At 44.8% G+C, this 72,089-nt stretch overlaps 1 protein-coding gene and 1 long non-coding RNA gene across 3 annotated transcripts; both read right to left on the reverse strand.

The window, feature by feature from the left end:
- On the reverse strand, positions 7,399–30,141 carry GPR132 (G protein-coupled receptor 132). 2 transcript variants are annotated; one of them, XM_021402824.1, is made up of 5 exons: positions 30,019–30,141; positions 22,932–23,251; positions 13,184–13,309; positions 11,650–11,789; positions 7,399–11,200 (listed from the first exon to the last, which is right to left on the reverse strand). In XM_021402824.1, exons 4-5 carry the CDS (start codon positions 11,672–11,674, stop codon positions 10,065–10,067), a joined length of 1,161 nt encoding a protein of 386 aa, XP_021258499.1. In that variant the 5' UTR covers positions 11,675–11,789; positions 13,184–13,309; positions 22,932–23,251; positions 30,019–30,141; the 3' UTR covers positions 7,399–10,064. The 2 variants fall into 2 exon arrangements, with proteins under 2 accessions (XP_021258499.1, XP_021258498.1); XM_021402823.1 differs by lacking the exon at positions 13,184–13,309.
- LOC110400755 lies at positions 50,921–52,465 on the reverse strand. The gene is made up of 3 exons (XR_002440053.1): positions 52,437–52,465; positions 51,649–51,771; positions 50,921–51,418 (listed from the first exon to the last, which is right to left on the reverse strand). It is a non-coding gene; the product is annotated as an uncharacterized LOC110400755 (long non-coding RNA).

The raw sequence follows: 72,089 nt of genomic DNA on the forward strand, positions 1-72,089 counted from the left end.
GGGTGAGAAGGAAGAGGAGAATATACCTGAACTGTGCATCGATAGGCTAAATGTAGCTTGATGTTGGGTGACAATGACACTAGCATCGGGTTTAGAAAATGAGCATAGCAGTCAGAGTACTCATCACACCAACTAATACATGCACCAGCCAATAGGTGCTTGACCAGGGCAGCGCTTGTCTGGCTGTGTTGGCTCAGCTGTTGAGCAGCTGAGGAGCTGTAGCAGACAAGAGATGGGAGGGAGGGTGTGTGGCTGTCAGCGTGAGCTGTGGCAAAGCAAATCCATTCCTAGGCAGAAATTTGCCTCGGGCCTTAGGTTCTGATCTGTCTACAAGAAGGCCAGGAGGACTAGGGATGACATGAGCTAAGAAATTAGCAGAGATTGAGCTAAAAAGTCCTTTAGCAGGCTCTGCTGGGATAGAACAAGGGGAAATGATTTCAAATTGAAAGAGGGGAGATTTAGACTGGATATAAGGAAAAAGGTTTTTTACTGTAAGGGTGCTGAGGCACTAGCACGGGTTGCTCATAGAGGTGGTGGATGCTCTGTCCATGGAGGTACTCAAGGTCTGGAGGGGGCTCTGAGCACGTGATTGAGATGTAGGTGTCCCTGTTCATTGCAAGGGGGTTGGACTAGATGACCTTTAAAGGTCCCTTCCAACTCAAATGGTTCTATGATTCTATGGTCTGACTAAGAAACCCTATGTGCTAAAACCACCACCACTGTTATCAGCTAATAGCTCTCTGGAACTGATAATAAAATGGTAAGAAGAGGTATTAATACGTTCTGACTGCAGGAAATGAAGTATAGGGGAAACAGGACAAAGGAAAACTGTTAGGCTTGACTAGTCCGCAAACTCTTTTAGCCTGCCTTCCTAATGTGGTCATGTTGGAGTTAAGAACCCTTCACAGAAAACTGTAGAAGTTAGAAGCCATCAGTTTCCTCTACTGATCAAGAAGACCAGAAAGATAGAGTGCCTTCCTATTACATTATTTGTCTATGGTCCTCAGCCACCAAGATGTCACAAAATAAAGATAAAGATAAAAGTAAAAATGAAAGAAGCGTCTTCAGCAAGATTTGCATCTGTCAGCCGGTTCAGAGGAAGCGATTTCAGCAGTGGGTGGTATGCAAAAGTACAGAAGCTGGAGGAACTACAAACTGAGATATTCCAGCCATAAAACACAAGTAATGTACACTGTGTGCTGGCAGGCAGGGGACAGCAATAATACAGGGCTTCATGTTGGCAGAAGGATATTTGTGGTAGGAACAAAGCACAGATGATAAAAAGTTGTGTTAAGACTTTCAAACTGATACCTAGCAAGGTAGTACTGCTGTGATTATGGCAAAGCTCAGTGCTTTGTATCAAACAGCAGAGGCCTCCAAGTTATGCAGTACCAGTCAGCAAAAATGGATTTTAAAGTGCTGGATGTCGTTTGGGGTTTTATTTTAAGGCTTCTGAGCCCTCTTCTGGATTATCATGGCAGTTCTGCTCCATGTTTGTAAGGGGCAAGATTGTTTGGTTGTTGCAAAAGTGTTGCATTAGAAAGGTTTTCTAGTAACTGGAGGAGCACACCTATTTGCTTTGTAACAAGGATTTTATTTTAACCATGCATTTTGGACACTTGAATTACATGTTGTCTGGTGCTGCCTAAAATGTGTTCCATATCTAAGCATAAATACCATGGGATATGACAGTTGCTATAGTAACTAAGCATCTACTATTAAATAGCACCCCAAGCTCATAAAACATGTGCAACCTGTCACTACACAAGGTATTCCTGTCTTTGCAGCAAGCTAAGTACCATATTTTCTTCTTGGAGTTAGTCTGCTTCTGATGATGTGTTTGTGCTGTGCATATGAAGATCTTTTCTTCTTCACTAGCTCTACCTTCCTTTGAAAACTGCAGCTACTGTAGGAACAAAATAGCCTGAAGCAGTTGCAAGCTGAAGAAGTTAATGAATAATTCCTTTTTCATATATCCTTGAACATACGTTAGAGTATGGCTTTCAGATCCTTCAGGTCAGATTTGAGGCTCGCACCTTTGCTGTTCTGCATCTTTTGATATCACAGTGTTTTCCTCTTGAAATCAGCCTTTTGGGAGACGTTGTGCTCTTTTGAGAACTCGTGTCCCTGAAAATTACAATGACAATGGGAAACTAATTTCTGCAGTACTGGCTAAACCGGAGAGTTGTAATTGAAAAGCGCGGATAAACTAACAAAACTTTTTAGAATATGTAGCTCAGTTTGCCTTATAGTCTTGAGGCATTTGGACCACGAATACAAGGGGTGGAAAGTAGAAAAAAAACCAAAATGCTGAGTTTCTTATGCAGTCACTTAGTTCTGGTAGCTGAGAACCCAGTAACAACCACTGGCAGCATTCGTTGTCTTACATCTTCCAAAACAGAAATGGGATTTTCCTCTGGCCCACCATTACTAAGGTGGGGAGTGGAACTTGGTGTTGGTAAGAGAGCTGTGGATAAGCCGGTATAGAAGTAGCGCTTTATCTGCAAGTTAAATTGACCTTTCCCTGACTGGGAGAGAAAATGAGGGCTGTGATGGCACGTTGGAGTACTCGAATTGTTTCCCAGTTTTGCTTTATAGTCTGGTCAATTGATAGGTTAAACTGTAAAACATACCACATCCACAAATTATTGTTGATGTTGATTTGAAGGTGGCTTATCTGAATTACAGTCTATAAGAAAACATACATCTTAAATTAAGTATGAAGATAGCAATTATAATTTAGAAAGGGTATCCAAAGATGAATGTAAAATGTGCATGAACTAGGGCATGGAAAGCAATATTTTAAAAGTAATTTTTTAGCTTTTTTTTTTTTTTTTCTTTCTCCTGAGGGAATGCTTGAGAATGCCTGTCTGACTTATCTGGTTAAAGGGTTAACCCAATTAGAGGCATGAGCATGAACACAGATAAGAGGCTGTGAGCAAGTCTCTTTCTCTGCTCTGGGTTCTGTGCCTTGATGGGAATGACAGCCCTGACTTCTGTAGCAATAAAGGAACGTTAACTCAAGTCTCCTGCTGCTCTATCAGTAGCCAGTGACAGCTCAGCAATCATTTCAAAATGTCTTAGGTTAACAGAATAATACATGTTTAATTGGCCTTACTTAATGTGACTAACAAATAGCACCGAGTGCCAGTCGACACACAGTAAAGGCACAGGAGCTGCACGGAGCAGCGGTGCAGAGCAATGCACAGCGGTGTGCCTGGGCACAGAGACAGCTCCTGTAGCACTGCTCACAGTGTGCTGGGTGTGTAGGTTCTGCAGCAGCTGGCTCAGCTGGGTGCCCGAGGTGCTGCATTTCCCTCCGTCCCTGACATCCTCTCCAGGGAATTATGGGCAGATCCTGGCAAGCCCCATCACCCTCTGTTTTTTATTGTTTGATACAAGGAAATTGGCTCTGTCCTTTTCTTTGCATGATATTTCTCATTTTCAGTTCTGTTTTCTGCTTCTCCTTTTTCTTTCTGTACATAGCCACCATTTGAATACGGATATGTGCTTCTGCCATAGCTGGATAAGCTCCACGACCCAATCTACTTCAGCAGCATTCTGTATGACAAGCGTAAGAACACACACACACACACACACACACACACACACACACACACACACACACACACACAAAGTTTCTCCTAGTAGCACAAAGTCTTAACAACGTGTGATTATGGGCTGGCAACTTAAGAGCCAATCATTTCTTTTTTTCTTTCACTCTGAAGTCCACCACAGCCAGCAGGGCAAATAGGTGAGAGTCTGGTGCCCTCTGGTGCCTGCACTGAGCTCCTGGAGAAACAGGATCCCGGTTTGAATCGTACAATGCCATAAACTTACCCAGAATAATAAAAACTGGAAATACAGAAAAGGAGAATTAAATCTCAGCGTCATTTCTGAAATCAGAAACTCCTGCTGCATGGCTCATAGTAGAGCAGTAGGCTCATGATCTGGAGTTGACTGATATGTTGACTGTTGGAGTATGTTGCTCTCATAAAAGCTGTTCTCCATGTTAGCCAGTTTGACACATGATGCTGAAACACTGTCAAGTCAGGATCATGCATTAACATGGTATTACATTATAATGGATACGTCCAAGCTATATTTCTACATCAAAAACATTTCCTCCAAATCCTGGAGGTTTAAAATTGGTATGAGAGGGAAACCCAGGCCAGCAAAAACCCTTCAGATTCACATTCAATTCATGGCAGGAAGGCTGACTTCATACATTTGGTTTAACTTTGTGTTGATTTATTTTTAATGGTTTTTTTTGTATCTGCAGAGAAAACGATTTTCTGGGATTTTTCCTTGTACAGTGTCATTTCTCATCTTGGAATTTGACTAAGAGGTTCTAGTATCTGAAACGGAATGGTAAGGAAACAAAGTGACAAAGATTTCATACACTTTCTAGCTTTTTGTGAGGGAGGAGTATTTCTGGTTGGAAGAGTGAGTGACTTGTCCCTGAATGAAGCAAGCAGGGCCCACAGCTCTCCTCAGAGCAGGCAGTGCTGTGAGATCACGTCTTCAATTCTGCTTTTCTGGAGCACTGAAGTTACCCGCTGCCCTTTCCTTCCCCCACAAATCCTTCTTATTATTACATTATAACCTTTCAGTATCTGCTTGACACTCCACTGTACAAAGAAATTTCACCCATCCCTTTTTTTTTTTTTGGTTTCTGACAGGAACTTTAGGTTCATACTTGGCCTAGCTCAAATCTTCTGCCTTTTGTTGAGGGACCATTCCCACAGTAAGTCAAGAAAGCAAGAGGTAAGTCATATCCCTGAGATCCTTTTTTATTTCAAACATATTTATCTTCCTTTTTTGCACACAGCAACATGCATTCAGTCTGAGTTCAGTCTGAGACATGAGTTTCTTATCTTTGGGACATGGCTACTTCTGCAAGTAATGAAGTTAAGCACATTATTCTATCAAGAGCTATGGACTATTAGTTTCCATAACCTTACTTTGTTTCGGAAAGATTTGAAGAAAAGAATTAGAGGTAGTCAGGAACCATACATGCAGCTAAATGGAAAATTACAGGATTGTGTAATACCTTATCAAATGTCCTGTATACAACATATTGTGTAGTCACTGGTAAATGGAAAGCATAAAGTAATAAAGCCTATCTACCTGTAGTGGGTAGTGTGATCCCAGTCTTGTCCTCAACTATATTTAAGAAAAGCAAAAAAAAAAAAAAAACCAAACCCTAAATCAACCAAATAGGTGACAGTGCTGTTGCCTCAAGCGTATTGCTCTTAGATTGTCAGAGACCCATGTCAGAAATCTACTGCTAGGAAAGTGCTTCCTAACCTACAAAAGCTTTTCTAGCAAGGAAAGAGCTTGAGAGGCAGCGTCTGCATGGACAGATCTCAAAGCACTGAGGATTTTAGAGATTACCACCAGCAACTTGCTATATACAGAAGTTGAAACAGCAGGTGCTATTAGCATTACTAAGGGAGAGATACTACACGCCTTGTGAGTGCTTGGCCTTGGATATTTTCAGTCTGGACTCTATGGATCTGTGCTACTAACTTTCTCTTACCTTCAGTAGACAACTGAACTCCTCTAAACTCTAAATAAGGAGCAATCCCTGTGAAATCCCCAAGGGCCTAGTAACCATGTCACTAGCAGGGGGTTAAAGTGAAATGGAAGTCCTCTTTTTTTTTTTTTTTTTTTTTCCCTGAAGCTTACAAATAAACAGAAGCAATTACAGTGCTTCAAAGCTGTCTCTGAAAGTGCTGACTCAGTAGAATTTGTGATTCGGTAGCTTATATTCACCTCCACACAGCTCATTGCCCTGCTGCAGTAAGCACTGACTATCTGTACAGCACGCACCTGCTCACTCCTTCTAGTATCTCCTGCAAGGGGCTGTGTTTTAAGCAAACAGACAATGCTCAAGGGAAGAAGCGTTCCATTTTACGGAAGGAGAAGTGTGATTCAGACTGCAGAATTTGTAAGTAACAGTTTTGAATACTTAGGTATTTGCATACTTGTTCAGAACATCTGTGACTTCAGGTTTACAAGGCTTTTCTGGACTTTATATATCATACAGCACCCTTTTCCCACACTATCTCTTTGATTCTTCACCTCCCTCAAGAAAGCATTTCAAGAAAGACCTTTGAACATGCAGGGGATGCGTTGTGATCATAGGTTGTAATGTGCATGCCCTGCTACACACTGAGGCTGCCAAACAGGATGGATTGTCTAAGGGCGTACTGAGAAGGCATATTCTGCGGTTGCTCGTGCAGACGATATTCATGTGATGTTCTGTGAAATTCTTACCACATAGCTTATTGCCCCTCCTCAGCAGACTTTCTATCTGCCTACAGGGCTGTATTTTGCTTGATTATCTCTGAGAGTTTCTTACAGGTTGGAGTAAGAGAGTGAGACTCCAGAAATTATCAGTGATCTGAAACAGAGATGAGACATGAGTTTGGAGTCCTTTCTTACTCATGGCTCTTGAGAACAGCAACTAACATAAATTACTAGGACATCAACATTAGCCTAGTTTGGGATAACAGATTCCTCTTTGTTATTCACATTCCTTTCACTTGAGAACTGCCTATCACCAGGCCTCACTGCATCCCCCACGCAAAGAGAATGCAAGAAGCGCCCTCTCCTGTGCAAAGCTTTATTGTGCAGGGAATGAGAAGGAATTCTGCGGGATGTAAAGTGCTGCAAAAGAGCATAAAAGAGATGGAGAGGTCAGGTAGGTATGATACCCTCATCTCTTGACTCTAGTTGCAGAAGCCATGCTGGGAGATGCTGCTGCCCATATGCTTTCCCTGCACACCAAAGAGCTTCCAAATGTGACTGCATTTCTTTGATACAATGCCCCCACCCTTATTTGTTCCATGAAAATAAGACAGACAAGCAACTTTGCCTTATTTTTTCTCTATAGAGGACATTTCCTAAAAGACCTTTTAGGAAAGACAGCCTTGAAACCTTGATTCTAAGTTAGGTTTCACCACTGACTACCAAACAGAAATTTGGCATTGGGTTGTACATGATAGCAGGGACTGAATGAGAGCAGCTGCAGGGCCACCAGCTGCAGATGAAACTTCGTCACACTCAGAGAGTCTGAGTTTATTCATATCTGTGTTTGCCTGTTTTGCAGAAGAAGAATAACTATACTCTTGAAGCAAAATTTAATACTGAGCATACCGAATATTTCTTAGGGAGGAATGGAGATTTCTAAGCGACTTATTGCCAGCAAAGACTTAATGCAGTATTTGCTGAATTAATGAACAAACAAGAAGACATATTATCTGCAAAAAACTAGTTTGTCCAGCTCTAGCTGATATCCAGAAGTTATTCACTTTATGTTTCACATCCACGCTTAAAATAATCAGCAATCCACTTATTTCCCAGGTACACTAGGAATGTCTGAGACAGATGTAGAAATAAAATCATCTTTTATTATCTCAGATGACAGCAAGAGGATGTGAGGGAATGGCTGGGCTGAGAAATGCAAGTCTGATGTAGCAGATAACTCTTTCGTCACAGCGAAGTGGTCCCTGCACACTCACTGGTGTTTTCCTTGCAGTAGGAAATGATGGAAAGATCCTCACAATCAGTTGACCTTTCAGATCTGTTCTGACCTGAGTAATTTCTTTTGCTAGGTCTCCAGCAAGTATCCCAGTGTTGAGATCTTTCCTTTTCTTTATGGTGTGCTGTGTAACAAAACAGTGAGCTCACATGCTTCAGTTTATGGTGTGGGAACACTCAGTGTATCTGATGGGCTGCTCTGACAATGGGGAAGTAGCGTTTCTTGGTGTCTTCACTTGGCCCCCGTAATCCCTTCAGTGTTCTGTCACAAGATAAGTTACGTTGGAAAGGAACTCTGGGGATTGTGTAGCTCATGTTCAAAGTTTGATCAGATTGCAGAGGGGTTTATTTCAGAGTGTATTGGAACAAAGATGCTCCAAAGGCTTTCATTAAGAGAAGATGCACAATGGTACAGTACTTTGGAAAAGCAAGTAAATCAGACAAGGCAAAAGGATTACTGATGTGTCAGACCCTGCTAATCCCTGTCCTCTGCATCGATGGCACTGAGCTCCAATATTGTTTGATCTAAATACACTCACTTTTCCTCAGATGGAAAGCATCAGAGAGATTTCTAAAGTCATCAGCATGAATATCTCATTTGCATCCATTTCAATCAGTCAAGAAGTCTGACATCTGTCTGTCTGGTTTCTTCCAAATTCACTGCCATTTTTCATGAAAAGTTTTGCAAGTAGGCTATGAAAATCCTGAGGCTGGGGCACTTTGCATACATGTCTTCAGAGATTAATCAACACCCCCTGGCTGACTTGGGGCTGTTCTGACCAATGCCTGCTGCCGATTTTCTTAGTAATGGGAAGTTTGATTTTCAGCAAAGTTACAGATATTCAGTACTCTCCTTTTTACCACTCTGAGAGGTAAGCTCTAAGATGGACATGAAAACGGAAAACTACAATTTGTTAATAACAACACAATTTCACATTTTTCCAAAAAACAACCTTCTATTACATTCAGTATTGTGCGGACTCCTTTTGAAGACACAAACATTTCATAAGAAGATGTCAGAGGACTCATTAAATAATACAAAAATTAAATATGTCATAAATACAGTAGTTTGAGGAAATGCCGTTTGGGCACAATGCATCTTTCCAAAAGTGTCTAAGAATGAATATAACATGCAGAAATATCTACCGCAGTTTTAAAATATTAACAAATATTTAAACTAGCCTTGGCTAACATTAGTTCAATTCAGAAATGTGGATATTAATGCCAGTTTAAAAACACTACTGAAATACAACATTGCAGATAAAGCAGAATGGCAATATGGAACACTTTAGAATCTTGTACTGAAATAAACATGCAATTCGTTCACTATCTTTGTGATATTTTATTTTGGTCACATAAAGATATGAAGAAGGTTTTCAGATAAATCTCGCCAGGTGGTAGATTTATATGATTCTCATTTTGTAATTTCTGGTTTGAAGGCATGGGATACTGCTGTCAGTAGTTTATACACAACAAAAATGGAGGCAGTAACAACGAAATCTGCCCAGCACAGTCTCAGTGTGCACTGCCAGTGTATCCGAGGGACTTCCCATCCATGAGAAGGGACTGTGCTCTCCATGCTGCTACCCTTGCCAGTAAGGCTTTTAACTCTTGTACAGATCCTGCACGCTAAAATCCAGATTGATACCGAGAGGGAAGTGGAATCATAGTCAGAAATGAAACACAAGTTCAACAAACATTTGGAGGTGGCATAAAAACAGTCCCTGATTCCACTTGAAAATGTCTACATTTTGTAAACATTTCAGTGCATTCCAGAGTTAGCAACAAAACAAGTAAAATCTACTAGCTGTAAAATATCAAGCAGTAGAAGGGTACATTTTTAAGAATTTCAGGACTGTTTGGTGCTGTTTCTTGACTAATACTGCAGAAGTACTGTTGGTACGTGTTACCAGGACACTATTTTGCCCTTTGCTCTACTCAGTATGTGCAAGGTAGATTAAACTGCATACTGAAGCATTAGGAACATTTTCAAGGCTCTTGAAAGACTTCCTCATTTTTTATATTTTCCACTGGTTAACCACAAACTTTAACAACAGGATACATGCATGAGAATCTGAACATGTACCTCCTCAAGAGCTAGTGATCTCAACCAGAAGAACGGTCCTCACATTGTTCTCCCAGGTTGGGTGTTTCTTTTTGTTCAGTTCAGAAGAAGGAACTAATTTTCAGTTTGTAAGAAAAGAGCTGGTTCAAAAAAATAAGCTTTTAAGACTTCAGTTTGAGTCAAAGTAAATTTCACAGTTTATTCCACATGTTCTTCACAAAGCAAGGTTTTCACAGATGGTACTGATGGGCAAACCTTATCGAAGGAGAGAGACAGGAATAAGAAGTATCATTCCCATAGAGTTCTCAAGGAGTTGCTGGCCCACGTACTGCAACAGAAACAACCGTTCCTTTGAACATTAGCGTGTAAATACTTGTGTGCTGCACTGCGCAGTCTGCAACTCACGTTGAGAACTTCTTTGCTGTCAGTAGCCAGCTGCAGCCACAAACTGCTAGCTACCACCTTCTGGGTCTTTGCTATTATCACAGGTCTCCTGAACGTGCGATGAACTTGGTATCTCTTTGTTTTCTTCCCCTAATACTCCTCCCTGTGATTCTTTTTGCATTTTCAATTTGCTGCTGTCAGTCTTATGATTAATGGATGAGTTGAGCCTGGATGAGTTGGATTTCCATCTTCTCAGACTTCTATAAAAATCTTTCCTGACATTTTCACTGGTCAGCACATAGATGATTGGGTCAGCAATGCCATTTGCAGTTGATAAACACAGAAACACTGTAAAAACTGAATATATATCTTTTTCAAATGGACACGAGCAATCCTGATGAAACATGAAGTATATGGCTCTTATTAAGAGTACCACGTGGTAGGGAGCAAAGCACATCAGGAAAATGACAATGATGGCAATTGCCAGATACTTCACTTTGGCTTTTTGGTGGCAAGTCACGCTGTCACTTGTTTTTGTTCTTTGGAAAATTTTGTAGTTCGTGAAAATGAGAATTGTGAAAGGTATGGCAAATCCAAATAGGAATCTGGCAAAGCCGAAAGAAGCCAATGTTTTGTCAAGAGGTAAAGTCTCAAAGCAGTTATCGTTATGTATACTCTTCATCTTAAATATTGGACTGTGGATTATTGCAACCACAGCAACAAGAAAACATACTATTAGGATCGCCTTTTTGCGTCCTCTTCTCCCTCTTGATTCCAGAGCGTACACCAATGCCACATAACGATCCAGAGAAATACAGCATAAAAGCAGAATGCTGATGTATATGTTGCAGAAAAATACAAATCCTGTTAATTTGCAAACCTGTTCACCCATGGTCCACTTGTGGTCCTGGTGCACATAGACAATCCAGAGAGGCAAGGTACTTAAATACATCAGATCACACAATGATAAACTGAAAATGTAGATGGCAATTGCATTATTCCTTCGGATTTGTACAAGTGCGAGCAGGGAAGTTAAGCAGTTCGCTGGAAGACCAATGGCAAAAACAATGCTGTAAACAGCAACTAGGAGTATCTTGCTCTCTTTGTAGGGAATGTCTGGGCAAAAAGTGGAGTTATCCTTTCCTAATGCGGAACAGGCTGCATGATCTTCCATGATTGTTTTATTTTCCCAGCTGGTGTTTTCTGTGAATCAGAAGACAAGATGGAAAGTTAGCATTTGCATCATTTCAAAGCATGTCAGTAAAGACTATAGTCCCATAGGTGGGAGGACATGGTGGGGGAACAAGCAGGATGCTTGTCTTAAACCACCTAAGACAGGGGAATTTTCCAAGACCTGCTGATGTGCCCTAGTATCCCCGGGGAGCCAGGTTTCAGTTATTTCCAGGAAAAAGGGCCTTTCTTCACAAGGAATTTCTTGACTAAAGTATGCCTGTTTACTAAGATGGGGGAGTGGGGACTGACCCTAAACGAGGCTGCCTAAAAAATAGGACAGAGCTGCTGATCAATTGCTAAAATTACTTTGCAGAGGAAGTTAAGGGCATTAATGGTCAATTTTTATTTTTTTTTTCAAACTCAATAGTAAAAAATGCAAACTATAGAGATTTCAGAGATGGGCTTGCAGAAGAACTTACCATTTCTGATCAGATGGGGGAACATCTGAAGTGGGTGGAGGCAGTTTTTGTGTCAGAGACTACCCAGCATACAGGAAACGGAATCTAGCCACTGGTGTGCACTTACATATAATTCACACCTCTCTCCTCTTGATGAATAGCTGCAGATGAAGAACATAAACTTGTAGTGCAATATAACATTCACCACTGTAATTCAACAGAACTGCCTACCACATCTATTTGATAGCTCTGTGAAAAAGAAAACAGGAAACAATGGTAGTTGAAGGAAGTAAACAAGAACGTATACACTTTTAAGAAATGGAGGTGAAGAAAATTAATGTTCCTTGAACAGGACTGGTTACTAAAAACACCTTCTTTGCAAGGCAGCTGTGCACAAGAGCAGACCTGGCATTTGGTTAATGTAGAGATAGGAGAAGCATTTCTTGCAAAGTCACATGATGATTTCCACACAGAAATGTCCTACCAATTGAAGAGAGGAACATGGAGTATGCCATAATGATACTGAGTTGTCTTAAAAATTGTACTTTGTTGAATTTATGAGTTGAAAGTTTCCACTGAATAATATAATTAAGAAAAAGAGATCTTGCCTAGGCTAATCTTTTGGACATTCACTAATGTGGTGGACAACTACTCCAATCAGGTAACTCTGCCAAGATGAGATGTGTTGATAAAAGTTGAGTCCCATCACCCTGAGGATGGGCATGTGCCTTCTCGATCCACTCTGCATGAGCAGTTTTTCAACCGGTGTTCATACAGGGGAGAAGGTACCTTTTGTCAGCCTATGGACGTTTGTTTGTTGTTTGTTTGGGCTGATCTCAAGCAGACCTAGGGGAAGCAGTCTGCTCCCAGGGCAGTGAGGACCTAGATTGTCTCATGCATCTCTGGCAGCGTGGACAAGCTGTTGGGGCCCTTCTTTCCCTTCCCTGGGACTGCATAAGTAAGTCCACTCTGAATGCCAAACAGAATGCCTACCATTCAAGTCTGAGGGGAATTCGGGTACCCTGACTTAGCTTAGTTACTGTAGGATGAGTATGGTATAAGAAAACCAACACAGGGTGCATTAGGCTGTGTGATCCTCACAGCTGTGAAGTGCAAGCTGCAGCCATAAGCACCAGGAGAGGTTCTCCTGGTCCATGACAAGAGGCGCTCATTTGCAACAAGTACCCAAACACAGTCAGAGCCCACTCAATGACAGCAGCTTCTGACTGAAGACTCATTTCCAATCCTGGCAAGTAAGCAGACGGGGCAGAGGCAATGGTACCTGCCATTCCCACCACTGGTGGCAGAGAAAGCTGTTTCTCAGGGTGACACTTGGAATAGGGACTCTCTATACAGAGGAACTGAGAAAGCACTGCTGTGTGAAAGAAGTATACCAGAGGGTGCGACCATGTTCTGACCACCTTCCACTTCCTCCTATGGCAAACCACGCTCTGCTCGCTTGCTGACATGTTGATGAGGTTAGCAGGCAGTGGTTGCCTCACTAGTTGAGCCAAAGTATCCTGTTGCTGCCAAGTGGTGGAGGGCCACGTCCCACCTTGTCTGAGAGCTGGGTCATCTGGTATCCGATGGATATGTTCAGGTCCTCTCAAGGAGGATTGGAAGTTTCCTTTAGCTTCAAATGTTCCAGCTTAAGGATGACTGAAGAGGAGGATCCTCACTGCTGTGTGTAGGAAAGACAGCACAGTACTCAGCAGGGCTGTTGCAAAGTTTTTGAATTTATTTCCCTTTTTTGCTAGCATTGAAAGTGTTCTCATAGCTAGTCTCATAGCTAGTACCAATATAGTAAAATGATAGTTGTAAGAGATGGTAGTGACATTAGGTTTTTCTGCCTCTACCACCCTTGGTCAGTGAGGCCACAAACATTCTCCAGGCCACAAGCCAAACAGTTGCACAGAGGGATGAAAACGATGTTTTATCTTCTGGGTCAGCAGAGATTCTGTGCCAGATCTCACCTGGAATGTAGCATAGGAGAACTTGTCCTCTGCTTGTGTCCAACCAGTATGAGACCTCTGGGAACCCATGTAACACAAAGGTTCCTTGGAGACCTCCCCTTCCAAGGTGAAGCACAGCAGGTGAATGAAACTGGTACGTAATGAAAATAGCAACAGTCAAGTTGGGGACATGGCACTGTTGCATGCTGTCTCAGCTACAGTCTGACAGTCTACCCTAAGGGTGTTGCACACAAAACCTTTCAGAGAGGTTGAAGGTGTGTTCTCCCCTCCCTCAGGCTTCACATGCGTTTCTTCGCCCTCTGCTTGTGTTCACGCACTCTCCTCGCACTGCCTACACATGTTCACTGCTGGTTGTGCAAAGGCCTGCTTCCCCCAGAGATACTTGCCTTACCAGCGAGCAGTGGCAGTGGTGCAGAGCCGGAAGTGGTAGGCTTATTCCACCAACGCTCTCGACAGCCATCTGCCATCTGCCAGGTCTAGATGGACAAAAAGCATGGATCTATGCTTACAGAGAAAAAGCATGTGCTTGGTGTTTCTGGCTAAGGCCTGGCCTGTCAGTGCTGGAGCCTGGATCCTTCCCAGCAGCAGTGCTTCCTACCGTAGCCCCACGCCAGGAGGCAGGAGGGGAAGGCAGCCATTTGCTCCCCTCCCTCCCTTCCTCCTGATTCTCAGCCCCACCTGGTGCAGCCTTCTGGCCCTGACTGAGGCAACCAGCCCAGTCCTGAGTCTAGCAATGCTGCTCAGCTCTCCGGGTCTGAAGAGGGGTTTCCTCCTCAAACTGAAGATCAGAAAGCAGCACTTGGCAGGTAATTAATGAATATTATCCCTGTAATATTGACTCTTATCTGCCCTGTAGCTTTCAGCTGAGCCGAGCCTGTCTAAAGTAGTTGTTCTCACCTTTCTGCAACAGCAATGATTCTGCTAGGGCTCACCATTCATCATAACGTGTTACATTGGACCACGGTTGTGTTTTGCTTCAACAGCCCAACATAAATTTAGCAGCACACTGGGGCTTCTTGTTCTCAGAGACTCACTGAGCAAGACTCAAACCGCAGACAGCACATGTATGTTTCTCACCTTCCTTTAAGATTTGTAAAACATCTCATCTTCCTGGTTCATTGACAGAACAGAGATAACCTCTCTGACTTGTAAAGTGCCTGAGCACAAATTGCAGTAAAATAGGATGATGCACTACAGAAGACTTGCTATGCGCCTGCCCTATATTTGCCCTCTTCCTTGGATGTCTACTCTTGGCCTAGATTATACCCAAAATGTTAGGGTAGGTAGATCTCTGGTAGAGTTTCTTACTCCTAAACTGTAGTGCCTACCTGCTCTAATGTACTGAGATCTTACACAGAGAAAATCCTAGAAGGCAGGGCCTATGGAGATGCTCACGTAAAAAGGGGTGTGGACAAATGAGACAAATTGGATGGGAAATCCCACTTTCTTGAGGTGTGGTGAGAAAGCAGCAGAAGTATCTTGCTGCAAGCCAACCAAATGGGACAATGAGACCGTATTAGACATTGCCTGCTCTTCCCTCACTGTCTTTGATCCGCTGCACCTTATGTTCCTCCTGGCTGGCAGCCCAGGTTTACCAGGGGGAATGTAAAGGTTCTCAGGCCTTCTTAGACAGGGGCAGATTTGAGTTCAAACAGCAGACTGATGAAATTCAGTCTAAGAATCAGATCTCCTGTCTTGTGGGCAGGGACTACAGCAGTGCTGTGCAGGAGATGGACACCTGTGCGGTGGTGATCTGTCCTCTTGCTTGCCCAGTATGAGGGAGCATTGAACTCTCCTACAGAGATGCCCCACATAGCTCATGGGAGATGAGGCCATGAATCTGGGATGCTGTGAGAATGTGGTTTCACTTCACAGCCATGCTAGAGTCACGGCTTGGCTATCATTGTTTTATTCTCTGCCTGTCCCTGACCAGTACATAGCCTGACCCTGCAGTGAATGCGTGCAAAGTGGTAAGCTAGCAGAAGACATGTCCCAGTTCTTATCTGGGTCAATTGTCCACTAGTTTACCTTTCTGAATTGGTTGACCAAACTCACAGCAGCAGCAAGGCTGGCGTGAGGGGATTGGTAGTTGCATGTGGCCAGGAGCAGAGCAGCCAGAGCTAGAGGAAGCTGTGCAGAGAGCAGCTTACTCTGGATGTGAACTGCACCCTCCACCAACTCCAGAGATGCTCTACAGTCGGCTTATTGCTTTAGCAGATGTAAAGGCCCTTACTGGAATCTGGCCCTGAATGAAACAGAAAAGGATCCTGGGAGGTGTGGAGACTTGGCCAGCTTCACTGTGGGCTACTGCTGCACATCCAAGCCAGTTTCGTCGATATCTGATCTTCCCTGAAGAGTCTGAAGTGTTTTTGCTAACACTGTAAAGAAGGAAGTGAAAACAAGGGAGAAAGAAAAAGGATTTGTTTTGCAGTTGTCTGATGTCTATTTGCTATTCATGTGAAACTGCTTTGATTCCCAACAGAGAAGTTGGAGTGATAAAAATAACCACTATTCGGAAAAGAGAAAAAGAAAATTTCCGATAGGAGGAGGTAGAAAGTAGCACAACAGTTGAATAACACTGGTTGAAAGGCTCTGGATTAATTCACCTTAGATACAGAAGGACAGAGGAGAAAAAGAGACAGTGAAATCTGTAATGAGTATGGGTATTTCAGCTGAGCATGATATTTATCTATTTTTCCTTTTCTAATCATTTTCTAATCATCCTTCTATGCCAAGGATTATTGTCAGAGCTGAGAATTTTGAAAAGCTTACATGGACATTATGAGCAATAATAATAATCAAGTTATGCCTGTAATGATTAAGGTTAAACAAAGCAGCCCTTCACACCTCCCTTCTTGCCCCCAGTATTTGGGAAGTACACCAACCTGCCTGTTGGTGTATCAATCAGCCTTTAATGAAACAGGTCTGGAGTTTCTCCTGAGGGGCTTTGTGTTCTTTCCTTAGTAGCATGTGATAACCATAACTATTTGACACAATACAAACTGTAAATAAAACCTGTATTAATGCATACTCATGAAAAAAAAACAATAACAACAACAAAAAAACAAGAATAAAAAATGCCCAAAATCTCCACAAGAAAACCTTCCACACAATTTCTGAAAGATGAAACTGGCAATTTTTTCTCTATTTGCTCAATTTCTGCTTGAGCTTTACTCTCTTCTGAGCACACCCTGGCTGCTGTGGCCATGGGAAGGACTCTTAAGAAACAAGAAGCAGCCTTCTGCTGAACCAAGGCAAGGCATATGCTTTATTTTGATTACTGAGTGCAGTCATCCAGAATTTAGGTAGGTTTTTTTTGCTAGAAGGAAGTACTCCTCCTTCAGTGGTTACACTAATTTCCAACAGCAAGACACCAGACAGAGAGCACTGTGGTGAAACAAGATAATATCTCTGTTAACTAATGCTGGTTAAAATAGGCTGTAGAGCATTTGTAGACTACTGGCACTGAAAACAGCCACAGAGAAGAAGCAGCAGGACCTTGGGATTAGTTATACAGCCTCCATACATAACTTCATACTGCAGATGCAAGCAGTCTTGAAAAAAATAGAAGATATTTGTAAGAAGAGAGAAAATATTCATCATCTGCTATTCAAGAGGAGCAACTGTTTCTAGTGAGAGGAAGGTGTTTGATTTACCTCATGATACACTGTTCTCAGACGTGAACTCTCAGCAACTGGATGTTTTAAATATGTGTGTGGGGGGGGTATTTACATTATACACATATCTACTTCCTTACATGTACTATTTTGCTAAAATAAGCTATTGTAGGGACAGCTAGGTGAAACAGTCACATAATTCAGGTGGATGAAGGACCTGGCTTGGAACTGTGATCCTTCCATAAACAGGGCATCCTGGGCTCGTGTTACACTGACTGGTGATGAAAAAACAATGCCAGGCAGATAGACATGCAAATGAAAGCGCCAGCTACAGGCTTTAAAACCACTTCATTCAAGGTAGTAGGTAAAACAGTATGCACTTCATACGAGGTGATGGGTGACTGGGTTGATAGGGGAAGCTGAAAAACAGACCTTCAGTTCCCCCACACTGGTGGAGTTTTCTTCCCAGTCTTAAGATTCTGAGGTCATGAGTCATGATTTTGGGAACTTTGTAATTAGTAACTGAGAAAAGTCCTCCTTGGGAGCGTCAGAGAATGGCTACTGCAGGGCAGATTTACTCTACAATACCTATCAGATTGTCTAGAAAATGTACCATAGTCAGAGGAATTGACTCAGTCAGGATAGCCATCAGAACCCCCAGAAATGCTGTCATAAATTTGAGGCTAAACTACAAAGCCAGTCAGGTCAACAGGTTGAAGGAAAGTTCAAGGTTATGGAGCAGATGTAGCGAAAGCGAACAACTGAGAACAACCCCGAGACTGCAAGTTTTGTGCTGCTGATTCACACCCTCTTCTTCCCCTGAGAAGAAACCAGCAGGCACTTGTGCTTGATGTCTCCATAAAGCTAGCACAGCTCTAACTCGTAGCCTTGTCGGCAGAGGCTATTCAAATAAGGTTTCCCTTACTTGAGTGGCTCATTTAAAAAATGAACAGGCAAGACCTTCTTGCTACTTTATGCTGAAATTATCCAGTCTTGGAAGAATTGAGAGGGGATTCCCACGTGCAGCTTATCTGGAACCCCCTGGGCTGCTCCTGAATGTTCAGAACAGCCAAGTGCCTCCAAATTTGACACCGAGGTCTTATACAAGGATGAATACTGCTCTGGATTCTGGAAAAAACAGGCTGGTGTGTCAAGGAGTTGGCACTGATGGTGTGGTGGTCATGTGAGGCCATTGTGACTGCTGCAGGCTGCCTTCAACACTCATGCCTAAGCTTCCTACTGTACTGCTCTGCTTTGAGGCCCAGAGGGTTTACATGGTCCATTTTCCAAGCCTCAGCACAATAATCTTTGCTCCTCCTCCTAGTTCTTCAATAATCTCTTCTATCCTTGCATACTGGACCTCTTTCCCATTTCTTGGGTGGGTACCCCAGAGTTGCCACAAGAATAATGACAACAAGTAGCCTGCCACACCGTCATCCTCTTATCTTAGGATCTCAGTTGTTATGGACGCCTTTCTCCATCTCCTGAGCCTCAGCCATCTAGGCCTGCAAGCAGAACACTCCTGATAAACCTCCAACAACTCCATTCCCATGCCTATGGCTTGTGGTAGCCTGTAGCTGGCACCCAGCATCTCCATGCTCCTGTGCCCACAAGAGGCTATGGGGTCCCTTGGACGCTGGTAATGTTACACATGAATAGAGCAGCACTGTTGTAGCAGAGACAGGTAGACAACCTGTGTGTTAGTGACCATGTAGTTATCTTACCCTGCGGTAAGCTTCTCTGTGTTTTCTTTGTAAGATGGCTGTGGATTGTGGCTGGCTGATGGCTCTGTTTCCCTGCACTGGTTTGTTTCTTGTGGCCAAGAGCTGTGTCCAGCCACTGCTGGATCTTGTGTGCTGTTGACCTCTCACCACTGAGCCCTGGCCAGGCTCTATCCTCCATTGCAAACCAGGTCACATCCTGCCAGGCTGTCATCACCCAGGTCTGTCTTTTTCTATACATGATCTGTGCATTGCCATGGTTTGCTCTTGCCTTTCACCAGCTCACTGTTGCTTTCCACATCTCTGTCCCAAGTCAATCAGTGATTCCCAATCCACTGCTGACCCAGGAGATCTGCAACTTATAACCTGTACCTCCTTTGTCACTCAAGCTCCCAGGGAAGCCAGAGGATGCTGACTGAGCACCGCCACCAGGCAGTGATATGTGCAGAGAATATTTATTCATAACCAAACACATCTCCTGCTCAAACTCCTACATGTACAAGCTTCCCCTCTTCCTGCACTGACATCTCCATTGTCATAAGCTGTCCCTGCATCCCAAAAATATGCCTGCCCCTTTCATCCTTCTGAAATTCTCCAGTCTGAACATAGGATGGTAGAGCTGAAAAGAAGGAGCAGGTAGTACGATTGATCTCTGCCCATAGTAGGAGAACACATAGATGGTGTTCAGCTTACAAGCCCACGATGCTAGAGTCTGCTGTGGGGAATGTAGTGATCTTGGCACTGCCGCTTTGGGTCTGTGCAGGAACCACTGTGATGTGGGAGCTGCACTGGTGCTGGTAAAAGAGGCTAAAGGGGAAAACTAGAGCAAAAAGATGCCCAGAATAATTTTGTGACCTACTAGATTTGGGTTCACTGACAAATTGCTTGTCTCTGAGAATTCTAGCTAGTTTCTGCTCAGAAGTTTTTTACTTCTGAGTGAATGTGTCTCAGCAGGTGGGATTTGCAAAGCTTCATGAAAACCACAGTGCTTTCTATTCTTGAAACAATGCTATTTTTAACAGAAAACTTAAAAATGGTACTCAGAGCTCAGACGCCAATATTTCCTCCTTTTCCATTTACCCTGAAACTCATTTTCTTTGTTCCTTCTTGTTCTATGGTTCACTCTCAACTAATTGGAGAACTACTGTTGTCCGTTTTTTGCCAAATGGGTCATCTTCTGTAGAGCTAGCTCATGTACCGGTGACAGGGTTTTCCCCTTAAGACTTTAGTTATACCACCAAAACTAGTCACGCTCAAAATTCCTCTTTGCAACTACGTGCATCTCTGACGTGTTTGTGAGCTCATTCTCCTCTCTGCTAAATCTCCTACTGTGTTTTGTCCATATCCTCAGCTGCCACTTCTTTCAGCCCTTTGTACATCTCTTATTCTGAGCATCTCATTCATGGCTGGGACCCTTAGACTCTACACTGAAAGACATGTGAAAACGCTAGCTGCTAAATATTCCCCACAATGTCCCTTTTTATGGATATAGAAACCATGCATTTTTTTTCAATAGATCATGTTTTGAATTTTCCACTTCCCTTCATCCTCTTCACTCCAGTAAGACCCTACTTGCCTATGCAATAATATAACGCACTTCACTTTCTGGATATGAGACTCAATACCAAACCCTCTGTGTTTATGGACTTCAGGTCCACAGTGTGATATTTGGTTCTCGGAGAATATTTTTGTCATATGCTCTGCTCCACCAACAGCATTAACAAGGGCTGAGCCTTAGATGTGTCTGATAGCATGTATCTGCACTGAATACCCTGCTACAAAAATAGCCTTAATTCATGAAGATGGATAAGATCAAAGAAAAGATAGGCTAAGAGCCAGATTCTGTCAAACTTGGTATGCTTTACAGAAGGCATCTGTAAAGATGATGGAATTTCTGCCAAAATGATGGGATCCTTGACTACTTCCTCCTCCAATACTTTGATATATTTCCAGCACAGGAGACATTGCTAAGAAAAATAGTGTCCCTCATATACACCGTCCCCAGAGTTGATTTAAAGCAGTGATCTTTCACATAGTGAGGCACACACACCGAGGAGGCAGTAACGCGTGGCAGAGGGACATGAGGAGGTGTCCCATCTGCTAAACCCAACCACAGGAACCCTAGAGACAGGGGCAATGAGGAGATAATGAGGCTCTTGGACAGGCCACCAAGTCTGCACAGGGAAGGAAAAGGGCTGAAGTCAGGTGGAAATGGAACAACACGTATTAGTTTCAGCACAGAACTGCTCATTGCTTTAGCTAACCACACCTCATAATACACTGAAAACTCAAAGAGTATCAAGAGAAGGCAAACAAAACTTGAGCTGGTCTGAGCTCAGGCCACAGTCATGAACAGAGGCCACAGAAATTCGTCCCCTTGTTGCTGCAGCTCTCACTCCGGCCATGTTGCTGCTGCACTGGGACCACAGCTGCTAACATGGCTGAGTTTTGCCATGGCAGCCAGAGAGACTTGAAACATTGTGCTTAACAGCAATACTATCTGTGTGCTCATGAGGAGGCTCGAAATACAGTGTCTCTCCAAGAGGCATGGAAAATGCAGAACTTGAAAGAGTCATCTGCAGTTTCAGGCAGAAACCTCTACAGAAGAGGTTCATACTCTATTTGTTTAAATGCAGTGTCCTTTGTACAGACCTATGGAAAAGTCCTCAGCAGAAAACAAGCCAACCTGTGAAAGAGCAGAATAAGAGTCTTTTTCTTCAAATGAAGTTACTGGAAGCTGAGGAACTGCTCGTATGGCTATGGTGTCTGGTCTAGGCAGGATCACAGGAAAAACAGGTTAAAACTAAGTCCACATGCACATTGGTCTTCGGCAGAGTATCAAACTTTATATCAAAATTTCTATGGGAGCCAGAATCCATAACCTGTGGTGTTTTCTCTTGCAACATAAAGGAAAAAAAAACACCTGGGGAGAGTTACCGGAGAGATGAAAAGCAACCAAGAAGACCCTATGAGAAACTAAATCTGGTAAACAAAGTTCAGTTTGATCTAGCCAATAGGACAGCCTGGCTCTGGCAGGATGCTTACCCTTTGCTAAATGCAATTTGGCATAGGAAAAATCCACTCTGACTTCAGAATCTCTTAGAGCAAAACTAAGTTCTCTTCAAGTCTCAGAGGGAGGAGCTCAGACTGATTCATTCTGCCCATATGCAAGGTGGTGCCAACCGTTACCAACCTGTGACTTACTCACAAGATTTGTGGTCTCATTAATGCTGCAGCTACACTAAATGCAACGGCAGATCAGCTTTCATTTAAAAGCACAAGAACAACACTAAGCCTGATCTCAGCATTTTTGATGCCTCCGAAAAACAAGGCAAATCCCAAAATATTTATTGGAAAAAGAATTATCTCAACTTAGTCTTGATATTTCTGAGTGCCAGTGATCAGCACAACCTTGTGAACTGGAGATGGAGAAAAGAAAGTTTATATACCCGATCAGTCACAATAGATGAGCAGATTAACATAATAAAATGCCCGCCTTGCATTTCCATCTGAGAAAGAATGAGAGGAAAGGCTGAGGGTGAATTCTCCTTATGGTTTACCAAAAGAAGCCCAGCAATGACGATGGTGCCACTGGCATTTCTAAAGTAATTCAGAATTTATGTCTCATGCGCTACAGCGATCGTCAAATATCAGCAGCCTGGATCCTGCCAAAATATTTCAGTCTTACTTATCACTTCTTTCTGATTGGTACTAATTCTTTTTGTACAAAAGGACTGCGTTTTGTTTAGGAAAGGAAATCTGTAAGGATAACAGGTAGAAAAGACTCCATTAACTGTAGTGAATTCTAATTAATACAGACCCAACAGCACTTTATGTCTATCATATCAATCACATGGAGTTTTAGGCTGTGAAACATCAACAAAGCCTACATCTCTGAAGCACAAATGCACAGCATGGAGAAGCAGCAAGAAAGCAAAGAAAGCAAAACGTTGCTGAGCAGAAGCCTTGTCTCAGTGCCAGCAATCACTTACTTCTTTTCTGTCCCCTGGCTTTCACAGAGAAGGTGATAAGGCGCTCTGACCCATGCCGTGCTCACAGGCTGCTCTGTAGGCACTTCAGGAAGTTGCCTACGACACTGCGTAGTCATAAGAGTCGTGGGCTTAAAGAAAGTACTCTGCTGACGACTTCATCAGGGTACAAGTGTCACTTGTAGTTAGGTGCATGGTTACAGGCAGGAGAGTGAGTGGAATCCCCCAGCCTTTAGAGTGTGAATCCTGTCATTACTTGAGAAGGTTGTTGTAAAGAGGCATCTAAGGTAACTGCACTGGGAACTTCTGCTCCTGAGAATATCCTGAAAGAGAAGAAGTAGAAGAAACTATTTACTACTTACTGGAAGTAGAGGAGACTCAGAAAGGGGAAAATACAAATGGTCAGGACAGAAAAATGTGGCATTGGTGGGAAGTTAGAGGAATAAATAGCATGACGCTTGTGGGTCTGTGTGTCAGCACAGCCCCTGGACTGAGGGCTGTGACATTTCTACTGATCAGAGCACATAGATTATGAGAGTTTCTACAACACTGCTGCAAATTCAGAGGTTTCAGAAAGTCCTCTGAAGCAGTCTGTTTTCATGGATGTCCTCTGTATTGCCGTCAGACACTGAACAGCACCCACACACCTTCTACCATGGGCTCTTGCATGCACGAGATCCACTTTACATGGCTGCTGCCTTTCACCAGCTAGCAGCTCAGCAACCACACCTGCATTTTAGCAGGGAGTCTGTGAAAAGGGCACTGCTTCCTTCCCTGCTGTGATGAACAAGGCAGCACAGCCTTCTTTGGGGGTGTTTGGGCTCTTGCCCTTTGTCTCCAGCCTCCATTTAATCCATCCTTCTTGTTATGCCAGGTAACCTTGGGCTCTGCTGGGAATGTGTGGCCGTGGCATGATGAGCTGCTGGCTGATGAAGGAAGCAGAGACCAACCCATGTAATCAGGAGAGAAGCTTTGAAAAAGAAAGCCTTAACCAAGGAAGTAGTTTCTTTCAAATTCAGTCATTTGTATGGTGGTGAGAAAACGTAGGTTTAGCTCTTGTAACTGCTAGGCTTCATTTGTGACCAGGAGCACCATCTCTTGAACTCCTGTCCTTGGTGTACAACCAGTGTGCCATGGAGAGGCAGGAGACCAGTGAACTGCCCCAAACACTACAGGGTTGCGTTTTCAGGCTCTGGCAGAGGGGCAGGATAACTGCAATAAGCTCTCATTTCTTATATGTACAGTGGAGATAATACCTATCCTGGGTGTTACACATACATTCAGTTGTATATGTATGAAAAAGGTTAGGTATTTAGATGGATGAAAAACTCAGCAGAAGAGGGTAGTGATATGAGGAAAAAGCCATTCTGTTTCCAGTGATGCTAGAATGGATTATGCCACCTGTAATGCTTACTGACTCACATTGACTCGGATGTGAGGATATCCAAATAAAAACACATATGCATTTGCCAGCAAGATACCATGGTGACACACTGAAAGTTGTGTGGTCGTCCATAGAGAAATGGAAGACAACACCTCTCTGTGCCCTTGAGTCTTCCATATGGACCTGACAAACATTACTATTTAGAGTCACTGCTTCTTCGTGTATGGCCCAAATCAACATCACCCACAATTATTGCCCTAGCAAGTTGGGGTCAGATGTCAAGATTTCACATCCAAGATACTTTCAAAAGCTTTGGACACGATCTCCAGTGACTGGAGATGAAAACAGGGCTAGCACTTCCATGGGTGGCAAAAACAAACCAAACATTTCAAGTAAGTTTAGTCTGTATTCCATAGAGATAACACAAGCAGTACAGCAATATAAATTTTGGCCTGAGATGTATTGTACTGATGTCGTATCCAGGCAGAATAAAGATCTGATAAAGAACCAGTTATAGCAGAAAGCAGAAACCCTCTGGCCTCCATCCAAATTCAGCTGAAGTAAACGGAAACATTCCTTTGCACCTCATTGAGTTTAGATAGGTCGTTTTCAGCTTATTTCTTTCTGTCTTTTAATTGCTGGGTGCTATTAAGACAGGTACTATGTTTAAGCAAGTTAAACTGCATATAAGGTGTCTTCGTATCATACCCAAGGAATTAAGGAGAAAAGAGTCCAGCCTTGTGTTATCTCACTGCTGCACAGCACAGAATTTTCTTGAGATTTTTGCAGTACTACGTTAGAGAAAATGATTGTGCACCATTGATCAGAAAACAGAAATAGCTACGTGAGACTGGTGGGGTTCCGTGTCTTTGAAGGACTTTCAGGCTGAGTTATTCACTCCCCATTTTCAATCAGAAACTACAGAGTAGTGTCTGGCAGAATATTTAACATTTCTCTGTTTCACTGCAGATGAAAATGCACATTGTTAGTGTTATCTTCCCCTCATTGTGACCAAAATTAAAAGTAACAACCTATGAATGAAGAAGACCTCAGATTCCCTGTCTGTTCTACATCCCCATGAACCTCTCCAGGATAGCAATGGCCAAAGTGAGGCTAGGAAGCACAGAGGTCTGCTGAGCTCTGTGCCTCTCTGACCAAGCACAAAGCGGAGATCTCCCAGTGAACAAGCCTCCCTGCACAGGTATGAAACACAGCTGTACCTAATGAAGAGCCTCAGTAGCTCCTGACCCGAACCCAGTTTAGACATGACAGTGGCTGCGATGCCACTGGGCATCACAATCTGGGAAAGGGACAAAACCCAGGAATGCAGGGGTTTTTTGCACCCGATATCAAGATTGATCACAGGCAGGATCCTTCAAGTGAGATACTGTGGGATCAGTGTGACGAGCAGTGTGACGAAACTCAGCTCATTTTCCTCCCAGAAACTTCTGTGTGCAGTCTTCCCCTTGCGCGTGCAGGGCAGCTCCACTCCACCTTGATAATCAGGCCAGATAAGTGGCAAAAGAAGTGGTGTGGCTTTCTGGCTTCCCAAGCACATGCCCTGCAGGAAACACAGAAACCCTCCTGTAGTGCTGTTGGAAATTAAACAAAGAAGTGTCAGCTGCTGGGATTTCCTATGCACTGGCTTTTCTAAGCGTGATGTGTGCTGTGCTGTCATAGGGTAGCATGACACTGATGAATTGCTTTTGTTTTGTCAAGTTGCATAAACGCCTGCATCCCACACCTGTGCTTTAAAGCTTTACTGATTTTGACTCACTCACTTTTGAAAATTGTAGGAATCTACCCTTCCTCAGTCTGCACTGATGTGGTGATGCACTGTGTGCCTGGGGGGTGGAAATCTGTAAGTCCCGTGCCTGATCATGACCTCCTCACCCTGAAGAGCAAAGCCCTGTTTGGTTTGATAGACCTATGTCTCCAGGCACTGGGATTAACACATGTCATGGCAAAAGCTCCCTGCCATTATGCAATTAATTGTCACACAATGCATTTTAGAGATGTTTGGCTTTACTTTTGGGTTTACTTACTTCTCTGGGGCAATAAGAGATTTGTCTTTTGTACAGTAAGAGTAAAGAGGTACCAGTGTGTCCGTGGGGTCCTCAGGATGAGATTACTACGTACCCCAGCAGCCTCACCAGGAGACACTACTGCTCACCAACTCAGCTTGAGTTGAAGCTAGTGAGTGTGCTGCAGCACAAACGCACTTGGCTGCACATCCTCAGATCTTATAACCCATGCCATTATTTCCTATGGCATGAAGTGGCATTAAAAAAAAAAAAAAAAAAGGCAGCTGAAAACTATAAATAGATGTGGATAGCAGGTGGGGACTGCAGCCTGAACTGCTGAGCTGCTGCATGACGCTGGTGCTGCTGCCTTGCTGCTGTTGGTGCTGTTGGAGCTTTTTGATGGATTTGTCTGGGTTGTTTTTTTCTTCTTGCTTTTATTACAGAAAACACCTTCTTATTCTAAGAAATGATAACACCCCCAGGGTGAAAAAGGTTACAGCCATCTGTGTTGTGCAGGAAAAGGGTGTAGCTCAAAGAATAGGCATTTCTGATTTTTTTTTTTTTTTTTACAAAATCAAAGAATCAGTGCCTGAATTCTGCTCAGCCCTGGCAGCCGCTGACGGAAGAGCCAGCTGAATGTCTGTGACATGGTCTGATCGGAGCAACCAAGTTTATCTTGTGGTGCAAGTACAGAGAAATTCAGGTTGTTTTTGCACCTTCTATACACTGTGTTGTAATTTCAAATCTGACTCTTATTTTGTGTGTGTTTGTTTTGTTTCTCCTTGGAAGGCATCCACGAAAGAGCCAAAAGCCAATGAACCTGTAGTATGTCAGTGCATCTCGAGGGAATGGTTCACGAGGAGGCTGGACTTTTTCTTGTGGCTACCCAAAGCTCCTCTGTGTCCTTTTGTATTTGTCTACTGTATCTTAGGTTATAGAAAAACTGTGTCAACCAGGAAATCAGTATCATCAAACTTATCTTCTTGTTTGAAAACCCCAGGTGATCAGCCCAAGGACATGCAGAAGGGATCTGGAATCAGCTCCTAAAAGACCTCAGCCATATATCCCAGTGGTTTTTCCCTCCTGTTGTTGATCTGCAGCAAGGCTTGGTGAGGTATGGACACCCGATCACCTCCTCCTTGTGTGGTCAGGGAGCCTCACTGCGGGCTCTCTATGAGAGAGCCTATCAGATCGCCTCAGAGGGCTGCTCTAAGTGCTCTGAGGGTGAGTGGCTTAAGGAAGCTTGTGCCCTGCCAGGGGAAATTGCTACCGAGCCGACCGGCACACATGGGCTCCCTTGGCACGTCTGTGCTGGGACTTCACTGCTGAGGGGCACCCTGGAGAAATGCCGCAGGCAGGAAAGCAGGAAACGTTTTGCAGGGAAGATAACACTGAAAATAGTAGTCTGCAAAGGGTTTGATTTACCAGTTAGCATGTGCAGGAGCTGCCATGTGTCGCACGAAAAGGAAATGGGATGGAGGAGGAGCGGGAGGAAAAGGGCATGGGGACAACAGCCCTGTGGACTTCATTGGGCACAGGACTTCCCGTCCAGGATTTTCTCCTGAGCATGATGCATTGTGGACCTCTCTGATCACATATGAATGCTGAGGATGCAAGTGCTTTGTTTAAAAGAAAATGTTCTTATTTATTCACCAAGAAGGGCAATTTGCGTCATCTTGGGGTTCCACTGCACCAGGAACTCTCTCATGTAAATATATGATTGGAAACACCATGGGTAAGCTAGCTCTTATCTAAAGCAAACCATTCCCTGAGCTGCAAATCTGAACTTCAACACCTCCATGTAGTGGAGAGTGGTTGCAGAGCAGGCACGTGAAGTAGTGTTGTTCCCCTCGTGCTCCATTTCTCAGACTTTCTCAACAGCTCCTTTTGCAAGAAGACCTCAGAGGTCTCCGTGACTTTCCTGTAAGGTAATCCCTCCAATAACATCAGCCTTTGGAGGCAACAGGGGACATATCTCTGCCAGCACCATGTAGTTCCACAACAGCATCACGGGGAACTTGCCATGGGAGAAACCCTTGCATGTGCAGAGCCCATAGAGGGAGCTGACAGCAATAAACAAATACATATGAAACATAGATATGGCTGAGAAGAGCTCAGCCACCCCAGAAACCTGGGGTATGCACGAAAAAAGTGTCACAGCACTTCTCCTCAAGGCGCAACTGATTTTTTGAGACTTCGCCAAGCATTTTGTGAGCTACCTGACTGCACCTCAAGTGGGGAGCTCACAGAGTTTGCACAGGCTCTTCTTGTTTCTTCATTTCGCTCCACATTCTTGGTATCACTGGCTTCCAGTGGGGAAACAGCCTAACCTGTGGTGCTGACTGGGGTACTGACACCACCCTGCTGCAGCCAGGCCATGAAACCACCTCCTGAACTCAGACAGCTACCTGTGCTGCCTTTCCTGAGGCTTCTTCTCTCAGTCTTGAATCATTGGATCATAGAATTGTTTGAGTTGGAAGGGCCCCTTAAAGGCCATCTGGTCCAACCCCTCTGCAATGAGCAGGGACACCCACAGCTCCATCAGGTGCTCAGAGCCCCGTCCAGCCTGAGCTGGAGGGATGCTGGTAGGTGGGAGAGGCCCCTTCCAGCTGCTGCTGCTGCGCTGTCACAAGCAACTTACTGCTTTGAAGAAAGAAAAGGGCCTGACTAAGCCAGAAAAGTCCCAGATACAAAGTCCCAAATAACAAGTATGGAATGCCTTGAGTTTTCTAGGTATGCATACACACCGAGGGAAAAAATCCAAGCTTTTCCCCCTCCTTTCCCAACAGTTTTTCAGTTCCTTCTACTCCATCATAAAGATAGAACAGAAAATTTCACTGGAAATCACCCTTAAAAATGCTGACTTTTGGACTCTGGTACACTTTTTTTCCAGTATAAATAATTCTTCCCATAGATTCAACCTCCTGAAGACACTTAGGTTTGTATTCAACGGTTTCCATTCACTTAAACAATGAACTTTCAGCCTTATCTTCCAAATATGATTTCCACACTCTACTTGGTACTGGGATCCTATTTCTTGGAAATAAGCAACCATGTTATGTGGAAGGATTCTTTAACATTGCAAGGCATCTGCTCCATCACCTTTCTCCTAAGGTTCTATCAGCATCAGTCACTTTGCAAATAGAGAACTTGTGGAACTATAAATGGCATAACTTCAGAGTGTGCTGGGATGGTACAGCTGTATTTTAACACATGGTGCTGGAAATGGGAAATCTGGCTGCCCTGCAACCTGCAATGTGCAGAAGTGACATCTGAGTTTGCTTTCTTAGAGTGAGCTTGCAAAGTGGAAGCAAAGCTCTGTGCACTCCAGGCACAGGATGTTTTTGCATTAAACTTCTGTGCAGGCAAACCTACAGCTTCAACGTGTTGAGAAATGCAAATATCTGACAATTTTCCACCAGCTTTGGTACAGTATGTGGCCAGAAAATGGGAAGGAAACAGACATAACTCAGTACTAGACTGATCTTGTGGGCTCTTTTCATTGATTTCATCTCTGCATCGTTTTTGTTTTCTCTCCTTAAAGAGACAGCTGTGATAACTGCTTGCCTTGAAGATATTTTGAGAGGAAGTGGCAAAAACCCACTGTATGAAACTCAGATCATTATTGTATATTAAAACAATATAGGGAGATCTACGTTTAAAGAGCATGCAAGGAACTCACAGAATTTTGCAGGAATGAGAAGCAGGGCTCCAGCTGTCTTGGCTGGGTGAAGGAGTCACAGTGTGCTGCCAGTGTTGCTCCAACTCCAGCAAACAGAATCTCTTGCAGGAGAAAGGTAACTTGCACTCCAGCTGCAGAAATGGACCAGAATAACTCATATCAGGCTTCTGAGTGCCAGATACTCAAGAAAACACTAATATAAGCGTACTCACAAAGTCTGGTTTTCCTTTTGCTGCAAAGGCCCCTTCATGCCCCCTCACCTCAGGTCACAGAATCATAGAATTGTAGGGGTTGGAAGGGACCTCTGTGGATCATCCAGTCCCACCCCTGCTAAATCAGGTTCCCTACAGTAGGTTGCACAGGAAAGCATCCAGGTGGGTTCTGAATACCTCCAGAGAAGGACACTCCACAACCTTGTTCCAATGCTCTGTCACCCACAAAGTACGGAATTTTTTTCTCAAGTTCATTTGGAACTTCCCGTGTTCCAGTTTGTGCCTGTTGCCCCTTGTCCAATTCCTAGGCACCACCAAAAGAGCCTGGACCCATCCACTTGGCTCCTGTCCCTTAGATATTAATAAGCATTGATAAGAAGTTTTCAGGTGCCCTGAAGAAATCTGACTTTGCGTCACTGCAGCCAAGCAGTGCCTTTCCTCAAGACTTCTTTAAAGACCAGAAGACCAGTAGACACAGCAGAAGCGTTAGCCACCAGCCTCCTGTTTCCCATCATGTGTGATTTCTGTTGTCAGCCTTTCACTTTGTGTGTAAGCCGATGTTTGTGGTCTCAGTCTGCTGCCTGGCAGACTTTGTAAGATACACAGCTAGCCGAGTGGTTTCCAGTATTGTTTTATCTGTAGTGTTGCAGTTCATGCCCTGCTGTATGGATGCGATGCCCTTTGCTATGGGCTTTGTGCAAAACTAACATAAAGGGACACCGGGATGCTGCAGGCTTCCATTTAACATAACACCTAAATAACTGCTTGTGGGCACAGCTCTAGGAGGAAGGGTAATCTGACATCTGTCTGCCTCTGTCCAAAGGAGAAGTTCTAGCTCTTTAAAAAACAAACAGCAGGACAGTTTTCTGCCATTTCAGTGAGAAGAATTGGCCCAAGCAAGGGTCTGACAAATGCCAGAGATGGCACAAAGTTTGTGGCAGCAATTTGCTCTGCTGGCTCAGCTGCCTACAGCTTACATCAGGCTGAATCATGTGCTTAAAATGCTTTGTGACTCAAGGTCTTATGCAATGCAGTTAGATCTGAGCCACTTTAGCGAGTAGACCTCTGTCAGAACAGAGTGGGATCCCTAGTGGCTGTTCCTATCAGCACCTGGTAGCACAGTTTTAAAAAATCTGCTTTCTTGATCTGCTACTTGATAGAATGGCAGCCTGGGATGCTTCTGCGAATTTTGTTGCACTGAAATTTTAATGCATAGAATGATAGAATTGTTTGAGTTGGAAGGAACCCTTAAAGGCCATCTGGTCCAACCCCCTGCAATGAACAGGGACACCCACAGCTCCACCAGGTGCTCAGAGTCCCCTCCAGCCTGACCTTGGGTGTCTCCAGGGACGGGGCACCACCACCACTCTGGGCAACCTGTGCCAGTGTCTCACCACCCTTATTGTATAGTGGATATTTGACCTAGAGTTCTTCCTAGCAATTCAAAGACATAAAAGCAGAAGAAAATAATAAAAGCTTGCATATTATTTATTATGGAGGACATCTTCTGGTGTTGTCTTTGATTGTTATGTGGACCCCTTATGCTGGTGAGTTGTAACAAATTATAGAAACATTGAATGGTTTGGGTTGGAAGGGACCTTTAAGATCATCTAGTTCCAACCCCCTGCTATAGGCAGAGACACCTCCCTCTAGACCAGGTTGCTCACAGCCCCATCCAGCCTGGCCTTGAATGCCTCCAGGGAGGGGGCATCCACATCCACACACACTATGAGTGTGTCACGGTGATTGAAAAGTTTTACACCCACTCCTACCAAAAATGCTTTCTCTCATGAAACTGTCTTTTACGTCCCTGTTAGAGGGAGGCCTTAATGGAAGCATCAGTGGACAACAAAACATTAAATAATCATCAAATGACACCAAAATCCTTTTGAAAAATACTAGCAGCGTGGTGGTATTTACTCTTCAAGTATAATCCATTATTTCAGAGTGAAGTGAAGCAACCTATTGTAACTAAGAACCTTATCAAGCTCAATCACAAAATCACTTGAAAGGCAGCATACATTATAAGGTGAATTACTACTTAATCCAATAAGTCATTTAAAATAGTCTAAAATGAAAAATCAGATTCGATCTGCTATTGGCCTTTTTTTGATAACCACCAGTTTACAAACAGTCCCTACTTCTAAAAGACTATTCCGTGTCTAGTGCTGAATTTCAGTTCACTTTATTTTGGCATATCTGAGAAGAGTTTGTTTACTGTAAAACTGCAGGGAATTTCCAGTTGGAAAGGAGGAGTCGGTACTTACAAAGCTGGACTTTTCTGCTTAGCCTTGTTTTTTTCTGAGAAGAAAAAAAAAGCAAAACAACTGTTCCCTTCTACTGGTGCTTTTCATCTGGCTGTGTAGGTGGTGTGTTCAAGTAATAGTCTGATGGAGATTAAACGAAGTGAGAGTGCTACGTATCTTTTATCAGCAGGGGGAATCCCAGCTCCTTAAAGAGCGTGTGCAACTAGACTTGAGTGGCATCATTACAGGGTTCAAAAGAAAAGCCAGCCCAAACAACCTCCATCTCCCCAGACCTTCCCTAGAACTCCAGCAGGCATAAAACTGGGTCAGGTCCTTGACTGGGGATGTTGATGCTGGCTTTGAAGTGTGGTCTCTGGGCCTCACAAGCTGCTTGCTTCGCCCTGTTGCTCTTTGTTTAGTTCAAAGACATCCTGCTGGGTTGAAGCATCTCTTGCAGAGAGCTGCATGGCATCACTCTGGAGGCACAAAGAATGGAGACCACCAGTCCATGGTGTTTGGCTACTTCCTGTGGTGTTTTGTCCCAGTTATCAAAGAGCATCCCTGAGAAGTGCCTCCTTTATTCCAGCGTCAGTGTGTCTGGACTCCACAGAAGCACATCATTTATATGTAAGGAGTACACCTGTTTCATATCAAAGGAACACACTTATATCAGCCTTCTCACCTAAAGTAAAGCAGCTTTTAGTTCCTGGTATTTTCTTCACAAGTGAATTCAAGGTATAACTCCTATAAATAGGGTTGTTCTGGAAAAGGTGTGGTGAAGGGGTGGGGGGATGTAAGGTCAGGTTTGTGTGTCTCCCATCAAAAGCGGGGCCAAGTGTATGGAAAATGCATTTATGGTTCAGAATGAAAGCGGTTGGGGAACTGACCTGGCAAGTGGGGAACTTGGCGCTCAGCAGGAAGTCCCAGACCCTGGTGCTGGGGCTAATTTTGTCCCCTGGCTGTGCAAGATCTAACAGAGAACCAGTCCTAACAATGGGGCACAAGGCACAGCTGCTGCCTGTGCACCCATCAAAGGTCACGCTGAAGGCCAGGCTGGGCTGATAGCTAGGGATGCGAGAAACAAGTCTTTTTTTGTGCAAATATTTGCGCAGCCAGCCTGCACATGGTCACAGAAGTCTGAGCAGTGATTTAGTAGTGATGAACATGGACTAAAGCAAATAAAAGGCTGAAGAGCGGAGCGAGCCCTGAGCCTTGCATGGGCAGCTGTTTGCTCTGGCCTCTGAGCTGCAGGTAGCTCACGGATTCCCTTTGTCAGATTGTTCTGAAGAATGCACACATGGAAATTGTGCTGGGAATGTAAGAAAGAAAGAGTGGCTTTACTGGGGAGACCAGTGGTCTGTCTAGTTCAAGATCCAGTATCCTGCATCAGCTAAAGGCACTCCTGGAGGTAAAGCAGTATCATGGAGGCATCCTCCTCTCCCCAAAGCCTCTGCACAAGTCTGCAGGTCAGGGTATATGGCAGCAGTGATCTTCTTAATGTTGTGCATGAATGTGCAAAGATAAAATAATTTCCCCAAACCTCCACCTATGTGTGACACTGTACACACTCTCACAGGTGCAGTTTCTCGTGTTATAGTGCTACTCTGGCACATCAAGCTGTGGCCATTCAATTTCAGGCTGGATATTAGGAAAAATTTCTTCTCAGAAATAGTGGTGATGCATTGGCAAAGGCTGACCAGGGAGTGGTGGGGTCACTGTTCCTGGAGGTGTTCAAGAACTGTGGAGATGTGGAACTGGGGGACATGGTCAGTGGGCAGGTGGGGGTGGGTTGGGGTTGGAGTAGATAGTGTTGGACATCTTTTCCAACCTTAATGATTCTATGAAATTTCTCACTTCTTAAGCCCTCACAGCTCTTATGCGATAACCTTTACACAATACTGGGCTGTTTCATGGAATAGCACCCAATGCCTTTGAAAACAGATTACACCACTTCTAGTCCAGAATCATAAAGGTTGGAATCAGTTTGGTAAATAAATCTTTCGGTTCCTCAAAAGATGGTTATGACCATTTGCTGCATTCCCATCCTTAGCTCACAGGTATGTTCATCTGTCACTTCTGTTTGCCTGTACTTGCACAATTCATTCTCTTCACGCTTTAGGAGTATTGATACATTATGAGCATTTCCTCAGTCTGAATGAGGTAAGATATTACATCACCTCTTTTAGGAATGCTAATCAGTATGACTGCTCATTAACAATATTTTTTCCTAATACCTTGTTTAGCATCCTCTTGAGATTCTGCCAAGCAGAAAAGTCCATCATCAGGCCCATGCTAAACACGTACACGAACTGGTTTCTTTCTGAATACAAACAGCAACTGTTTATTAAGGACATTTCTTCCTCTTCTTCTTTTTTTATGTTACTTTTAATTTTAGTACATCTTCCTAATGATGTCCCTGCAAAATCTTTCTTTTGTTCTTAATAGGCATTAAAACATAATCTTTCTTTGCTCTATTCTGTTTCCAGATAGTTTTAATTTCACTGACTCATTTCTTACATTTAGTTACGTCTATTTTATATTGATTAGCCCATTTCTCCCTTTCACATGTGAAAGATTCATTTTCTATTTCATAATGATTCCCTCACTTTGTTGCTGAACCAGGATGAGATTTTTAGCATGGTCTATATGCACTGTTGACTTGGAAATCCTGACTTTTTGACCATCTGATAAACTCTTCATCAAAGGATTCAACTTGCATTCAGATTTTTTTACTCACATTTTTTTCTATTACTGAATCTGGATAATAACTTCCCTTGAGTTGGAGAACTTAACTTCTTAACATCGAAGGATTAGAGCACCCAGTGCTGCAAACAGTCAGGTCACAGTGATGATGGCTGATATTTGAAAGGCATCAGACTTTCCATCCAGCAATTAAGGCCATGATAATGAATGATCTCACCTGGGACTTAGTACCTGCTGTGTTAGAAATTTCACCTGGATCACCTAAATGCTGTTTTTCTATTGACTGCATGCATCTTTGGTATACCTCCCACTCTGAAGCCCTCTGTGCATACAGAACTTTTATTTCCACAAATTGGACAAGAATTAAATGAATAATCGGTTTAAGGAATAACTCTTTTTGACCTTCTCCCCTTGTATGATGTCTGTAGCAGATTGTTCTCTAGATGTTCTTCCTCTTCTACTCAACTTCTTATAAACCTGACTTAGCAGCAACTCACAAGCTGATAGTGATAATGTAGAAAACCACCACCCACTCTGCCCTTCCTTACCAATAATTTTATTACTAAAATAGGGAAAGTCACTTCACCAGCTCTCAGAGGCATTGATTACATCAAATGCTTTCACAAGTAATAGAACTTCCTGTTTGTCTCATTAAATCAGCTTTCTAGCATTGATATAAATGACTAAAAGTTCTCATTTTTGCCCTCACTCAGTCCTGTTGAGTTGCTGTCTGCAGTTATGTGACAGCCAATTTCTCAGACACTGTCTCTAGTGCAGCTCTGTATTTTCTCCGCTGAAAACAGGTAGGACCTATGTGACAGCCATTTGTTTTTCTTTTCCTGATGTAACTCATCAACAAAACAAAAGCGGATTGCTTCATACCTGATGTGCTGGCTACCTACTGCTTATTCCTAAGTCATTCTGCTTTGCCTTCATGTATCAAACTAGCACTCAAAATCACAATTTCTTTTCTGTGTTCACGCTATTATTTCCTATCAGTTCCAGGTGGATGAGAACAAGAAATACCTGAAGGCTCAGGAGAAAATAGCTAGTTTTAGCAATTTTCAGGATCAATTTTGCCGATCTTTAGGCATTCACATGAATTTCTACAAGTGAGACTGACTCTAAACTCGTGAGTCACATCAGTGTTACAGTAATAAAAAATTAAATGTCAGCTAAAATATCTGGGTCAAGGGAAGGTGCTTGTGAGACAAGCTGTGGTTTTGAGATTGTTTTTCGAGAAGGTGAGCAGAAAGAGAGGGCACGACAGTAACAGTGATTGAACACGGAACTGAGAAAGGGAGAAAGCCAGCAAGCCTCCCAGCTGTGGGTGGTGTGGTGGCCACCAGCATGGTCCCAGCTGCCAAGTCCTGGCTCCCATTTTGTAACAGGATGGTCAAGAGCACTCAGGGCTTGACCAGATTGAGAGACTGGCTTTTCTGTTGGTTGCAGAGGATAGTACAGGATGGAAGAACATAAAAATCATGAACCAGATACAGGCATCTTCTGCATGGAGGCAAAGGGCTACCCAGGCAGGTGGCTGCTGCAATCCCATAACTCACAGCATGGACACTGCGTTGGGTAGTATGACGAGAGTTGGATGGAGCCACCTGAGAACAGTGGGAACTTAAAGACAGAAAAGTCATTGCTGCATCTCTTCTAGGAAGTCAGGATAAGACTTGAAGGTATTACAATCAGACAAGCCGCAAAAAGACAAGACAGGAAGAGTGGTCTGCAGCAGGGAGAACAAGGGGGCTTCTTTAGTGCTGGTATTTTGGGCAGGCAGTCCAAAAGGAGGAGAAGAATATGTCACTGGAGACTGGTGGAGATAAAGAAGGTGCAGGCAGGAGATTTTACTGTGAGAATAATGAGAAGAGTTCCAGAGTCTGGCAAGAAGTCTGGCAGAAGTCTGGAGAATAAGTTTATGGATATGAAAACGCCATAACCTGGGGAGTTCAGCAACATAGAGTTGCATGTTCCTAGACAAAACCCTTCACACAAACTCTGCTGCCCATGTGTGCCACTTCTCTCAGTGGGAAGGGCAGAGGAATTGCTATTCAATCCAGGGATCTCACACTTTGGGGCTGAGCAGGAGCCTGGATTTAGTACTAAACAGGACCTTTTCAAAACAAAAGTTTGGAACAGGTTGCCCAGAGAGGTGGTGGATGCCCCATCCTTGGAGACACTCAAGGTCAGCCTAGACAGGGCTCTGAGCACCTGATGGAGCTGTAGGTGTCCCTGCTCATTGCAGGGGGTTGGACCAGATGGCCTTTAAAAGTTCCTTCTAACTCAAACAATTCCGTGATTATATAATCCTATAAGACAAAGTCTACCTACTTTTCTCAACAGTGAGGCACATTGTGTAGATGCCTCCCATAGGAAATACAAAACTCTTTGTACCCACTCTCCCTTGAATCCTCCACGGCCTGAAGTGAGGAAGAAGAGCATTAGAGATGGCCAAGAGTGCTGCAGGGGCTTTCCCTCTGCCACTTGGTTTGGTGGCACCCTGTGGCCTTCCCAATGACTCAGAAAATTTCCTGTGCTGAAAGTCCTGTCTTTGCAGAGCTCAAAATCGCTCTTTCAAAAAATTTGAATCACACAGAGAGGGTTTCAAACTGAAAATGAAGCTTTCTAGCTTCTCTCTGTCTGACTGGGAAATAGAGTAAGTCACCGGGAAAGCACGTGTCAGGGGGGAACCTGTCGCCTGTCTGTCTCTGCCCCTCTGTCCCCAGGCAGGACCTCCTGACTTGTTGGAGAGCCTGCACCAGTCAGGCCTGCCAGGGTCACCAGGCCACCGGGTACAAAAAGAGCACACAGCCCTGTTTGTGACAGAAAAGACAATTTTTACTTCTTAACCTGGGACTGGTGGATAACCACGGCAGCCCTTCTCAAGTGCAGTCGCCTGTGCTCCCCTTGGTTTCCGTGTCCGAGGGGCACAGCCGAGCCCAGGAGGCCATAGTGAAGGAGGTCTCACACTGGGCCAGAAGCAGCTCAACAGAGCTCCCTGCTGCTGATACCAAGCTGCTTTTAATTTTCTACTTGATGGTTTAATAAAGAAACCCTGGAGCTGTGGTGAGGAGCCTGTACGTGCTCTGTGTGCGAGCACCAAGGCAGTGCTCATTTACATTTCGCCCACGCTGTACACGATAAACATCTCCAAATGCTTGTTACTCGTGCAGAGCTATTCCTGTTCCCGCATGGCTGAAGGGAGCTTGTGCCTCCTCATGCAGAGGACTCAGAGGTGGCACAGGAAGGCCGTCACAGCCTACTGATCTGATGGGAACCTTTCAAAGCACACGCACTCAGGGAGAGCTGCTGCTGCTTATTTTTCTTTTACTATTTATTATTTTTATTTTTAGGTCACTATTTGTAAAACTATCTGAGTTACCCAAGAGTAGAGAAAATTATCTAAGAGTTTGAAAGAGGCAAATTCAGACGTGCCTGGGCTTTGCAGGCTGTTCCTTGAACCTCTATTCGCGTAGAAGGAATTTAGCTGCTTCCATGTTGGAAACAAAAACAATGTGACTAAGATGTAGTGCATCTGAACAATAAAGAGACCCAGTTTGCACCCCACTGAATGTTAAAAGCAAGACTCAGCTCACAATAAGTGGCTTCGAAGTTTCTTGTACTTGGAAGATCAGTTAGATCACTTATCATCTAGCTGATAAATGATTTTTACTATGAATCTCTCAAACCAGAGGAATTTAGGAGTGTCCCAGGCTGACCGTACATAATGGTTCTACAGATGGAATGTCATCCTGAGGATATGTCCTTTGATGTGGACACTGGACAAACCTCCTGCTATGCCATGTCCAGAAGAAACCATCTCTGTAGGACAGGAAGAAAACTGTCCCATTTGCCACTGGCCAAGGGAGCAGGGAAATGAGAACTCACAGGAGATGATGCTTCAGGATCTGCAGAGCACACAGTCCCTGTTAGGCACTGAGGACATTTCATAGCATGATTTGAGTGCTATTGCTATAACAGGAATAACAAGGAATTCCTCTGTGAAATGGGCTATGAAAGGCATAGCACCATATGTTTTCAGTGTCTAACCTGTCCTGCCAGTTGAAACAACACAGGCATGAGGCTTCAGTCTTTGCCCCTGCTCCACTCTGCAGAGTTGTAGCTCCCCTTGGATTTGCAGTCTTGGAAACTGCCCAATTCTGGCAGGGAAAATGCCTAAGACAGGGGTTACTTGTGAGTATAAGACCATGAAATGTATGATACAGAGAAAGGTTTCACGTATCTCTGTGGTTATCATCTAAGCTAATGAGAAGAAAAAGTTGGGACAAGCAATGCCAGCATTTAGACTTTGAAGCCATTTGATGCTCTCCTCTGGTGCACTGAAGATGATGGCTCACGCTCACTGCTTGGACCATTCATACCTTTCATTAGCGTTTTGGAGACATAATGGACACAAACGCAATGGAAAAAGAAAAAAAGACAGCAAAATTGTGAATGATTGTAGGAGGCCACTTTAAGCTGCTATTAAAAAGCTTTTGGACAGATGTTCAGCGTTCCCTGGAGAACAGTGGCTCCATCTGAGCTGGCTGTACTAGTGTGGAGTGGTAGGGACTGCATCCCAAAGACAGGAAAACTGCTTGTCCCACAGACAAGCTTAACATCACAATAATGCATAATCTTCCTATGATTTGTCCTAGGAATTTCAATACAGAGCTGGTAGGTGCTGTCATCCCACTTAAGATTTTATAGAGACTTTGTTTTTCCCTACTCAGCTAGTGTATTTTCCCCAAACCAGCAGCACTGCCAACATGAAATTAACAGATAAATAATCCTGCATCCTAAAAGCAAACCAGCTTTTTAGTGTGCTTCCTGAGTAAAAAATCTCTGAGCAGTGACATTTAAGAGACCATGGCTCAGCTACTTTGCAGTGTCATGAAAATTTCATGCTTGCTTGGCAAGGAAGTTGGTGAGTCAGGCGAATGAGCTCTTGTGCTGTCTCCCTGACCTGGATACCAGCATGCAGGGCTTCAGATTACTGTTGTGGGTGTTCAGCTCAGAGAGAGAGAGAGAGAGAGAACGAAGTGCTTTTAGACCTTCAGCATCTGAGGAGAATGAGTTTGAGATGTGAAAATGCACCCTTAAGGACTTTTGATAATTCCATCCCTGATGCCCCTAATTTTAGTATATTTATACTGCTTTTACAGCTGACTTCTTGGCTTCCAAATGCAAAGGTTCAAGGCAGGCACAAAACATCCATTCAGGAGTCACTGTTTTGCTCTGGCAGTGACTTGCTGCTGTTTCCCAGCCAGCAGCCCTGTCCCACAGCTGTATGATCATTTCTACTTCTCTGCTCAGTTGCTGCCAGCCTGGGGATGCTCAGCCTTCCACTGGAGGCCCCATTCCACCTCTCGCCAGACGATGTCATGCTAAGCCTGCAGATGCCCTACAGCCCAATCCGCAAGCACCACAGCACAGGCTGCCTTTTGGTTTGACAGGATCTCCTTTTTATACCAATCAGGCAATACAGAAGATACCATTAAGGCTTTAAAGTTTAATGAGCTCTTATAAAATCTCTTCCTGCAATGTGCAATCTAAGCAAAGGCTGTGCTGTAGGAAAGCTGTACTCCTGGTAGCATGGGTATACGTTTACATCTTCGTGTTAACTATATATTTCCAATCACTTGGATAGCATTTCTGCAGCTTAGAGGTGTGGTCTTATTGCAGAATAACTCCACAAATGCAGGTAGGTATCTAACTGCTGCTTTGAGACTAACTCTACACAGGAGCACCTGCCCCACCTGGCTGAAGTGTTTGCATTTCTGACATGCTCCTATAGGCAAAGCAGCCCAAATCTTGGCTTGGATGGGTTGATCTTGCCTAAATCTGCTTGATGACTTCCTGGCCCATGTAAACAAATGGGAAGTCTGGCATATCTTTGATTTGCCTAAGATTTCATCATCCAAATTTATAGGGCCCATGAAGATAGCTGTGTCCCATAAGCATATTCAAACTCATCAGTAATTTACACCAAATACAGATGACACTCATTTCTGCCTTCTCCCAGCTTGGAAAACTAGACTGAACCTTCATTTGACAGTTGGATTAGATTATCTCAGTAGGCTTTTCCAACCTTAATGATTCTATGGTTTCTATGGTTCTCATGTCCTGGAAAAATGAGTGTGCATCCAACTGATAGATTGTCTGGAGTTTGGTCTCAAAGTCTCCTGCAGAAGCTGTACCATGTTGTATAAATAGTTAAACATTCACTGGACCAGAGAGAAAAAGTGGAAGATGGACTCTCCAGCCCCACAGCCAGGACACCCGTGTGTGATGTGGGAAAGCCTGGTTATAGGTTTCTGCTCCAGTGAACAGCTAACTAGCAGCACAAAGTGGACCTGCTCCAACAGGAGAAGTTGAGAGCCCCCTTCTCAGCTCCAAGCAGAGCTTGCTTGTTTGGGCATGTCCCTGAAACAGGGGAGAAAGGACACCGGGAGCCACCTGCAAAGTCTGCAAGCATCTTATCTGCTGATAGAAGAGCTGAGATGTCTGTGGGGAGAGAACTGGAACTACCTCACATGAAGCCAGAAACACAAGGAGCTGGGTCAGAAGGGTCCATCCAGCCCCACATCTGTCTCCAGCCTTGGCCTCTGGGATGACTTTTTTGTAGTCTTAGATTGGGTTTGACCTATTTTGCAAAAGGACAGGGGAAAAGAAAAAGCCTCTGAATAGTTAACTTCCATGCTCTGTCAAAGAACCTCTTAATTCCTCACTGTGTTGCACCAATTTTAAAATGGAGGCGAGGGGTAGAAAGAGAGCCAGCACCTTTTATTAGTGCCTCTGGTATACTTGGACAGAAAGGAAAGCATCCAGACCATGGCTGGTCTGAAATAGAAATCGAAAGGCTAAGCTTAGGAGCTGCTATTTCAGACTCAAAAAATAGTGGGAGTCTCTGAATTTGTCCATGTCAGAGCTATTGAAAAGTATTCCTCTGCAGACCTTTCCCAAAAAGTATCCTCAGATCACCTCAGCTGTAGTGAGACCCAACTGAAGCGAGTGGAGCTGCACAGATGGTAAAACAGTAATAGAGAGAATGCCAAAGTTTTGATGGAGGCTCCTCATTAGGAAGATTTTTAAGGACCTTTAGACATGTTTGCAGTTCCCCTGACTTCAAGTCAAGCCCTGTGCTTAACACATTAAAAGGTAGAATGGCTTAGCTTTGGAAGCCGTAGAGACTTCAGGGAGAAGTTATTTGACCTCCTTGTGTCTCAATCCATCCAGAAAATGAGAGCGAAAAATAAACAGCACCTCATTAAAAAAGAAATAGATAGTGTGACTGACCTGAGCTTGCCTTGGTAAATAAATTACAAAGCCATAAAACTGCTTGAGGAGCTGCTTTGTTCATCTGAAACAACACCCACTCAAGACACTCTCTAAACACATCATGCTGGGGGTGACACGGAGTAATCACAAAGGAGCTGTTATCATTATCTACCTGTCAAGCACCCATACATTCTCCCTGGGCTCGTGTCTGAGCTAAGGAGAAAGTACAAACCAGTGACAAGAGGTTCTGATAAACACTGAAAGAGAAAGATTAATCCAAGAGCATTCCCAGCTGGTCTTGCCATACGAGAGTGGCCCAAACCTAAATTTATTCCTGTCTCCTTCTCCAGACCCAAGGGACTCATGATGACCATTCTGATGTTGCTACCAATGCTGCTTACCAGGATGACCCATATTTCCTTGGAAATAGTTTTTTTCTGTGGGGACCTAGCAAGAGTAAAGTACAAAACAGGCAGGAGCTGCTGGGTGAGGTGCCAGAGGGGTGATCCAGGACCCTGGAGATTGAAATGAACAGGCAAGCAAACAATTCTGGTGCTGGTGTGTGTTCATTTAGAAATGACAAAGAGACTCTGAGAGAAAGGCAGTGCCTTGCTTCCTGCACCAAGTCGGAGCACGGAGTGGAAAAGTCCCATGCCTGCAAAATCAAAATGTGCCTCTAGAAAGGTATTTGTAGGGGAGTCCAGGGAAAGTTAAAAGTCTTTCTAGTACTTATGAGTAACATCCTGTCTCCTGAGAAAAATGGGAAAGCCTTTCCCCGGACTCCCACAAAGCCAAGATTTCACCAGAGGTCTTTGCAGTAGATTTGCTACATGTGCTTGGTTATTTTGTCCCTACTCAGTTCCACGGGATGTCACATAAGAGACCTGCCTGACACCAGCATCATTTTATAGAAGATCACAGATGGTGATATATACCAATGCAACAGGATTCCAAGCAGGGAAAAACTCCACAAATTACATGGCCAGATGCAGCATGATTCCCTACCACCATACTGCTTCAGAAGCAGATTGAACGCACAGGATCCAGACAAACCTAGAAAACATACTGCCTCTATCCCCATCCTGCATGGAACTGAAATCCTCACCCTGCCCATCCCCTCACCCCTCCATAGCCTCTGTCTTTGGGAATGCATGGGTCAGATGTGAGCCTTGCTACGGCCTAGATATAAGCTGCATTAACAAGTGTCCGCATGCTATGTCCCATGGATAGGTTTGGGTGGAAACAGGGTTTCCTCCTGAATGTAAAGAGAAACCTTCTCAACAGACCACGGACCCGTTGAAGAGAAAATGCAAACTTGCTCTTGAGTAGTTGCAGAATCAGTGCTGAACTAACACAGAACTGGTAAAGAAGGATAGAGTTTCTTGGCATGGCCTTTCTACACTACCTTTAAATTCTTATTTAATTAAAAAGAAGCAAGGAAAAACCCCCAAACCACAACAAGCACCACTTTTTATTGCTCCCTTCATGCTTAATGAAGTCCTAAGGACTAGGGAACTGTAGAGACAAGACTCCTGAGCACGGTACACCAGAGCTTATGGGCTGCATCCAGCCCACTGCTGATACTGAGCAAAGACAACCAAAGCATATGGCTGCAAGAGATCTGTAAGCGATTCAGGTCGTTTATTCTTTGTGACTGCAAGGCTTTCATAGAATCAGTGGAGAAAAACAGCTGTGGCACTTACATTAGGCACCCAAATGCTCCTGATTTTTGAGCAGGAGGTGTGATTTTGTGGGTCATGTTAGCTCTACTCCCTCCTGCTTAGCTGAGCAAAAGCTCCATCACCATCAGACACTGTGAGATGAGGATGGAGTTTTGTCTTCACTTTAAAATAGCACAGCAGCTATAATGTGCCTCTGAACGACGCGCACTTGCAAAGCAGCAAAGTGCTATCTCCACTAGGCAGGATCATTCGAGGGGAATCACACTTACTATTTAATCTTACTATTTAGCATTGAATAATGTAGCTCATCTTGGGGAGGAGATTTGTTGAGAGAAGTGCAGTAAGAAAAGTGCAGCGCACCAGAGAGAGGGTCACTTCCATCTCCGTGGTATAAATAAATGTCCTATTCTTTCCACCGCAGAGGAAGGACCTGGTTGCTCAGGATGAGCTGGAGCACCGTGCCGGCCTCCTGTCCTGGCAGCCCTTCCCAGGCCAGACCCAGCAGGGTTTCTTGATGCTATCAGAGGCAGCATACCTGCAAATGCCTTGGGGCTACAAACTTCATTTGCTAAGCCACCCTTGGAGCTACCCTGACACACACTATTCTGAACAATCTGGATGACTTTATGGGCAGATTTTCTCAGGCTTATACATGCTCAGCTGCGATTACCTAATGGGACATCTCGGAGAGCAAGAGGCTATTCTGTGTAAGTGGGAGCTCAGCACTGGCCATGACTTGGGAGCATTGCATCCAGTTAAGCTCTGCACCCTTAACAGTTAATGCAGTTAAAGTCAATGGGCTGTGTTAATTTACCTCAGCCAAAACGCTCAGTGCCTGTGTTTCACATGGCTTTCCAGGCCTTCCTTTAAACTCCATTAATTCTAACGTTTAATTGCAAACGAACTGGCTGATGAATCAGTTAAAGAAAAATCAACTGTGAAGGGTCAAGGATTTAACCTGTCCTATCTCTATTACTCCCACACAGATCTCTCAGACCAGTTATTTGCATATGTTAAAATCTAATTTGAGTTGTTCATCACATAGAACTAGGTAAGCTTTTTTTTTATATATAATGAGAGATGTAACTTCAGGGCACTATTAAATTCTAATTAAAAATCAGTCGAAAGCACCCTTCTCTTAGTGTTTGCGCCTGCAGCAACACTTCCACTGTGGTATCAAAAGCTCAGTTCATTACTTCTTAATTAATTTTGCCTTGAGAAGCTCTAAGTTCTCAGAGGACCTGTAGGATTTTCAGAGTGTTGTCTACATAGCATTAGCTTGTAGGCAGCAACCGCAGTCAAATGACATTGAGATCAGGAATTCTTCCCTATCTAATCCAGTTTGGTACAATGGCTGCAGCCTTTGGGAAGCTGAAAGACCCTTGAAGCTTGCAACACAGAGGATATCCTGCTTGAAGCTCCTGATCTTGTAGGGATTTCCCTACCTCCCTGTTCCCAATTTTGCAGTTGAAATGCTTGATATATGGGTTATTTTGGCTTTTTTTTTTATGTGAAGAAGATCATGATGAATAAGAAACCAGACTTGTTTGTGACCCCCAGAAAGTCTTGTTTTCAAACCCCTGAGCTGGCCAAGGTTTCTTTTGCTCTGCCAGACACTGTGTAGCTCCTGAAGATGTGCATGTTCACATTCAAGATAAGAATCCTGCAGTCGTGATCTCCCATTGCAAATGATTCATTTCCTCTCTTGGCCTGGTTGCGCATGCACGTGTGTGAGGGTGGTGAGCCAGGGGCTGACCAGTGCCCCGGAACAAAGAGAGGAAAAGATGGGAAAGGGTTGGAGGAGAATAATCTACCCAGCCTCCCAGGGGAATATTTCTTACTGATGTAGGGCTTTTCACCCAAATGAGCTCTGCAACGAACAGAGCATCAAGGGGCCCCAAGTAGCATGAACATCCATGCTCTACACAAAGACCATGAGATGAGTTTGATGGGAGAGCATGAACTTGCCAGTGTCCTTCTGAGCTGAGGCTACAGCTGCTCTCCAAGCCAGGAGAGGCTTAAATTATGTAAACCTTCATTAGAAGCTGTTTTATTGCGCCTGGTATGCAGAAGCAGACCCTGTGACTACCAAAGACAATAGTTCAAATCTGCCTTCATGCGTGTCCAAGTCTTCCTGCTGCAAGGCACAGAGTTATAAGGGTATGACTGAGGGAGCCATGAATAAGAAAAACAGAAATGGGGAAGGCTTAAAGTGAGGTTTTGAGACAGCATCAGCTTCTGATTTCCTTTTGGAGAAAGTGCACAAAGGAAAGAGGAAAAAAAATAAAAAACAGAAGGAAAATAAACCTTGGTAAGTGGATAGGAGCAAAGCATTTGGAACTCTGAGGAAAGAGAGTATATCCCTCTACTCCACATCCTCCCCTCCTTTCTGTAGGGTATCCTGTATTGTTTGTTCTTCAGCAAGAAATAAAATTTGGCCTTCCTGATTTAGGGACAGAACAGCAGCTGCATATTTTACTCCTCTTCTCTTCTGAGGGTGGTGAAGACGCTGTGCAATAAAACAGATTGGCCATCTATGGGACACCAGGTATGAATTACCTGCTCTTTTGTCTTCTCAGAATTGGCCCACACTGGAACCAGCAGAAGCAGATGTTGGGCTGAGTTTCCAATTTCCAGAGCCACATCTGACACCAAGCTGCCTTGACAGATGGATATTCCCACAAGGCTCAGCTGGTCTCACACATCGCAGAGTCTGGGAGATGCTGAAAACCAATCCTAGCCTTGGTCCCTATGCTCTAGAATCTGATGCCCATGGTACATCTTGCAGCAACAACATCCACCAGCTACTAGTTGAGATAAGCATCCACTGGAGCCAAGTGAACCGCTGAGGTGAGGGAGAGAAGGTTGTCCTGAGTCAAAACATGAACCTTACTGATGCTGCCAATGTGGATATGCAAAGGCAGTTTATATCCTTCCATTATGGCCAGTGTTATGTTGTATCAACATAATCATATTAGTCCTAGAGAGAAGTTGAAGGACTCTTCAGTTTTGATTTTGAAGTTCATTCTATTTTGCCATTTTTTGTTACTGCATATCAGCGGACCTGACCCTCGTGTGCCTCAGAGATATCTCTCTTCAAATATCAAGGACCAAAGGGTATCTCCCTACAGATGTCAAGAATCACAAGGGCTATGGAGCTTGGATGGGAAAAGAGAATGGGGAAGGAGGGTTAGGTTCCTAAGTGAGATGTAGGAACAAAGCTGGTTTGACTTTCCACAGAGGAAAAATCACAGCACAAGACTGTACCAAAGCCATAGTGGTACATAGATAGCATTTTGGGGTGAAAACAGGGATTCCCTTGCCAGCTCAATAAGACAGGATGGGGCTGTTATTCCTGGTATGTCCTGGGATCTCACGGCCCCTAGTAGCAGGGTTATAAGGGGATGCACAGAAATGGCTGGAGCAGAGCATGAAGAACCCATAGGTCGTAGAGCAAGTGAATGTGAGCAAGCACTGTTGGAGGGGAAGGTGCCTTACCCTTGTTACGTATCAATAGGCTGACTTACTGCTTTGTGCCTTCCTGGACTGACTGTTCCCCCTCTCGCACTCAGTGCTCATGAAAGGGGAAATGTCTGCTCAGGAAGCCTTGGAAGGTATTTGCCAGAATGTTGGGTGCAAGGTGAGCAAGGCTGCAGGCCAATTTTAGCAGGAATCCCCTATATATTGGAACCAACTTCCTTTTCTTTTCCTATCGAGAAGATCTTTCTGCAGGGCTCTAGCTGCAGACTGCAAGAGACCTCCTGGCAGTGAAAGCAAGTCACTTGTGAAGGACTTCCTAAGGGAAATGCTTACATCCAGTGAGCTTTAACATACTGGAAAACGTACAAAAAGGAAAAATTCCTATTTTAGACAGAAGATGGCCTAGATAAGATAAGCAATCTCATCAGGCTCTGAAAGTCTAACTACTTACACCACACTGCATTGAGTATCCTTCCATCCCACACCTCCTCACTTATATCTGGGCAGAACTATCAAGGAGCCTGAGCAGTGTGGTGGTCCTTCCCCATCCATCGCAGTCTTGTTCCCTCCGCTAGTATCCCAGCAACACCTTCTGCAGCTGGCATCAGGAGGAGCATGGCCCTCAGAGTACGTGCCTCTGACCACCATGCCTCGAAGCCTTTTCAAAGCCAAGCACTTCTGTGCTCTGGGATTGCCGGGAGTGAGTTTCCAAGGAATTCATTTGTCATTACTTGCATAATAAATGGAGGCTGATAAGAATCTACATTCTGTTTCCATAAAAACCTATAGGTGCTGGATCTGGTGTCTAAATAGTTTCTCACAAGAACACACAAGTCACTCATTCTTCTCCATAAAAGCCGGAAAGCACTGCCTGGATCAGCTGTTGTAGTTAATGGCTGGGAGGGAGGCCTTTGCGCTCTCATTATCAGCAGTCACCATGAAGTGTTGGACAGGGAGGGCTCAGCAGCACAGCAGGAAAAGGGTTTCATATCTGGAAATAATCTCACAGAAGTCTCTCCTAAGGCTGAAATTCTTGGCAAGAGCCTTTCATCCAAATCCCCTGGGACAGCAAGGCAGCAGGCTCTTGTCCTTTAGACAAACTTGGCAGCTTTTACTTGTTTTTGAAAAGCAATTTCAAATCTTTAAAAAAATCCCTATGGCAGGTACTGTACTGATAGAAAATTATACAAAGAGCTAGCCCTTTTTCATGATGAACATAAACTAATATATTCCACAAGTGACATTTTGCACAGGTCTTCAGGTGCTCAGTAGCTGTTGAAGCCACTGTGATTTATTTGGTCACTTAAACATTTTTTCAAATCAAGCCTATTTCATGGGCTGGGGAATAGGGACATGTAACCATGCTCAGAGTTTCTGAAGAACTTGGACTAAATCAAAACACTGAAAACCTCACCCTTGCAATTTGCCCCAGCTCTTGGAGGGGGCTTGTAGTGACATCCACATCTCCACCTCCAGATCTGGGCCTCACAGGGCAAAGCAAGCATAAGCTAGAGCTTATTAGCTCCAGTTGTCTTTAATTTTCTATTCTTATCTATAGTTTTCCATTATAAAAGCATCAGACACAGGGAGGGTTGGGTGGGAGAGACTTTTGTGCTTCAAATAGAGCTTCACAAAAGGGCTAAAAACAAATCCCACAGAACATCCAGGATAACATTGTCATCCATAATATTAGTAATGCACTCAAAATGGAAAGCGTACTTATTGTGAAACCCTCTTGTTGCTGTTTTGTTTGCTCCTTGTTAAGAGTTAATAAACAAAACTGTTTGGGTTAATTTTGTCATGTGTACTATGAGTTGCTAAGTAACATGGCTCCACTCTGCCTGAAGTCTGTGTAGCAAGACAACCGAGAGAGGCATTAAAGAGCTATAAAATAAATGGGATGGATCACGTTAGAGTGAACCAGCCCCTGTCTTGGCACATGGAGTGTGATTTTTTTTTTTTCTTTCTTTGTCTGAGATGGAGAAAAACTGAAGATACAGAGTCCACCTGGTGCTCAAAGGGCAAAGGAGAGGTCATGCTTTTGGCAGGAGGGAGGCTGGGCTGGGCTCCCCAGGAGGTGATGCCTTCGGGTTGGAACCAATTTCAGGAGCAGGGCTGGGAGAAGGGAACAGCTGTATTAAGTGGTGATAATACAAGGTGCTCAGAGCAGAAACCTGTCTGCCTTTGAGGGACAGGGGAAAGGCAGTGATTTTATTGCAGCTTTCAGACAAATGGACTCCTCTTCAAAACGGTGCCTAAAACTGTCACATGAATGTAAATTGAGAATTGTTTTCTGCAGACAAGTACAAAAAGAGGTACTGTGCGTAAAGCTCTAGTTTCATACCGAAAGCAAGAGACACTTTTAGTAGTAATAGAGATGGAGCATGTTGCCAGGCTGAGAATTACTGGGGAACATGCTGAAAAGTTTTATCAGATCTGCTTTGTTGTAGTTTGCAAGCATTGTTTGGCTTTTGAAGAAACCCTAATTTGGATATGAGGTATTTCAGTCTTTTGAAGGGGTGTTAGCAGCAGTGCAGTCAGTCTCTGCCTCAGTCTCCTCCAGGGACAAGCTGTTGGAGAAAGGGGCTTTTGTATCTGGGATAAGGATACTGGAGGAAGGATCACAGCCACATTACTTAGGACCATTTCTGTTACAAACTGGAGGTACAGTCTGAATAAAGCACATCAGCCTAGAAAAGACTTTCATTTGTCCATTGGTATTGTGAGCCACGACTTTCAGGGAATATCAGCTTTGGGAATGCTTACTTGGGTAAGAAGAATAGTGGTTTCGGGATACAGTTTTTCAAATGTGAAATTTTCTCCTGAATTCAATGACTGTAAGTAGTGTCAATTATGCTGCAAATCAAGCAGGCCTCAGGGAAGAGGGGAAGAAAATGAGATCTCTGAACACTAATCAGCCAACAGTAGATGTTGGGGGAACATGAACTGTGCAAGTTTCAAACTTCCAGAGCTTCCCAGATTTCTCAAAGCAAAACTACTACTTGTCATAGAGTCACCTGGGTTGAAAATGACCATAACGATCATCTAGGTTCAATGCCCCTAATGTGTGCAGGGTTGCCAACCACTAGACCAGGCTGCCTAGAGCCACATCCACCCAATTGTCAATGTGAAAAAAATAACCCTAAAAAAAAACCACCCCAACTGGGTGGTATTGATGAAGTGTGAGCTGGGTTTAGCATTCGATCATTCTCTTCCAGGACATACCTAAAGCCATCTCCTTCCAGCAGCCAGCCAGCCATCCTCCAAGAGCCTGCAGGCAAGCAAAGAGAGTGCTCCCAGCACTGTCTGGGGTCATGGTTAAAAGCACCAGGCTGGCAATTCCCAAGATCCTATCAAGAACACCCTAAAGGATAGGCAGAGCTCATTTATGGCTTCTTCAGTCAACAGGAGGGCAGGGTGCATTTCACACTGCTTACGTGTAGAGCACATATAGAGCACGCGTATGCAGCCTATTTTCTTTTGCCTGCAGTGCCTGACATACCACTGTCTGACAATGAATCATGCAGATTCAAACAGTTCACAGTGTGCTGCAGATTTAAACGTGTAAGTGCCATTTCCTATTGTCCCCAGTCCAAGGAGTTGGTGGAACATCATGTTAAAATAATAGGGCTGCTATTAATAAAGCCATCAGAGTCTGTATTTAGCACTGCTACATGACAGAACACATCAGTGAGGCAGAGGTTCCCATGTGCTGATACAGTGTTGAACAAAAAGCTGAAGCCAGCCTGCTAACATGCTTCTCAGTCGCACTGGAGGCCCTGTAGAAATTCTGAGACAAATAAGAACAGAACAATAAGGCTAATGCAAACCAGGAACTGGACCACTTTTCACAGACATTGTCCTGTGCATTTCTGCTGATGGAAAGCAGTCTAACTCACTGGTGCTATTTCAGATGGTCACCTTATTTGTATTGAACTGTGCCAAATGGATGCCTTTTCCAGAGAGCACATGGAGAACTTCTTCAAACTTTCAGAGGAGGGGAAAATGGGGGGCACCTACTTTGAACAGGAGTGTCTTACAAAAGCAGCAATCCCAGCAGGTTGTGACAGTGTCAGGGCATGGACAGCAGAGCTGCCATCTCTCAGCAGGAGCCGGAGGTGTGACTGACAAGATGCAGCACAGCTGAAGGATTATTTGAACCTCATTAGTCAACCAAAGGTGTCAGTTGAATTACAGATATTTCATATTGCACATTGTAGAAGTCTATTATAATTAATTATATCTGACTGGAAGGGATGTTCAGTGCAATGGATTCTGTTTGCATGGCTGAGCTTCACTTGAGAAAATGTAGGAACTGCCTGATGACCACTCCTTCTCCAGGGAACCTGGTCTCTTCCCTGGCATTGACCTTCTTCCAGGTCTGCCCACCTTCCATCCAAACCCTGCTTTTTGGTCATAGAATCATAGCATTATAGAATCATTAAGCTTGGAAAAGGCCACTATGATTATCTAGTCCAACCATCAAACTATCACCACCATGCTCGCTAAACCACATCCCTCAACACTCAGTTTTCCTCCCCAGAATGCAGACTCGGGAATACTAACACCAAACCTTTGAAACTGGCATTTCAAGATTAGTTCTTTCCCTCCCCATCCACATCACAAAAAGCCAGCAGCTTCCATACCCCTATGATTATTCTCTTACTGAGAAATATAGGTGTAATGCTGTAATGGGATCGAAAGTGCAGCAATAACAACATAGTAGCAAAGTCTCACTTACTCCAGTCTAGGAATATGCTCAAATATGACAGCCATAGATACATAAACAAAGGAAAAACTCTGCTTACCCTTGAAAGGCCTCAGGCACACAGTGATCTCCAACAAGATACACTTTCCTCCACTGCTGACCTTTAAATCAGGTCTGGAAGGGGTGGATCCTGGCTCCACCCCTTCTGGTCACTCAGGTGCATTGCATGCACCTGAGCTCCCCTGGGCTGGCCCTGCCTTCCCACCAGGTGGTCAATCACTGGTTCAGGCCGTGACTCAGCATTTCCATTACAGCAGGCAGCCTGCAATCATTGCTGGTCTGATTGTATGCTCCATCCCCATCTTGCTGTCCTATTACAGGTGGTCATAGAATCATAGAATGTCTTAGGTTGGAAGAGACCTTAAATCCCACCCACCTCCAAAACCCTGCTATGGTTTGGTTGCTCCCACCAGATCAGGCTGCCTACTGCTGTGGTGCAGAAAGGTCACATAGGCACAATCCCATTTAAATTAGGTCTTGAACAACATGGTAAGTGACATGTAGGCCTCTCAAGGGCCCTCCAGAGTCCAACTGAATTTCAGTTCATTGAGAGAGAAGTTTCTGAGAAAACAAGACAGAATTGAATGGGGCTGTACTCTGCTACATGGCAGTCAGGTTGATATGGCAACAAAGGTTCTAAAAATGATGAAACGCAAATGATAATCTCAGCTATATAAATAGCTGTGTCAAGTTGTTATGGAAACTGTCAAGTGAACTGGGTTAAGAAGGGCTACTTTCTCTGCTCTCTCTAGCCAAGGCTCTCTGAAATAGTTTGTACCAACAGTGTACAAGAACAAGGACCTACAGAAACCAATGATGCACTGATCAGAGAAGCCCTAAATGTGAGGTGGGACAGCACTGCAGCCACTGTCTGCTTGGGCGGCCAGGACTCAAGGTCAGGCTGGATGAGGCTCTGAGCACCTGATGGAACTGTAGGTGTTGGTGTTCATTGCAGGGGAGTTGGACTAGATGGCCTTTAAAGGTCCCTTCCAACTCAAATGATTCTATGATTCCACAAGAAGTGCTGTACTTGCTCCATTACCTACAGTACACTGACAGAAGTTGTAACACGGTCTCACAAGAATCCCCTTCTCAGGGCATGGTGCTCTGGGGAGACACTGTCGCCATTCAAGGCAGGTCTGGATAGATTTTATTTTTCTGAAGATGCAGAGCAAACACTCAGTGGGTGAATGCCAGGTGTAGTGGCAGTCGCAGGTGTGCATAAAGAGCTCTTGGGGCAGACAGGTGGAAGAAACTTCTATCATGCCTGAAAGTAATTCTGCAAGCTTTGAAACCAATGTGCCAGCTGTGGGTTGAAGAGAGAATCAGGTGTCTTTGATGGGAATATGAAAAAATAGAAATCAAAGCAAAAATGTTGAATTGCACCTTAGGCACAAATATTTTGTCTTAAAGATATTCCAAGAGCAGATAGACCCAAAACACTGAAAACTTCTTGGAATGATCCTTCTATTTTTCAGCCGAGGGATCGCTTTGACGTCCTGTTTTCAGCCCAGCCCTTTTTGTGAGGAGCACAAAGGCACCGCTTAAGTTAACCTCTTCTTGTGAGATGCCCACTGTGTTGTATTGTCAGACGGGAGATTTTGAGATAACGCACTTGATGAGAAATTTTCCAGCAATGAAATGCAACTTGATGTCTTTGAAAGATACTGGGCAGGTAATTTAACCACTCACCCTATAAACACTGTCCTGTTATTGTCACTGCATCTGTCTTAGAACATAATTCAGGCAATGTAACTGTTGATGGTATGCACATCCTTCTTATCTTTGTTTCCACCAATCCAGTTATCTGGCACCTATCCCTCTCAGTGTGATCTAGATTGGAGTCTGAGGCAATGAGGCTGTTGAAAGATTTTCCTTTCATATTTCCAAAGATATGATAGCAAAGAGAATTCTAGCAGGCTATTACTATGCTGAGGTACAGTGGGTATTCGATCCTTATAGAAACCTCTCTGTCATAGATTTGATTCACCTTCCTAGGGCTTAGCGAACAGGATGTTACAACAAGGTGATCCTTTTCCTCTGGAGCTGCGTGAAAAATAAATCATTATAAAATTCACAAATATGGAGGAAAGAAAGTAAAAACATGGCGAGTTGGCTTGGTGCCAGCATCACAAAAGGGCAGTAAAAAGGATGGGAAAAGTTCCCCTTTCTCTCTGGGAGTAAATTTTTGCCTTTTTCCCTTCAGTGAAGAAAAATGGCTGTTTGCTTTGCAAAAGAATGGTGTGTATGCACAATGCAGAAAGGCTGCGACCCAAAGGTCAAACGGTAAAAACTGCGCTCTGCAAATCATTTTTGAAAGCTGAATGAGTTGCAGTGTGCTCATGCTGGGATGTGGCTCCCGTGGAGGAGCTGACCCTGCAGCAGGCTGGGAGGACAGTGCTGTGGGGTGGGTTGGCAGGGAGGGGGCTCCTCCTGCTCCTTGGCGCTTGCTTGCGAAGTGAAATATTCTGATTGCTTAGTCTGGAGAAAGCTCGTGGGAGACTTTATCACTCTCTACAGCTCCCTGAAAGGAGGTTGTAAGGAGGTGGGGGTCCGCCTCTTCTTCCAGGTAACAGTGATAGGACAAGAGGTGATGGCCTGAAGTTGCACCAAGGGAGGTTCAGGTTGGATATTAGGAAACATTTATTCTCACAAGGAGTGGTGATGCACTGGCACAGGCTGCCTGGGGAAGTGATGGAGTCACCATTCCTGGAGGTGTTCAAGAACCGTGGGCACTGAGGGACATAGTCAGTGGGCATGGTGAGAATGGGTTGAAGTTGGACTAGATGATCTTAGTGATCTTTTACAACCTTACTGACTCTGTGATTCTATGATATTGTCAATGTCATGCTCCATCATCATGTAGCAGCCAGGGGAAGCCACAGTCAGGGGCAAGGATGACACTGGTGTGATGCAGATGAGGAGTGCAGGCATGGTGGTCAATCCCTCTGCATGCCAGTTCTCCATCTGTCTTGGCCATTGCAATCATTGAGTCCCCAGGTGATGGGCTGTTTCCCCTTTCAGTATGTTTCTAGTAGAGATTTCTGAGCACTGTCCTATATAAATTAGGGGATAAGGAATAAAGAGAAAAATGATAAGGAAGAAGATCAGGTGCTGTGTAAATGGGCAGCAGTAAAAAAGACCTGAGATAGATTAGTAATGCAAATATTTCTGCTGAGGGGTAAATGCTTCAGAAGGAAGGAGTAGAAGATAAAACAGAAAATGGATCAAGCACACAACTGGGAGAAGGCAAGGCTCCTGGTGAATGGCTCCCAGCCAAGAGAATGTGCAGGCAAAGAAGGGAAGGGAGCAGTGCAAGGTGTTTTGAGGTGGCTTTTATGTGATAGAATTAGTGACCTAAGGAAACCCAGAGAGGAAATATAATGCCTTCCATTGCCTGCCCTCCTCAGGGAGCTACAGCTCTGACAGGGAGTGGGGGAATTAACTCTTGCCTCTGCACCATGCCTGGGAGGCTCACGGTCATCCCAGCATGGATTCCAGAGGCTGGTGGCTGTCCCCTGTCTCCTGTGTCCATAGGGAACTGACAGATAATATCTGGATGGTCTTATGCCCCTGAGACATGATGAACCAGGGCAGACTGCATGGTGTTTTAGACAGGGGAAATGCTCTTAGGAGTCAGCTGTTCTCACTATTGGAAGTACCTGTAGGATTGTGTCCAAATGATGAGCTCTCAGAAGCTCTGTATACCAAGGTTACAAGCTTCTACTTTGAAGGAGTCTCACAATCTTAGGCTTGTTCTTGTCCATCAAAATTGGAAGGCTTAGCATTTGTGACGCATCTTCAAATGGAGACAACTAAGTGCAAAGCAGAAGAAGAACTATTGATTCGAACCAAACATTCCCATGTTCCATGTCATTTTTCAGATCATTTTAGGGGAGACCTCAGTGAAAGGGGGACTCGGTGACAAATCCTTAGAAGTCACTTAGTTCTAAAGCAACTCCAGGGGAAAAGAAGCTAACAAAACTCCCTCTGCATCCCAAGGCACTTTGCAGTGATTTTCCAGTCCTTTTCCAGTTGCTTCACAATGCGTGGGCTGAGCAGTGGTTGGAAGATCTTACATTTTAATGCCAAGTTTTAGAAAGATCTTTCTGAATGTCTGCTCCACCTTTGTTTCCTCTTTTCTTTGCGGTTTGGGTCCACCCAGACTCAGAAGCCAAAGAAAAGTGGATGGACTGATTTACTAGACTTTGGACTTGAATAGCTTCAGATGTTTTTCATTCATTCCAACCCTCCTTGGAGGTATTCATAACATTTTTGCTACTTTTTTTTCCACAGTCTTACATGTATATACATTGCACCAGATTTCCACTATCAGATAGTGTTATGACCAGCATTAAAGGAGTGTGCTCATTTAAGTCTTCTGGGTGATGTATGTCAGGAAAGTAGCCCTCAGCTCAGCTCCCTTCAGCTCTGCAGCTGCTCACACTGCCCATGACAACACCTCTCTTCCCCCAGCCATGTCCATTTCTTAATGTCATGTTCTTCCTGATACCATTGTTTCTCCTTGAGATCAGGATGCACATCCCAGCTGTCTGCGGCGTTTATTCACAATCAGTGTGTCTCAGTTTAAATTTTTACTTCTGAATCAAAGCTGTTATCGGGTATGTTCTCAAGCGTACTTTGTGGTCCTCTCAGGGAATGTGGTCTGAGCTCCCACAAGGCTAGAGAAAGTTGGCTCTAGAGAACAGATCCACAATGACTGCTGTTTTCTTGCCTGGTGGGAGCTAAGAATTCCTTGTAAAATCCTCCTGGGAGATACAGTACCTTTCAAGACTCTCCTCCTCTTTTCTCTTCTTCCCAACAGTGGAAATGCTTTACATACTTTGCAGATGTGTAAGGCTGTTACGTAAAACATCACATGAAGGCAAGGACTCTCGCAAATAATAAAACTGCAGGCTAGTTGAAACCAGCCCCCTTATTTCATTTTCCTTAACAAAATGTAAATCTACACCCACACAAACTATGCACGCTCGGAGCAAAACAGTATTCCACATTCTACAGCAAGGAGGGAGCCATCCTCCTGGAGGGGCAGCTACCTGGCCACGCTCCTGCTCCACTGGGCTTGTGCTTGGTTTCCACATGAGATCTGATTGACATGTACATTGATCCAAGTGCTGGCGGGGACACTGAGATGAGGAAGTGGGCTGCTGGTTCATAACCCATGGGGCAGTTTTCCTGGAGCATCTGCCCACCCCTGTGGGTTTTGCAGGATATGAGCTGGAAAGCGCTCAGCCTGTTTTCCTTCAGGCACTCTTCCACGTGCCCAGGCAAACTTCCCACTGGATGCACTGCTGCTGGAGTGGGCACAAGTACAAGGAATAAGAGCAGGACCTCTGTCCAGCCAATACGCAGGCTGCCCATCTCCATTTAACAGCACGGACCTTGTGCCCTCTTCTCTCCTGGTTCTCAGTGGAGGTAGAATCATAGATTCACCCGAATTGGAAGGGATTCTTAAAGGTCATCTAGTTCAACTCCCCTGAAATGAACAGGGACACCTACAACTCCATAAGGTGCTCATAGCCCTGTCCAGCCTGACCTTGGGTGTCTCCAAGGAGGGGAGTTGTCCCACTGTCACACCAGCTTGCTTTCACACTGCCCCTGGTTCTGGTTTAACTATGGCATAATGATAACAACTCTACCACTTCTGTAACATCCGCAACAAGGAAGGGCCTGGCAGTGCCAGAGGAAAACTTCAGTGGGCACCTCCAAATGATTGTGAAAGAAATAACCGAGTCACAGGGCAACCTGCAGTATGAGACATTTTTCAGTATGATATCCTAAGAAGCATGGCTAGCTCCAGCAAAATTAATTGCCTATTATTCAATTAAAAATAAGTATTGAAACAAAACCTTATTTAATTTATTTCTGTCACCAACCTATGTAATTTCCAGTATAACGAATCTGATGGTCTGTCTTCACATGAATAAAGAATTTTTCCTCAGGCCACCTACTCCCGTCATCGCTGGGGGATGGGGAAATCTCAGATCCATTAACAAAGGAGAAGTCCAAAGATGCTGCTCAGCGGATGGGACAGGACAATTCCCTGTCGCTATTAAAGTGCCTTAACTGGAAAGGGCACATTTGGGCTTGCAGATGGATGAAATACCCCATTTTCTAAGAGCAATGACTTCCTTTTCTTATATATTAAAAAAAAAAAAAATGTTTCCTCTTCTCGTCCCAGAGGTGTTTTATATGCGGTTGTTTCATTCACTGCAAAGGAACAGGAGCATGGACAAAGACACGCTGGTGAAGAATTCCTTCCTCTGAGCACCAAGGCCCTGACATGCTTTGCCTGCCATTGTCCCCTGCCCAGAACATGGGCCATCCTGCAGCAGACTTGTTGGGTCAAAAAAGTGATTCTAAGTCCTTCAGGATGCTGAAGTGGAGCTGCAGCACTGACAGAGCCCCTGACAACCGCAGCCTTTGCAGGGATCCATGCTCTCTCCTCCCTTCCTTAGCCTTATATAATGTTACTGCTCAGCTGCAGCTCATGTGACACTGCGTCCTTTGTGTGAGGCTTTTGCACATCAGCCAAAATGCAACGCTAAACCAATCAGGATAATAAGCGTCCGACCGTTAGCATGTGGTTTCCAAAAGGGAGGTTGTGTAACATTTCATTTGTTGCTGAGAGAGCCAGGGGTTAGGGAAAGGCTCTGTCCCAGAGGGCGGTGGGCATGGAACAGGCTGCCCAGGGCAGCGGGCACGGCCCTGAGCTGCCGGAGCTCAGGGAGCATTGGGACACCGCTCTCAGTCATATGGTCTCATTTTTGGGTGGTCCTGTGTGGAGTCAGGAGTTGGGCTCAATGATCCTTACGGGTCCATTCCAACTTGGGACATTCTACGCTTCCTGTTGCACCTTCAGCACAAGCTTGCGAGGGCCATAGAAGGAGCAGCTTTTCTTATCCGTGACCCAAAAATAAAACAGAAATGAGGCAGAGCAAAAAATTAAATAAAGAAATGACAGAGGTGAGGAGGGATTGCTTGCGAGGCCAAGATCTGAGCCTGAGGAGCGAGGTCAGAGCATGCAATCAGAAATTTGGGGAGCAGATGATAAATTGGCCAATGCTTCTTTAAATCAGCATCCCTTTCCCAGCCAGCTCTCTGGCATCCAAAGCGCTGTGCAAATACAGATAATGTGACTTGCCATCCTGTTGGGAAGCTAGCTAATTGGTCTGGGAACAGTAGGGACAAAATGCTGTGAGAGGGTTTTTGGGCTGGGGAGGCCACCAGCAAAAGCACTGCAGCTGTGGGGCTGTGGCTGCCATTGCCCAGTGTGTGGGGTTTGGCTGCTGTTGGGCGGGCACCTGGACCTGCCCGGGTGTGTGCTGCATGGCCAAGGGGAGGCACAGATGCACCACGGGGGCTTGGGGTGACTGTGGGAGGCAATCACCTGACTGCTATAATGTTGGCCTAAAGCATAGGATACTGGTTATCTTCTCTGAATTAAGCCAAGTACTTCAAAATTAAACATTTTTCTGTACAGCCTAGAAAAACATGTTCCTGGCTGGGTATGGCTTGGCACCTTGTTTTGTCTCCTAGTTTTCCCAATGGGAAATGTACACTGCCAGTAAGCCAGCATGACATATCAAATTCTGTTCCCTGAATGCAACATATTAAAATGCAATTTTTACCTCCCAAATTATATTGAATTATACAGTCAGTTACAATTTTGACAGCAGCAGTGAACAGAATACATTTCATATGCTAAGTAAAACAGGCTTTTTTTGCTAATTTGCTGAAAAAACGTTATAGTATATCCAGGACATCATGTTTCTGGGAGTGAAAAGAACCACAGCAGCAGCTATGTGGTCTGTGATCTTTGCTTTGAGTGCTGGTGGTATCACACACACTTCTCCAGATGAAGTGACAGACGCTTCTCCCGGTATTATTAAACCACCCCATTTCATGACATGTTGACAAATTTCAAGAATTTATACATAACTCCGTAAAAATATTTGCTTACCTAGCTTCCAACAGCAAAGCGCAATAGAATGGATCAAAGATGTGACCCTACTTTGTACAAGAAGCTGTGATGCGTTCCTACATGCCCTGTAGCATGCAGGGGGTGCCAGGCATGGGACAATGCTCAGAGGGCACTGAAGCCCCATGTCCCCATGCTCAACAGAGGAGCCCAGAGGCTCCCAGTCTCCCAGTCTGCAGCCCATCTGCAGCTCTGTGTTCATTTTGGCTCATGTAAGGCCAGCGATGCACGATAAGAGATAATTAGCGATTAAACTGCAACCTTTTATCTTGGAAAATGATGGTTACTTCCTCGTAGGCTACCTACAATGGGTGTTCAGGATGAGCCGAACAAATGTATTTGCTTTGATCCCCAACTGCTCTGCAGAAGCAGCTTCCCTGTCCTGCGGCAGCTCCAGCTCTGGAGCCCCTGGGACGCTCCTGATGAAAGTTTTGCAGGAGATGGATGCACACCCGACTATCTGCTCGATCGGGGCTGTGCAGCAGCAGAGGGCAGCAGCTCAACACGATGCTTCCTCCACCGCAGGCAACTACTTTTCATCTCCCATCAGTTCCTACCGCTTTTTTCATACTCCAGGTAACTATGCATGCTATCAGTGTCAATTTACGCCATTTTAAAGTAATCTAAATGTCCTCCGTGGGAAAGGAGGAGTGCTTGCCTGTATTCCCAGCCCCTTGGGAGGCATCTGTGGGTGGTGGGGTGCATGCAGGTGACAATGCTGTGGGTGGCTCAGTGCTTCCCCATCAGCTCAGGAGGTGGCACCTGGGGCTCAGGGCACTGTGCGGGATGTGTAGGGTGCAGTGAGCACCCTGGGAAATAAGTGGGTTGCTGGGCTTTCCTTTGTGATGAGTTTGGATCTCACAGGAGAGGTCTGCATAATGCAAAGTAGGCTTTCAGCAAAACCTACATGATGGCCATAAGACCTCAGCCAGCGCTGGCTTCTGCAGAGACTTGGGTGTCAGCCTTTGGAAACAAAGCCAGTTCCAAGGCTATTCAAGGGTAGTTTCTGATCTAGCACAGAGCACCCAGACCTTGCCTCAGCAGTATTAAAAAAAAACACAATCTTCTTTCTTGTGGATACTGTAGTGACCTTAATGCCAAAGATACTTCAGACAGAGCCTCACCTAGAAAAACAGGCAGAGGCACAAAAATACGATTCCCTCTATCAGTATGAAAAGCCTCTTCAGAGGCTTCAGAAACCCCAGCAAAGAGAGGGGAAATAAATCATGGAAACCTCTAACGAACCCCACCCTGAACATACCAGCGTGCCAATAAAGCCAAGGCACATGCAGCAACATGGCAGGCGGGCGCTCACCGCCACGTTTTACACAATCCAGTGCAGGTATGCGAATTATTGCCTAGTGCCCTCCTTCCTCTCCGAGACATTCACAGAGCTGCACAAACATGTTGAGGGAGCTGCTGTTATATCTTTACCTGCTTTGGCAAGCTCTGCTCAGCCATGTGCTGGGTGAAAGCTTTGCCCCACAGCAGGTCTTGAGAGCTACAGCCCTGGGTTGTGCATGCTGGCACGTGGACTTGTTTCCCAACGCAGCTCTGCAAGCTGCACCTCTCCTCAAGACAAGGGGGAATGGCTTTAAACTAAAAGAGGGGAGGATATAGGTTAGATGTTAGGAAGAAATTTTTCACTCAGAGGGCAGCGAGGCCTTGGCACTGCTGCCCAATCCTGGAGGTGCCCAAGGCCATGGATGGAGCTCTGGGCAGCTTGAGCTGGTGGAGGGCAACCAGCACATGGCAGGGAGCTTGAGCTCCTCTTTAAGGTCCCTTCCAACCCAAACCATTCTGTGATTCTATGATTTTAAAGCGAGCCTACAAACATCTTCACTTTGATGCCTGTTGGTGATCTGCAGTTCGGACACTTTGCATCCAGATTTTCCATCTTCAGCCACTTGTACCATGTACGGAAATGCAGCATTTATTTTTAACCTAAAGGGAGTCACCCAGGATAGGGTTTCACACAGAGACCTCGGAGCATTCAGGCTGGATCAGATTTTTAAAGATGTTAGCACATTATAAATCAATAAATTCCCAGTCTGCTTTCCTCACCTCTTCTAAAAGAGAAGGTCCAGCCAGTGCCATGAGGTTCCACACAGAGTTTAAATACCATCAGGATTTGTTAAAATATAGTTTTTGCAATGTCTGAATCACAAGAAGTAAATGGGCTCCCATCAGCTTGACTGTCTCAAGGGTGTTCTTGTCCACCGCCTGGTCTGCAAACACAGAGGGGTACATCCTTGTGCACTTGTGTATAGAGACCACTAAACTGGCAGGGACAAGACTTAGCTCTAGACACTGAACCCTAAACCTAATGAAATCAATAGAAAGCTTTAGGGTGATTTCCTTTGCAGGAGAACATCATTACTCTGCCCTGTCTCAGAGTACTACTGGAGTGAAGGGACGTGACAGAGGGTATGCGGCAACTCGGTGGCAGGGACTTCAGCTCCTGTCTGTCACACTGGAAGTGCTGATGTGCATTGAACTGTCCTTGGACAGGTCGCTGCTGACAGCCGAAGAGTGTTCCAGAACCTGATGTGGCAGGCCGAGAGGAGCAGGGCCACACCCCAGCCCAGTGGCTGAAAGGGCTGTGGTCTAGGTCTGACTTTTGTGCCACTGGTAATAACAGAGAAAGTTCTCATCAGTTCAGTAGGTGAAGGAGATGACAGACCCTCAAGCAGAACTGTAACAACAGTAAAGGTCATTAGCAGAATTCTGATGTTTTCTTTGCAGCCCTTCAACTATGTCAAAGCCAACTCCCTGGGTCTGCATCTGCCTGTGGCACAGGCTGCGCAAAGCCATCTGGGTTGCCAATGCTGCCGTGACGGCTTCAAGGACAGTCTTGGGAGAGAAAACCAGCAGACCCAGCTGCCACCAGTGCTTATCGGAGCTGGAGAAGGTACTGATCGTAAGGATTTAAAGAGGAGGATTTGGAATTAACCGTCTGTTAATAATCCCCAGGCATTACCTGTTGCTTGCTCTGTAGATGGCAGCACAAGGAAGCCAACTGACTCGGTGAAGGCAGGGCAAGGCAAGAGCACAGATCTGTCATTAACAGGGTCAGCCGAGGGAGTTATTTCACCTGGGACTTGAACCACTTTCAATTTTTAACAGCAATGGGTTAGGAAAACAAGAAAGAAGCCACAGCTGCAAACAAGTTGTAAAATTAACTTGCAAAGCAAGCAAGGTCCCATGTCACGCAGAGATAGCTTTGAGCTCACAAAAACCCTGATGGTTACCACATAACTTCAGATCAAGAAAGCCACCTGAATGGTTTTGCTAAGAGTCTGCTTTCTTTTGGGCACAAACCTGACCTTTAAGCTGTGTTTGAATAGCAAATAGGGACTTGTTGTCTCAATCCCCAAATGTCTCTGCAAAAAAGGCTGGTGTGGCAAAATTTATCAAAACACAACATGTTCAGAAGAGCTTGGAATTTCCATTTGAAAAATGTGGGTAGCTAATAGTCCCCAATCACCTCCACCTTGTATCTACCCTGAAATCTTTTGTTTGCATTGTGATAAAGCTCGGCTTTGCAATTTAAAAGCAAAATATGCCCTCCTGAAGGGCTTTGTTTTCCCTTCCATGGGGCGTGTTGGAGAGGGAGCCTGGAGGGACCTTCATCTGGTGAACTCCCAGGGCTGCTATTTCTGAGCATCGATTTCCTACTTGGGATGTAGATCTTGACCTCCGTGCCCCGAGCCCACTGGTTTGCATAAACAAAACAGCATCGCAAAGAAGTCAAAGCCGGATGTACCTACAGCAAATAAATCTCTTCCTCTCTGACAAACAGAGAATGAATTGACCTCTTGCACGTCATGTCTGCTTGTCTGACCAAAACTGTCAGTCACAGCCTTCCCTCTGGAAGCCTTAGATGAGAGAAGGGATGAAAGGGACGTAAGTGGCATCAGTAAAACTAAAGCGAGGAATGATAGGATTTCCTTTACCATCTCCATTACTTGATTCCTATGAGTTTTCCAGTCATTGCTGGTCAGATCCCAGCCGGTGTCTGTGTGTGTTTGATTCATCTGAAGCGAACGAACAAATGCCGCCTGTCGCTCCCTCTGTGTGACCCAGCCCCATTTTTGCATTCATTTTCTGGAAGCAGTCCAGCAAACAAGTTCTCCAGCAAGAACATATGGGTCGGAGTGAATTTTAAAGCAAACATCTGTGATCTCTGCAAACAGGAAATCCACCACACTTCTGGGCTGGAAACATTTCTAGCTGAAAACTGGGTTCTCTCTGTGCTTGGGCCACGAGATCCTTGGAAGACACCCTGTACTCCCCACACCCAATCAAACCCTTGCAGTTCTCCTCAAATTTCAGATGGTGAATCCTAGAAGCACAACGTGAGGAGTCATACCACAAATTACGACAGGAATTATTGTATCATGAGTCATGGGAAATTAATCTGTGAGCACTGGACATTGCTCCAGGATAATATGGCTGTGTCTGGGCTATGGGGGATGCGAGCACCAAGCCTCCTCTCTGGCCTCTCAGATGGGATTTTCCCCATGGGCAGTGGGCTCATGTGCCTTCATCCCCACACAGAGGAGCACACTCATGAATCCCACACTGACTCTGTAAGCAGCAATGCAGCTGCATTTGTTCAGTGGACTATTTAGCACAAGTTATTTGCTCAGCTTTGCAATGAGACACGCTACAAAAGGTTGCAGATGATTCCCTCCCAGTAGGATTTTCAGCCCCAGTCACACAGAGCCATATCTTCTGGTCTACACCAGCTGACCTATTGAACCTGCACATATTTATGGTACCTAAACTCCGGCCCAGTTATCTCAGTAGGCTGTGTATGTAACGACTGATCATAAAGCAGGTAAAGAGACTGAAGGGCCAATAGACAGGGCAGACCATATTGAGAGGCATGCATGGGTCATGAAATGTAAGTGTGGGGAGAGACAGAAGCTCCACATTGCACTGAATACCAGTCCTGCCCTTTAGGTGGTGGTGGGACCAACTCCCAGCCTTCCAGTCACTGGTGAGATATGGAATTACAGGATAACCTCCTCCCCATGGATGCACAACAAGACTAACCATCCCTTGCCAAAGCCTCCTTCCAGCCTGCCCTGGGAATGGGGAAACTGAGGCAGTGGCTGCTACCACAGAGAGGAGTATGGTGGTGTGGTCCTGCTTAGGGCCCTTCTCCACCTCTTTGGTTCTGGGCTGAGGCACGAGATGCAGAGATGTGGGACCAGGCTCCTGGGTGTATGCTGAGCTCAGTTCTCATGTCTGGGCTGACCGATTACACTGGTGTAAATCCAGGCTAATTTGGGCAGTTCGTGTGGGAATGTTGCCTGGAATGCACATCTGTATCATTTTTTTTAATTTTTTTTAAGCCCTGTCAGATTCCAGGCTTGTGAAGAAATGGCATGTCAGGCAGGAAAGCTTGGCAACCTTTGGCCAAAGCAGAGAGAGGGGCAGCAGCACTGAGAGATGCTGAATTATCTCTGTTTTTCGGAGAGGAGCTCAGCATGGAGGCAGGGGCCCTTTTCTCAGAGCCCAGAAGCTAAGCTGGGAACCCCTGTCTGCCTCTGGATGTGCCCTTTCCATGTAGAAAGGATTGTGGCTCAAATTAGAAGGCAATGGGACAAGTTCATTCCTGGTCATTCCAGTTGCTTTACCTCCAAGAAATGCTATTTGCACGTTTATTTCCACTCTTCTCTTTCTCCCCATGCCTCAAGAGCTAACACCTTTCTTTTGGGAATGCGGCGTGTAAAGCAAAACAAGGTAGCAGTGCTGGGATGCCCAGCTTGTTTCTCCAGGACATTTGAAGGAGAAGGGGACAGGCTGGGGCTGATGGGGAGCAGAGCCAGGTGCTGTGTGCGGATGACCACGGGCCATGGTCTGCTCCCCGGAAGGTCCTAGCACATCCCTTGTGCTGAGTTCTGGTCTCACAGCTGTCCTCCAGCCCTGCTCAGACTTGCTGGAATGGGGGGTTGCAGGGAAGAGGAGGATGAAGGCAAAAATGTGAAGGAATGACGAAGGCTCCACCCCTCATTCCAGCTCAACTGCATCATCAGCCTTCCATTTTTATGGATCTTGAAAATAAAAATTTCTTCCACGATAGTGGAGGCTTCTGATGCGACACAGAAAATCTCCTCATTCCCCATTTCTTCAGTCCAGTGCTCCCAAGAAAGCTTCCTCTCACAGCTGTGAGCACTGGGAACCGCTTCAGGTGGCAGGAAAGTGTTTCATTTATTTGCTCATTAATTTAGATGTTGTTGTAAGAGAAGTACAGCCTCTTGTTCTCCTGCCCTAGTGGCAAAATCCCTGCACCAGCCTCAGCTTTACAATTCCAGAAGCGCTTGCAGTGCACACCCTCAGGCACCCCGCATTTTTCTACACAACATGTCTGTGGGAAGGGAAGTGCTGTTAGTCCATAAGGAACCCCAAAAGGACTTGGACAAAAATCAAAGGGAGGTGAGGACCAAGGCTGTGTGACTTTCTCAAGGGTGGCACAGGTAAGAATGTGGATCTGGGCAGCCTGGTGGTCCCTGCAGATGGCAGACCCCGAGAGGGACAACAAGCTGCCATGCAGGCTGGCTGCTCACCCTGTATCTGAGGATGCAGCTCAGTTGTATCATATCAGGCCAGGCTAGAAATCACATTTTCTTGCTGAGTTCCCAAGATAAAGCTGCATATAATATCTCAGTAATTTTCCATCCATCCATTCAGTCTCATACACTCAGCATTTACTATCAACTTTACTGTCTCTTCCAATGAAAACAGCCCCACAGCGCAGCCTTTATCTCTGCCTCCTTATCTCCAGGCTTCCAGGCTGAGGGAGCCCTCTGGAAAAAGTGAGATTTTTCTCAAAGAGCAACATGATTGCAGGCAGTTCACTCCAGATAGGCCCTACTACTTCTCACTCTTGTGGTGGGGAGGCATGCACATTGGGATCCCATTATTTAAGGGCAATACTTACACAGCTGGGAAAAAAAGCATGTTGGAAGTGTGGGAGATTCACATGACTGCAGCCAGCAGAAACTAGGGAGCAAATTTGTCATTCTGTGCATTGGTCAGTGTTTATTCTCAGCAGGACTTTCTGATAGGGCTTTTTGCTGATCAGATGCTGCCTTCCTGACTGTGCTATGCACTCCAACAGCCAGGACACAAGAGAACACCTTGCATTTTTTCCAGATAAAATTAGACACCAGGGCACAGTGGGACAGGAAATATTGCTGGAAGATGTGTGGAAGTGGAGCAGAAGATCCTCTGGCTATGGCTGGTGGCAATGAGGACTTGGGGAGGGTACAAGGCACTGCTCGGAGGAGGCTCTCTGGGCACAATGCTCACAGCACAGAGGCCACACCGCCCTACGTGCTGGAGATTGTATAAAGCACTCTATCCACTCAGCTCAGTTTCCTTAAAAAGTCATCACAGGTATTTGGAGAAGCTGAAAGAAGCCTTGACTTGAAAAAGGAAGTGTGGATTGAAATCCTAAATGCCTTCAATGCGCTAAGTCCACATGTGAAGCATGATTTAAACTGAGATATGTGTTGCCTAACTCCGATGCTTGTAGGGACAGTTCCATTAACCTCTTTGGCACCAGACAGAAGATCACATCCCACCAATACCAGGGCTAAACAACAAAACACACGCCAGTAGAAACATTAACACGCAACTGGCATGATCTCTGTTTTCAATCTGGGCTGCGCCAAGATACTCGTTTCTTACAAAGATTTGATCCAGCTCAATTTAGCAAAAATAAATAAATATATCAATTCCCTGAGTCTGAATCCCAGCTCTTGGCATGCTGCAGACTGGCAGGCACACTTCTCTAAGCAGGACATGTCTTGTTCGTTGGAAAAGCTTAAAAACCAACACCTCGGGGTGCATTATTGCAGGAACTTTTCATCACGAGGGAGCAGTTTCCTGAAGCACACGGAGAAAAGGGTGCAGAAAGGCACAGAGCTTTTCTTCGATTGTATTCTGGTGCAAAAGTCTCCTGCAGAATCCAGATTACTTGCTCACAGGCTAAATTTGTCTTGCATGCCTCTTGTTCTTATGGGCATGCAATATCGTGACACAGCACTGAGGTCAAGGGAAGTGAGCCACTCAGAACCCTGCTGGGAAGTATGCTTTGACCAGCTCCTCTTTTTTGGAAAGAATCATAAACCAGAATCATAGAATCACAGAATGGTTGGGTTGGAAGGGACCTTGAAGTCCATCCAGTCCCAAACCAACTCCTGCTGTGGGCTGGTTGCCCTCCACCAGACCAGGCTGCCCAGGGCCTAATCCAACCTGGCCTTGAGCACCTCCAGGGATGGGACAACCACAAAGGCCACAGTTCAGCAGAGCCTGAAGGCAGAGAACATCCTCATGGTCTGCAGAGTGGCGGGACCTCAAGAATCAGATCCTGCGGAAGCAGAGCTGCCACAATACGATGCCGAGAGGTGCGAAATAAATATGTCATTTCCAGTGATTCACTCTTCCCACAGATTCTTGTCTGTGCCATGTTTCTATTAGTGTTATAAGCAATTTGTGGGTGAGACGGTGTTTTACCAAGGACAGTATCTGTGATTCAACACTTTCTTCCACCCTGGCAGTTGTAGAGCTTGCGGAAGAGACTTTGGGGTATGAGACACATTTCACAGTTCCTCCATATGCTGGATGGTGTGACTGCTGAATTCTCACTTCCCCGACCCAATCCTTTTCGCTTATTTGTATCGTGGCTGTGCATAGATGCTCCAGCAAAGCTCAGGTGCTGCACACACACATATTCCCCAGATCTTGCCCTGCAAAAGCAGGAACCAGGTGAATGCATGTTTGAAAACTCTTCTTCTCTCCCTATCATGCCCCTTCCCTTCCCTCCCTCCCCACTTTTTTGAGGTGGAAATGTCCCCATGGCTTGTCCCTCACTCCCAGAGCAGAACTATCGATATTGCCTGAAATGAAGCTGTTGCTCTGAACAAGTATGGATGGATAGAGATTGCCATAGCAACAGAAGTTATGTGCGAAAACCCTGGGAACTGTTCCTCCTCCCCCATCCGTTCAGGTTCGTTTTCAGATTTCTTTCCTTTTTTTTTTGAGGTGCTAGTGTCAGTTCATTCCTGGGGCTCAACACCTAGGGAGGTGCTTTGAGAACAGCCCGTCAGGTTACAACAGTGTGCCACCAGTGACTGGCTCCAGGCCACCTTTGTGGAGCACCATATTGGAAAAATATATCCTGCTGGGTCCAGGGCAGGTCTTAATAAGGTGAACTGAAAGAGAGCAGATAGTGGGAGGATAGCTTCCTGCATGTAGGACCTCAAGGGCATATTCCAAATTTACTCCTGATCAAATCTGCACTGAACTATTTACTTTTCGAGGTGCTAAGTCAACAGATGTGCATCAAAACAAATTAAAACCATTTAACATCAAGCTGCTAATGGTTAGAACCACACAAAATAATGCAGGTTATTAACCCCATAATAAGGAGCTCATTAAAATGTGAATTACCAATTAGATTACTTAGGAGTTCCATTAGGAGTAACAGGAGCAACAGAAAAACCACTGACAATTTGCCAACTGCTATGCGTAACACTTGGTGAAGACCAATGGCCACGGAGAAGGTCCCAGCTGGTGCAAACAGGCAGAATCGCCAAGGGCTTCAACACAGCCCAGCTGTCTTAAATCGGGGAAGGTTTGAGTTCAAACATCTCATGGATCCATCCTGACCTTGAGGAGGAGCACATTATGGAGGAGGTGCTGGGAGGTTCATTGGCATTGGGTGTTGCAGAAACCAGTGCTGCCATTCATGTTCTGACATTTAGCTTCACTTGGCTATCAATGCTCTCCTTGGTCATAAGGGTGTATTAAATGCTCTCTGAACACAACTTTCAGCCCCACACTTTCAAAAGCTCTTCATGCAGTAGGCTCTGGCCAGAGGGATGTTGAATTGGATGGCTAACTACAACATGACCTTGCATGCTGGCATCCTCAGTCTGCAGTGGAGGAGAGTTTTACTGTTCAGGCCTGTGTTCTGCATTTTACTATTTCATACAGCTCAGGGGTTTTATCTTATTCTCTCCAGGTACTATCAATTTTATGTCATCTGGAGGGAGCTGGCATCCTCCCAGATCTTGCTTGGCTTTATATATGTGTATAAAAATATCTTTTTTCCAACACACTCAAAATGGCATGCACAGAGGAGACATTTAAGCTTTATTTTTTCCTGCTTAAAAGTGGCAGAGAAACATGCTCATGTTGAGATCACTGCTTCCCAAATGGCTTCCTTCTTGTTTTCCCCACTCACGCCTCAGTCGATGTCAGATATCTCAAGAGTATATGAAAGCAGCAAGCACCTGGCAGGCAAGCTGAGTGTGTATAAAGATTGAGACAGAAACTTGTATCAGTCGCTCTGTTTCCATCAAACATTTAACTCAGAAATCCCAAACTCCTTTGAGAGGAAGGAAGATAGCTAGAAGAGGGAGTATAAGAAGTGGTGCACTCTTTCATCTCCCTCATACCTGTATCCTTATTCTGAAGGCTGAAGTTGGCCACCCCCAAGCAGCAAGCACTTCTCTAGGTGGGAGAAGGAAGAGGGAAAGCTGCGTGATGCCTGGGTGCATGAGGAGGGGGCTGGGAGGACAACAGATGTGATAAACCCCTTTTGTTGCACAAGATGGACCTACCACCCGAGGACATCCACTGCAGTCAATCCAAATGACTGACATTTCTGGAGGAGGTTCGTGTAATCGGGTGTATCACCTTCCCCTTTTGACAACACTCCTCTTTGTCCATACTCCAGTTTCATCAGCCCATATTTCCTTTATTTTCTTGTTTGATCCTTCTAGTTTCATCAAAGTAGTTACTATCCACGTTTTCTGTTAAATCAGTAAATATAGGCAAGTCAGGGGAGGTTCAGGTTGGATATTAGGAAAAACCTCTTCTCAGAAAGAGTAGTGATGAAGGCTGCCCAGGGAGGTGGTGGAGTCTCTGTCCGTGGAGGTGTACAAGAACCATGTGGATGTGGCACTTAGTTACATTACTTAGGACATGGTTAGTGTGAGTGGTGGGGATGGGTTGGGGTTGGACTAGATGATTAAAGTGGTCTTTTACAACATTGATGATTCTACGATGCTATGATTCTATTGCATATCCCACCCTGGACTGCTGAAAGTTTATACCATGCTGCCTAGCACCAGGGGGAGTTCAGCTGGGGCAGTGGCTTCTGCTGTGCTGAAGTGCTGCGCCTGCAGCTGCTACACACTGCTGGGATTTGGGAGTTCAGGCTCTGCCTCTGTTTGGGTCAGCTTGCAATCGCCATCCGGAGCCCTGCTTGTGATGATCAGGGCTGTCATCCATGGTACCCAGCAGCTGTCTCAAATACATCTTGCAAAAATGAACCCAGAGTGGGAGAGGACACACTAGGATTTGGTTGCTGCCCCATCCCAAGTGTTCTTAGTCCCTGACAAACCTCTACAATGCCCTGTGGACAGCATCAGAGTGAGAAGAGATCACACGAGGGATTGCCAGTGACTGATGACTTCAGGCAAGTACAAAGTTTGGCTGATGCAGTAATTTACATGAGGATAGGAGAACACTCTGTGTGTACTTCTTTTTGATGTAGTTAGACTGGCACTTCAGGGGGAGGAATTAATTGAGCTTATCAGTAATATCCTCACATAGTCCAAGGAGAACATTTGGAAGTCATGTAGTAGACAGAGCTCCTTTAAACAG

The sequence above is a fragment of the Numida meleagris genome, chromosome 6 (genome assembly GCF_002078875.1).
Source record: "Numida meleagris isolate 19003 breed g44 Domestic line chromosome 6, NumMel1.0, whole genome shotgun sequence".
NCBI lineage: Eukaryota > Metazoa > Chordata > Aves > Galliformes > Numididae > Numida > Numida meleagris.

Coding starts and splice junctions, on each gene's coding strand:
- GPR132 (XM_021402823.1), bottom strand. CDS start 11,674: ATGTTCCCCCATCTGATCAGAAATG. Junction 11,201..11,649: donor CCCCCATCTGATCAGAAATG/GTAAGTTCTTCT, acceptor TCTGATTCACAG/AAAACACCAGCTGGGAAAAT.